We start from the raw sequence: 72089 nt of genomic DNA on the forward strand, positions 1-72089 counted from the left end.
TTCTACTGTAATAGGGGACTTCGTCCCCTTATTACCAACCGTCTCTTGTACGAACACTATGTAAATAAAGATTTTATTTATAAAGAAGTTTGCAAATTAAACTGTTTTAAGAGAACACGAATAGATATCATGCCTGATAGATTCATCAAAGACGGAGCGACCGCTCTGGTTAAAACCCCTGCTGATAACTTTTCTGGCGAATCTATCAATCATATAGTTATAAACCCTGACTTAATTAATGCTAACCCTTCTGGAGCACTTGATATCACCCTGGTTTTTGGTGGGGTTCGTGTTGCTCGTTCAATAGTTTTTTTTTTTTTGTGTTTTTATACCGTTGTTTTTCTTTTAATTGGCTGTGTTTCAGGAGGGTATTTTTTGCGATGGTGTTGTCATGCTGATTTAAGGAGCTCTTATTCAACTGGCAATTGTCTTATTCGTCTATTTGAACACATTAAATTACAAACACCAGAAGGTTTGATATTTACAGGAATGGTAATGATAGACTTTACATAAACTTGAGTATTGGGAACAGTGGACCATCAAATATTATGCCAAAAATTAAGATCTATGGGCGCAAAAGATATCAAATGGTTTTAGGTCCTTTTTATCATAACCTGGACCTAAACCACTTGTAAATGTAAATGGAACGAAATCTGAACTCCAGAATATTACCTATAAAGTACCTCAGAGATGCATTTAAGGCCCTTTAATTTTGTTTATTACATCAATGGCATGTCTATCAGTATTCAACCAACTCCAAACTCCTGCTGTACGCCGATGGCAACACTATAATCTGTTCTCATAACGAACCACAACTTATTTCATAGACGTTAAGAAAGGAATAAGAGTCTTGCAGCAACTGGCTCATTGATAATAAGCCATCTTTACATCTTGGTATAATATGATGCTTTATTTTTGGTTTGAAACGTAAATTGTAGACACTGAGTAACACTTTTCAGATAGAATGCAACGACCATAGTATCAAATCAGTCAAAACTTAATATTTTGGCTTAGAAACAGACCAAAACTTATTAGAAAAAAATACAACAAACTTAAAGGTAAATTCGACTTTGAATTTTATGTACCGTAATGCAAGCTATTTGTCAAAACTGAACTTACAACTGCTGTAATCCAATATCACTTTGACTACCCCAGTTCCTCATGGTATAATAAAGTATTACAAACTAAAAAATAAGTTCAGATTGCTAAGAACAAAACTAAAATTCCTGATAAAACTTTTTAAAGGAATTTTACCTTTTACTTACCGTAACACCCTGCACATATTAGTAAAAGTTCTAGCTCGAAACCCGTAGGATAAGTTAGCAGAACAGCAATGAACCCTATGTGAAACGGATGAATAGATGGACAGGTGAACGGACAGGGAGGGGTAAAACAATTTGCCTCCGAAATTATAACGCAAGAGCTATTGCACACTCATAGTATCAAATCACAGCCAAAACTTAATATTTTGGCTTAGAAACAAACCAAAACTTATTAGGAAAAAATACAACAAACTTAAAGGTAAATTCGACATTAAATTTTATATACCGTAAAGCAAACTATTTGTCAAAACTAAAACTCGCAAAACTCTTACAACTGTTGTAATCCAATATCACTTTGACTACCCCTGTTCCTCGTGGTATACTAGGGTATTACAGACTAAAAAAATAAGTTCAAATTGCTCAGAACAAAACTAAAATCATAATAAAAACTTTTTAAAGGAATTTTACCTTTTACTTACCGTAACACACTGTACATATTTGTAAAGTTCTAGTTCGAAAACCGTAGGATAAGTTAGCAGAACAATGAACCCTATGTGAAACGGATGAATGGATGGACAGGTGAACGGACAGGGGTAAAACAATTTGCCTCCGAAATTATAACACAAGAGCCATTGCACACACTAAGATGTATCACCTGCTTAACTGGTTATGATTGTATTTTATGTTTTATGTTTTCATCTGAGAAACAAATCTATAACCACGAAACCTTACGTTGACCAATGAACCACGAAACTGAGGCGAACGTTAGATGAACTCTGCAAAACAAAAATGTGCAATTTACCAATGATCTGATTAGAATTCAAATCTTTTGGAACTCACGTGCTCATATGAGCATAACAAAATCTGTCAGAGATCTATATTGTAACTAGATTGACAACTTACAATTATAACATTCATCAAATATGTTTATATCATATGAGAAACGGACTTACTACCTAAAACTAAAGACTGACCAATGAACCATGAAAATGAGGTAACGAACACGTTACTAAGTCAGGAATCTGATGTTCAGTAGTTGTCGTTTGTTGATGTGGTTCATAAGTGTTTCTCGTTTCTCGTTTTTTACTAAGTATAGATCAGACCGTTGATTTTCCCGTTTGCATGGTTTTACACTAGTAATTTTGGGGCCCTTTATAGCTTGCTGTTCGGTGTGAGCCAAGGCTCCGTGTTGAAGACCGTACTTTGACCTATAATGGTTTACTTTTATAAATTTTGACTATGATGGAGAGTTGTCTCATTGGCACTCATACCACATCTTCTTATATCTATCTACGTACACGTATTAGATACAGAACAAAGGTAACAAAAAGAACAGGCTGATAACAACCGTTGCCATCGCCTCGGACTTGACCCGACTATACGGCTGGCTGTTACAATCCCGTTTATTTTGTTACTTTTGTTTTGCATCTGACTCGTACGACGTTTTTTTTTTAAAGTTATACATTTTGCATTTATGACGATTGCATAATTAAAAAGATTGAACACAAACAAATTGCATACCGGTTTATGTACCACGATGTTTGGAGATATTTAGTCTTTAATAAGTTAGGGGTTTTGCGTTAACACTAGCGCTTCTCAATTCAATCAGCTATGTGCGAGTAAAATCACTGGTTATTCCTTTGATACATATCAGTGAAGTAGGAGTAGATTGAAAATTTGAGAAAAGTGGGGGGTGGGGGTTCTTAAAGTGACAAGCAAAAAAAGAACTTTAATCTATATTTTCTATCATAATAGTCTAGAAATTTATTTTGTCTCGTTTTAAAGTTTTTGATCCACTTGTTTTGGAAATTAATCTTTTTTTTTGGAGGGGGGTTAATTTCATGCTCATTACAGTAATGTGATGTTCGAGTAGACCCAAGTATTGCTCATTACAGTAATGTGATGTTCGAGTAGATCCAAGTATTGTTCACCGACACAATATTTTTTCATTATCCATCCCTGTATCCAATATGGGTGGTAGTTTATTTGACGTTGAGACTTATGCTGCGTTCACACGTAATTCGAATTCGATTCGCATTAACTAATTCGAATTAGTTTAATTCGCATTCGAAACGTTTTACGTCCAAACGTAAATTCTAATTCGAATTGCACTGCGCGTCAAATTCTCTTTACTGTCCGAACGATGTTAACTTTTAATTCGTATTAACAAAAACGCATTTCTAATGCGAACTGGATAATGCGATTTAGCCAATTCGAATCAATTCGAATTAAAAAAGAAGAGTGTGTGAACGCGATTAGCGAATTCGATTCGCATTCGATTCGAATTCAATTCGAATTAAATGTACGTGTGAACGAGGCATTATTTTGTGCTATCGCAATTCGACTTAAGCAAATTCCTCGAACTTGAACATGAAGAGAAAAAGGGAAATTCTCCGTATAGTTCGATTTAGACGATTTAGACGATTTAAAAGATTTAAGCATAAGGTTCATCATAACCTTTTCGCAAATATGGCCGTATTTACACTACAAATTTCGCTCTGAGTACAGACAAACCTGTGCATCTGGAAAAGTTTTAGAGCATGGCTGGACCTAGATAAATAAAATTTTAAAGTTTAAATGCATTTTAAGTTTCAGAATATTAAAAACTTAACTAGATTTTGCTATTCATTTTTTTCGCACCTGCAGAAGGTACCAAAATAAACTAAGTTTGGAAAGAAGTTTGAGAAGCTCCTCTCTTATTAAAAATGTTGTGAGTTGTATTGATTTAAATGGACAATGAATGGACAAAAGACATCTGCCAACAATAGGTGATTTAAACTGTGTAACTGAGTGGACCGTATCAAATGAAACTCATGTGTTTGTTTATTTTGCTATCTTCTGCAGACTGGAAAAAAATGCACATCAAAATCCAAGTAAGTTTTTAAATTCCTGAAACATAGACTTCATATAACTTTTATATATCTAGGTCCTGCCATGCCTTAAAACTTTCCTAGATGCATCAGTTTGTCTGTACTCATAGTAGATTTCGTGGTGTAAAAACGGCCATATTTTTCAATTCCTTTAGATGACCCTTAACTGCTAATCAAACCCACGAGAGGTTTGTACATGGAATAAAATTGAGAATGGAAATGGGGAATATGTCAAAGAGACAACAACCCGACCAAAGAGCAAAAGCAAAAAGTTTAGTGTGACGTCCATTTTCAATGAACTAGTACACAATTTTATTTAGGGGCCAGCTGAGGACCACCTCCGGGTGCGGTATTTTCTCGCAGCGTTGAAGACCCATTGGTGGCCTTCGGCTGTTGTCTGCTCTTTGGTCGGTTTGTTGTCTCTTTGACATATTCCCCATTTCCATTCTCAACTTTATATACTATATAATAATATATCAGTGACCGCTGTGGATAGTAAACTTGGAATTGATAGTAAATAGCAAATACAAGTTATTTTTAGTATATTTATGTTCATATTATACAGTAAAACGCGAAAATAATTGAAATTAATGGAAAACAAAAAAATAACGGATTTTGGAAAAAACCCGGGGGAGGGCTAAAGAAAATTGTCCTGTCTCCAAGTACCTATGACTGATCCATGAAATAAAGCCCAAGTCAAGTGAACCTTGTCTGAAGGACATGTATACATTGCAATGATTCTTTATTCCAAAAATAGTTGTATATTACTCACAATAAGCTTTAGTAGTCTCAGTAATAAGTGAGAAAATCTTGTAAAGAAAAAAACTTAACATTTTTCAAGCAGTTCCTGACCCAAGAAAATGAGATAATTTTGTCGAGATGGCACTCTAAAAAATGCCCCACCTGTTTAACTGATCATTATGAATGTATTTTTTGTTGAAAGTCCCTTTAGACCAAAGTTTACATAATGATTCATGAAATAGTTTAATATGCAATTGCAAAAACAGCTAAAACGTAAAATTGCCATTTAGGGGTCATCACTCCTCTAAGAAATCGATCCGCAAATCCAGTTACGTTCACCTATTTTTAGATCTTATCTTTCTGATCATTTTTGTTGTTCACAGTATCTCAATACATTTGCATATACATGCACTATAGTTTTCAAGTTATTGGCCCAAACTTGTAAACATAGGTACTGCAAAATTGCATTTTAAGGGCAATAACTTCCATAAGTCATGTTGACTTTTTTTTTTTTTATCTTATTTGGAAATTTAAGTCAGTTTGCTTCCTTCAGTTTCCCTTATCTACTATAAGTTTAGAGAGAAAAAAAACCCACAAAAATAGGTATAAATCGTCAATTAAGGTTACACAACAGTCTAATTTTTTGAAACAGCAACTGTTTGTTTGAAATGTTGTATCTTTTTTATCTGTGGAGATATAATGACAACTGAGGAACTAATAGAAAGAAGAATCAAAGAGCAACTGTTTGGACACACTGTTACTCGTAAACACATAAGAAATATTTAAAAGATGCCATATTTGGAGCAAATTTACGTATTTTTGTAATTTCTTATTTTCGTAACAAGCACTTTCAGTTCTACCACAACCAAGATCAAAGTAGTTTTATTTTGTTTGAATAAGCACAGGGTACAATCTCTAGAACCATGTTTTTACTTTCAGTTTTCTATTATCAATCCTATAACGAAAAAATGGCTGGATCTATTTCGTGCCAATTAGAATACAATTTTTTTCTTCAAAATATGGTCTTTTGGAAATATGCAGGCAATGGTGGTTTTACCAAATCCTTTGAAAATGCCTCTTTACTAAAACTCCTTTTAATATGGTAGGTCATTTTGTCTTAATATCTTTTAAAAATAAGAAAGTTATTGGTATTTAAATGGGACCACCCTGAATTTCCTAAATTGATTTTCAGGGGCAAACTCTAAAACAGATTGTTTTAATTTTTTGAAAATTCCAAAATATATATAGATTGACCTACCCGGTACTGATATTTTTTTCTTTTTGTTAGTGTTCCTCTTATACTCTAGTTTTTGAGGTATAAGGCAAATACTGTGGTTTGATCCCAATGTTCTTTTTAACCTGTGTTGATTCAATAGGAACAAAATGAGGATTGTTTGTAGATGACCTGCCATATATCATTACTACCAAGCTTTGTGATTTAAGAGGAAAAGATTTTCATAAAATGTTCATGAGAGGATGACGGCATAAGCTCACACAGCTTTTAGGGCCAGGTGAGTTTAGAAACTAAAAGAGTCAGAAATGTCATCAAAGGTTGTAACTCCTAATTATTTTTTTATTTAGATATGAATAAGAGGAGATATGGAGATAAGAGTTAACTATCTTCCATAGGCCCACATGAAATACGATGAATATGAAATATAACAAAAAAAAAAATCAAAAAAAAATCAAGAAACACATATAATGAATCAGAGAGTATATGCCATATGACAAGCACTGAATTTGAGGCTACAGTAGTTTACAATGTTCAAATCTAAGAAGATAAAAATCAAGGTAAAAAAAACAAAACTGGACAGAATCACATGAACTTAAAATGGAACCTGCCATTTGAATCCACTCTCAGTCAAAATTTCGATATCAGGAATAGGACATACTCGATAAATTTACAGACCAAACGACCATTCTAGAATCTTAAGATCTAAGACTGCAAAAAAATGTTGCTAATGAGTTGAGACACAGATACATTCATGTGTCATTGTATTGGTCAACCAAATTACGATGGTGACCGTATAAATTTTGCAGATCTGATTTCAGTTGTTCAACCTAATTACTCTGTTGGAGCAGTTTTTGTGTAAGAAGCACACCCCTGTAAATGAAGTCTGTATAGTGTAAACATGCACAGACTCTACATATTAATGCAGATATGAAATCACTGTCCCATGGGGCAGACAGTATGTTACTGTTGAGAAATGGGAAGTTGACAATTGGGAAAGTTTAACATAGGTTCCAGTTTGAAGTCATCCATCTGTGTCAATGACGAGAAGATAAAGATATGAAGCAGTTTCCATGATACCCTTTATCCCAAGTTCACTGGTATATATGAGATGCAAGCAACCACAGAAATATGGGTTATTGAGTGACTCCATTAATATATCTGAAAGTGAAATTAATGAACTTTGCAAGATGATTTTTCTTTTTGTTGTTGAGTATGAATTCTACTTCATATGATTAATCAGTATAAATCAAAATTCTTAATTCTACTAGTAGATATTGGAAATTTTAAATTCTGGATCCTGATGAATTCCAATTTGTGGTGTAACATAAATATGTATAACTAATGAAGCACTTGCCTTATTGTACTGTGTGTGATCCAATGAATGTGAATTAATGAAGACAGTATAGTGACCTCTTAATATCTATTTTTACAAACGTGTGGTTTGGTTGCTGTATCACTGATGTTTTCCCTCAAATCTCTATTATTCATGTGTTTTAATTTCAAATATGGTTGATAAATGAAACCTTAAAATGCTGATATTTTAGACAATTTAATCTGCAAAAATACTCATGTTGATGTTTTTAATATCCAGAAAAAAAACAGAAGATATTTGCAGACTGAATATTTCCGCAGCTAGCGTATGCATACTTTGAAAAAATGATTTAGACTTAATCTATCAATGACATAACCGGAGATGTGTTAGATAAATACAGCAAAATATGATAATAGGCACCCAAGAATATGAACATTGAAACTAACTTGATAAAAAAAATTGAGAAATGACATTAAAGACACTAATTTAATCATGTGTTTGGTATACAGTACTCCCAGGCATGTAAGGATCCGTCAGATGCTGAAGACATAATCAGATCTGGTTTCCATGGATGCCACAAATGAGCTAAAGATTTAATAATATCTGATTGGTCAGAACAGTTCTTCTCGTGACCTTGATGATTAAATATTGGTTCAGTAAAACTGTATCCAAATTCATGGACTGGTGACTTTTGTGTATCATAAATGTACACATTTCCATCAAACCCTGCAAGCAAATATGAATGAGGAATTAAAATTGCTTTTAAGCCAACAGAATAAACTATATTTAAACAAAGGTAAATTATATGATAAGTTTATGGCAAAGGCATACACATTGTAACATTAAAAAATCCTCTCTGTTTTTCTATATTAACTTTGTTGTTTTGTTAAATTTCATTTGAACCCATTTTAGAAGTATGAAAAAACATTGTTACATTGAGGGAAAGTGATTTTTTAGGCATATCCTTTATCCTTTGCTGCAATCATTTACTATTTGCATATCAGTTAAACAGCTACACGCTGATATAGATTGATTGATTGATTGTTGGTGTTTAACGCCACCTTCAACTCTCTAGGCTATATACTGATAGTCAGATTTTGTTGGTAGAGGAAGCTGGAGTGCCTTTGAGACAACCAACAACCTTTAGCAGAGGTTTGAACTCTCAACCTCAGTGTTGATAGATAGGAATGAACTAGTATATGAACAATTCTATATAAAAAATGCCTCCCTTTTTCTCACATTTCTCTCATTTGTATCTATAAGATGTCATGAATATAACAGAATCCAAATATGTAATAATTTAATTACAATAACCGTGGAATTTTTGTTCCTTCTATCAGTCATCAAAGAAAACTACTGTACTTTAAATCTTTACACCTAGCTGGTGTCCTCATTGTTGTACATGTCTCCTTTATATATACCAGTACACTTCTTTGCCCCATACATAAAAAAAACTCAATAAAGATACCAGGTTTGCAATTTTGTCTTCCAGATGCACATTTTATCCACAAAAGATTAATCAGTGATTCTCAAATCAAAATAGTTAAAAGGCCAAATAAAAGGGCATTGATAACCAAAAGTTCCAAAAAGTTTTGCTATTTATTTACAGGAATAGTGGAGAAGGGCATATCAACTGGGAAATTTATGCTCTAATTCAATGAAGGGGTTTATTAAATATAAAATTATTTAAATATTTAAATACATGTAATAGGAAGTTTACAATGGGAAATTTACATGTAATTTCATTGGTGTTTTGTCCCTGTATGAATTGTTTACCTGACAAAGATACTTTTTGCTGTTGCTGTGGGGCAGCCTGAAAAATAATTTTAAACAATATAATTGAATATGTTTCATAAATTTACTTCTGATATAGTCTTACACCAAAGCACCAAAGGGGAATTTATAAGGCCACTATTTTGGCCCCTTGAATTCAAATATTAAAAAGTGTTAAAAGTCTACCAAATAAATTTACATTTAGTCTGTCAGGTATCAGTATTCAAAATATTTGAATTTTGTCTTGGATATTTTCTGTAGGACAAAGTCAAAGCTGCACAAACTGTCAAAATAGCCTCACTTTTAAGATCTTGTCATTGATATTTAAACATTAGCCAATAATTTTCCTGAAAAAGATATGTTGCTACAGTATTAATATGTCTTATTCAAAGATGTTAATAAGCGTAAAATATCTTTTTGGATACAGGCTTGTTTCATATCTCATTGAAAAAGAAAGATAAAATTTGCCAATATAATGTCTAAGATTAATTAGAGAAACAAATTGAAACACAGGATCTAGATGAATGCGATATTTCTTCACTCTTGACAGTTAAGCTTTAAATGCAAGCCTCGCTATCTATGTTTAATTAAGTACAAACCTTGATACTAATTTCTGTATCTTTTGTCTTAGACTGGTGTTGTGTATTTATCTCTTGTAAGATGCTGTCATTACCATTTCTAACATCTGATATGACAATAGATCCAGCAGAAGATAATCTATAAACTAGGTCAACTGTAATATCCATTGTCCAATAGGAGTCTGTGTCACAAGCTGGATATAAATTACTTTTTCTGTTATTGTCTGCTTTTGCCTGCTTTTCTCTGAAGTCAATGAGTCTGATTTCTCCTGATTTTTCACAACAACTTATCAATGTATTTTGATCCATGAATTTTATTTCACTGATTACTGATGTTTCCAAAAACTCTGAAAACAATTTTATAAATGTATACATATATAGCTTGTAAAATGGGATTATGGGACTAATAAAACAAAAATTCACACGTTGTTCTGCTAAGCATACCCCCACTCCTAATTGAAGTATCAAAAACAGGAAGAAAGGTGTTTGACAGATCCTAAAAGCGCACAAACTTTACAACTAATCGCTGTTGAGCTGCTGACCAAATATATAGTAATTCTGAGAAAAGTGACAATTGTTTTTTTAATTTCATTCAACATATTGAAAAATTCAAAGTATTGACCAATAGGAAGTATGTATCTGACAGATTCACGAGTGCTCGCTTGTTACAGCTCATCACTGCCAAGCTGATGACCAAATATGAAATCATTCTGAGAGAGTGTATCAAAAATATTTGATAGAAAAATCTATTTAACAAGTATAGAAGAAATCAGTCCTGTTAAGTTATGAGAAAGCTTTCACAGATTTGACATAACTATTCAAACATGTTAGGAATGGGGATGGGAATTTGTGAGCTCTGATCACACTTTTCAAACTTAAACTTGCTTTGAAACCATCTCATTTTACTGTGGATTCATTATTTTTTGTTGGATACCAATTTTCGTGGATTTCGTAGGTACAAGTGAACCACAAATTTAAATGTTCAATGAATTACAAATTTTCTACAGGTTTGCATGTAGACTTTGTCACAACCACGAAATCAAATATCCACAAAAATGAAAGTTGTCCTCAATCCATGAAATTAAATGAATCCACAGCAATTCAATCTTGTAAATCAAAATTTTAAAATAATTTTAGTACCTGTTTTATCACATATTACTTCATGTGTGTTCCCTTTTTCTACATCCAAACAACATAGATTGTTCAGACTAGAACCAAATACAATACAAGATGGATTATTTTCATTAACAGCTATCTTTGCCAAGCATCTAAAAAACAATTCAAAAATAATTTTTCAATTGCAAATTTTAACACAACCATTTTGCATATAATGCTTATTGACTATAATGGTATAAAATTTTGTCAAATTTAAAACAAGAATGTGTCCATAGTACATGGATGCCCCACTTGCACTATCATTTTCTATGTTCAGTGGACCGTGAAATTGGGATCAAAACTCTAATTTGGCATTAAAATTAGAAAGAGCATATCATAGGGAACATGTGTACTAAGTTTCAAGTTGATTGGACTTCAACTTCTTCAAAAACTACCTTGACCAAAAACTCTAACCTGAAGCAGGACAGACGGATGAACGGACGGACGCAGACCGAAAAACAGGTGGGGCATAATAAATATATTCCTATCTTAATTGAAACATCTAACACTATGACTGTGTTTGCAGTATTATTCCAATAATTTTGTACTTACTGTAAATTCAGAAATTTTTGCGATGTTTATATTATTGTGAAAATTTCATTTGGATAGTTTAACCAAAAACAATGCATTTAACTTTTGATAGCATCATATGTATGCACCATTTCCTGAAAAAGCAATAATAATCTGACATTTTTGTCCATTGTTTAACAATTGCAATAATAAACAAGCTTTTTCTCAATTTGCAAAAGTTTTAAGGTATTTTTTATCTACCAGTATAAGAAATTTAGGTTGGTTACTAATCCAGTCGCATTATTTGCATTAATATAAACCTCACACTAATTTCTGTACTTACAGTATCTGGAAAGTAAACAACAATTTTTATTATATATATAATTTTTTAGAATTCATATACATGATGTAAAGAGGAACAAACAATTTTGACAACTTATAATAAAGAAGGTTTATGACACAGGTTTGGGACATAGATACTTGCAATTGTCTGTTCAAAACCATGTATATGGTGTGTTTTGGGGTTGCTGTCTTATGTACATCTACTGCATGTCCCATTTATTTATATTTTATTCTGACATTCATGTCTGAGTCATTTTGAGATGTTTTTTGAAACTAGGTTGTAAATACATGTTTAAATAAAAACTTACTTTTTGTTACTTTTGTCTACATGTTGTGATTTAAAACTTTCAACAGGTTTAATAAGATCTACAATGAATATCAAAGCAAAGACATGCATTGATTTTTCAAAACATATTATAAAACTAAAGCTATATTACCTAATGTCATCAATAAACAATCATATTTCAGAAGTTATAAATATCCTTCTAAGTCACAACTAGAAATTATAAGAAGTATTCTGTTGAAGGAAATATCAAAGACAAAATTCACATTAACAGTCTAATGACTAAGTGCTGGGCCATAACCACCACAACCCAGCCAACTTACACTTATCTTCATTAGAAATCATATAAAGAATGACTTATACTTTGATATTTGATTTACAACTTCTGTTATCTACATAATGCTGATGAAGAACTTCATCAAAGAATAGGAAAACAATTTTCTTCTGAATAACATTTCATAGTTGTCAATTTTTAAATCCGCAAAGACCTTTCTCTGGGGCATGTTATGTAGCGTTGGACACCATGATTCATAACAAACCTTTCTAAATTTGCCCGTTTATAAATTTTGAAATTATAAAGAAACTTAAGGTTTCAACTCCCTCAGGCAAAGTTAGCCTTAGAAGAATTTGGCTATTATTTTAGGTCATTTTTGATTATACAATGTATAGCTCTTCAACTGTTATGGTTTTATACATCCTTGACTTTCAAATATTCGGCTATGAGCGTTCCAGATGAAGGAAAATCCAGAAAAGAGCTTTGGACGCATTAAATCTATAACGTGTTGTTTTCATATTTTCTATAAACAAACAATATTTCTTAAAAAAAAAAAACTTATTTGTTAAATTTTACAGGACTACATTCAATAACATAATGTTCAAAGTATAAAAATAGAGATTAGGCATGTGACATCTTTTATATCAATTTTCTGTCTATTCCTAAATTTTACATATAGATATAAGAAGATGTGGTCTGAGTGCCAATGAGACAACTCTCCATCCAATACATACCAGTTCCATTTGAGCCAATCTCCCATACCTGTATCCCTGTATTTGTTTCATCACTGGTGCACACCTGTCTGTGAAGATAATGCAAATATCAAGGATTTGTATAGTGAGACTCACTATACAAATCCTTGCAAATATGAATGAATGAAGCTTATATCTTCTCAGAAAATTTAATTTAATGTAAATCACACATTTTTCTTCATGTTAAGTTTATGATTATAATTGCTTACCTGGGTATTTATAAAAAAAAACTCTGGATATATATATATATACATATATGAAAGCATATATAAATGTCATACAAGTTCAGTGTCTAGATCACTGTTATATTAGTCCATACAAATCAAAATCCTTCCAATGTGAAACCTAAAAGGTAAGCAGTTTCAGCTCCATGGATTAAAAGAGCACAAACATCTTAAATTTACAATGACAATAAAAATGTAAGCACCACCAGTAAATTGTTTTACATGTAATACTATAGATTAACATCAAGGTCTAGAAATACTCTGTGAAGGCCATGGAAATGAAACATAGCACTGAGAAACATTTTCATTGAGATAGCACTAATATAAATGGAAGAGTTCTGTAATTTTGTTGTTGTATATAATATGACGCCACCTTGATTGAGGAATGTGTTTTATACAACATATTTTGCAAGTACTGAATCCACCATTCTTCTGGCGAAAATCTCTGTCTTTCAGCAAACCCTGAAAATGAAGTTAAAATAAAACTAATTAGGTAAGCTAAATATTGAATAGATTTAACCTCTGATACCATAGAGTTCATAAATTACACAATTTACTTAAACTAATGCTCATTTTTTTAAATTAAAAAAATATTCTTTATTTTAGTTTTCACTATGCTGTTGATGACTCTTGATGAGTGAGGTATAAATCAAATTTAGTATGATTTATGTGTCTTTTAATGCCTTTCAAGCTTTAGGTAAGATCTTCACCTGAAGAAGCTTGTATGTTATTTCATTCTAATAAGGAGACATATAGCTTAGTCATATCAAGTTAACTAAGGTAAATAGGTGTATTTGGTATTCTCAAATTTTGCCTTTCAAGTATACACAGTTAGGGGCAGTTCAAAGGTTCAGTAATATAATATTTGTGTATTTTGCCTTCAAAACTTTTGGCCATTAGGGATTATGTGTACCAAATGAGGCTGTTAGAAAAACATGCAAAGTATAAATTAAATTAAGAATGATCAATGTGTACTTAACCTTCCAATTTCTTGTCATTGAGAGTATCAAATATGGTGATTTGAAAAAGTGGTGTTATGCTCATTGTTGAAGACTTCAATGATCTGTAGTTATTAACATCCATGTCCTAGTGTAGATTGATTTTGGCAGATTCAAATAATTTACTTTATATTTTTCATGATAAAAAAAAAATGTTGTCCTAACAAATTAATTTTGTTTCAGATGGAACACTTACCTAAAATAGATGTGAAATGTATGAAACACAGGGGCGGATCCAGCCATTTTTAAAAGGGGGGTTCCCAACCCAGGAGAAAGGGGGGGTTCCAACCATATGTCCCCATTCAAATGCATTGATCATCCAAAAAAAAGGGGGTTCCAACCCACGGAACCACCCCCCAGGATCCGCCACTGAAACAGTACTCATCTAGTTCAATACTCACAGCACTCTCTAAATCATCAGATAAAAGCTTATCAGGTACAGATAACTCTAATATCTCATTTCTAACATCGCTTGATGTTGCAACTACTAAATCTGCAAGAGAATTCTTTCAAATCAATATTCTATAATAGACATTGTATAGAAGATGTACAGTAGTTGTACAGTAGGCTGAATGTGTACATCTAGATGCAATTTGTTTATCAATTGTGAAGTTGTGCTGATGTATCTTTGATATATAACTTTCATGTCCTTTTATAAAACCAGAGAAATCCTGTTCCAAGTCCTTCATCAGTGCCTGTGCTGGTCACTGACTTTATATAAATTTATTTCTTATTTTAAGGAATTCAATGTTAATTTCAGATCGTTGGTTGACACCATTGAATCTATAAATTTACAACCAGTCTAAATTTTAAAAAAGAAAAGAGCTTGTCTTTTGGTTTGAGTGCCAGTCTGACATTAAATGGTAACCTCTAAAGGTCTTCATTTTGGAAACATTTGGTTAAGTTGCTGACAGTTTTTAGAAGGAGAGAACTGCAAAAAAATCAAAGCCAAATAAGAATTTGTCATATAACGTGAGCACTTGTCCATTGTTGAAGCTAATTTGGTAACTACTAGATATCTATTTCGTTTGATTTGTTGGGTGTACTATCTCATTAATATTTACCATGTAGGTTCTCCTTTAGTCATATAAAAAAAACTGCAGACTATACATTAAGGGTTTTTCTCATTGTTGAAGGGAGTACGGTTGCATATAATTGCTTACATCCACTTTATTCGAACTTTGGTGGATAGTTGTCTCTTTGGCAATCATACCGCATCTCCTTATTTTTATATACATCATCCAAAAATCATGCTAGCTGTTAAATACAACATTCTAATTCCATGATGATACTATTGAAATGACATGCTGACAGACAAAAATCACATCATACCACTGTCTACATTATTTCATGTACTGTTATAAAATCTTTTTTTGGCACACTTAAAAGAGAATTTACTATATATAACTAACTTTTATCATCAATCCAGTCCATACATGTTACAGGGTGTTGTAAATCATACATGAACAGGTTTCTGTAGCTGTAAAATATAAAATTTTCTACAGATATTAATTAGCTTTAACAGAGGCACTAATTAGTATATTAGTACTTATTAAATATGTTTAGAACACCATACAATTAGTATTACCATAATTTATTTCATTATAATTCTACATTGTACTTATTCAAATTACATTCTAATACTGTTACTATCAGATAAACTATATTGTCTGTGTTTTTCCTTGGTTCTTTATGATTTTGTCCATTATGGAATTCAGTGTTGAATCTTAAGCTTTGGTAACCTGTTGAATTCTTCCCAAATCATCAACATTGGACAATTTCTAACTTGACACATGGTGTAAACTGTTTGTTGACTCTATTATGTATCTTTTTTTTTTAGGTATATCATCTTTGGGTTACTGTTTCATTCACATTTACTCAACATCTCCTCATATTCTTTTTGCAATTCTAGTTGAGCGTAATAAGAGAGAAATACTTTTCATACCCACATAAAATCTGTCTATTGTATATCAATTATGCTGCGAGAAGTTGCTACAGGAATAAAGCGTAGCGTATATTGAAAACTGTTATACATCATGTACATGGCTATTAATTAAACTATATTTATGATATGTAAGCATTAAAGCATAATGTATACTAAGGAAGCGTGCAAGCAGTTCTATATAGCTGTGCAATCGCACTGTCCCGAGTCTAGACTATTATCAATGAAAAAGGCAAAGGCAGGCCTTCCAATTCTTGTTTTTGAACTATGGAATCATGGATAGAAATATTATCATAAAACAGATAGCTGTTAAAAAGTCGCCCTCAGTTTTTTATTAATTATCATTAACTTCAAAATGAATACAGCCAACAAAGTTTTGAAATATATATATATAATAAAATGCTACGCTGGGCGCAGCTTGATACGACCGCAGAGGTCGAACCCTGAACAGTTAGGGCAAGTATGGACACAACATTCAAGCTTGATACAGCACTGAATTTGGATTGTAATTAAATATTTGACACAGCATAGGTTTCTGACACAGAATGAATGTGGTCTAAGAACATAATTTTTTTTAATTTACCTATTCAAACCATATCATTATTATTTGCTTTTATATATAAATCAGAAATAACCAATTTAAAATGGAAAATTTTAAAGAAAAAAAAGGAAAAAGAAATCCCCCCTCAAATTTTTTGAACCCCCTTATGATTCATCACCCCCAAACTCAATTCCAGCCTTCCCTTTGTGGTATGGTACCTTGCAGTACAATTTCAGAGAAATCCATACACTTGAACACAAGTTATTGTCTGGAAACTAGAAAAATGCTTGTTTTTTTGGCCCCAAATTCCTAAACATTTAGGGCAAATACCACCAAACTCAAACCCAGCTTTCCCTTGGTGATATGGAACCTTGTAGTACAATTTCATAAAGATCCATACACTTACACACAAGTTATTGTCCTGAAACTAGAAAAATGCTTGTTTTTTGCCCCTTTTTGGCCCCTAATTCCTAATACTGTGAGGCAATTACCCCCAAAATCAATCCCAGCCTTCCCTTTGTGGTATGGTACCTTGCAGTACAATTTCAGAGAAATCCATACACTTGGAACACAAGTTATTGTCTGGAAACTAGAAAAATGCTTATTTTTGGCCCCTTTTTGGGCCCTTATTCCTAAACGTTTTGAGCAATTACCCCCAAACTCAATTCCAGCTTTTTCTTTGTGATATGGAACCTTGTAGTACAATTTCAGAAAGATCCATACACTTACACACAAGTTATTGTCATGAAACTAGAAAAATGTTTATTTTTTGCCCCTTTTTTGGCCCCTAATTCCTAAAATTTTGAGGCAATTGCCCCCAAAATCAATCCCAGCATTCCCTTTGTGATATGGAACCTTGTGGAACAATGTCAGAGAGATCCATAAACTAACACACAAGTAATGTCTTGAAGTTACAAAAATGCTTATTTTTGGCGCCTAATTCCTTAACTGTTGGTACCATAACCCCCAAAATCAATCCCAACCTTCCTTTTATGGTATTGAACCTTATGGTAAAATTTCATAGAGATCCATTCACTTAAACTAAAGATAGAGTGCGAAAACCAATGTGTCTTCGGACGACGACGACTACGATGACGCCTGCAACGTCATACCATTTTTTGGGGTCGTATAAAAAACAGCCATTTTTAAAGTATGGGGCATTCTTTACTCCAGTCTGTCCTTCATGTATGTGAGTCACATTCCCAGTACTTCTTTAGTTGTTTTATAGGTCTTTTTACATATTGGTACTCACGACTTGCCTTACGTGGGAGTTATGTCCAGGACAATACAAATTATCATTAATACCTTTTTTGTTCCTCAAGGTAGGTTGACCAGCATGAAGGATGAAGTATTTGGACTTCCATTGGAAAATACGGGCAGAATGGATAGGGGCAGAAAAATTGCCTTGCCCTTGAACAGACCACCTATGAATCCATCAGAGTTGTTGCAAGGATAATTTAAGGTGAAGAGAAAGTGGCATCAGATTTAACGTCCTTTCCTCAACCTGTCATGGCTAAATTTTTAATTTTTGCAAAGCTAAAGGGAGGCCCCATGGCTACTTCAGCAAGGGTTTTACTGTTGGAACGAGTTGTTTCTCGAGATGACCATATTTCTAAACTTGGATGCTTACATGTAAGTGGACCCTATCCAATAGTTGCCTTTAACTACTGAACTATTCTTTATATTGTAACCCTTAAGAAGTAAAAAAGCTGTAATTTTTAATATACAAATTGTAATGGCAGAAAAGCTTTCAATAGTCTTCTGTTCTATTGATTTCTCCATGAGATGAGAATATGCAGTTTTTCTGTTATTTCAAGCTGCCAATGGCATGACTTGATTCATTTGTGTACCTTCGTGATATATGAGGAATAAGATGCTGTTTGAATTTATTTCCCTATATATGTGACAGGATTGCTTCCCTTGAGAAGTAAATACTTAGACATAATAGGTTGACTGGTACTGACTGGGGGATAAGGACAAGGATATTGACTATTTCTAAAACACTGATCACATGCTGTTTTTGTAACACATACAAGGTTACCAAAAGAGAGGGGAAGAAACACAAGGGATTACCAAAAGTAAGGTTTAAATCTGTAGGCACAGACTTTATTATAGTCCTCAAGATTATAAACATCAAAAAGCTAGTAACTGGTGTGAAGATTTTGATGTGAAATTTAATGAATACAAGCTCTAAGACTAGTTCCATTTACTTAAGAATCTTTAAAGGACTTTTAAGTAACTTATTGAGTCAGCTACTGCCCAGTTTACACATCAATAACCTCTAGAAAAATTGTGTTTCAACCATTAATTCTCAACACAAACATTTGTTATTTTTTTTTTCAAATTTCAATTTTCTTGGAACCCCAGGATCCCATGCAAAGGTATCTGACATGAAAAGATGTAAGTGAAATTAATATAGAGTTTACATAGCTTACGAATGCATTTATTTACTTTCATGTATTGTAATAGTACCCATGATGATGAAGATGTAAGTGCATGTAGACAGTTGTAGTGATCATCAACTTACCTAAAGATACCAAAAACAGTTGCTTGATATTTAATTTAGGTACCATTACGTTTTTGAGATTGAGGGTTAACCTGGGTACCTGAAACAACTTTAATTTCAATACGTCCTTTCCTAGCTTAAAACGTAACCAGGACTACAATGACCCGTTCAGCAGAATTTGTAGATATGCAAATCATATAAAAATTAAAACCACTCTGAATTTGGATTGTGATTGAATATTTGACACAGCATAGGTTTGTGACACAAAATGAATGTGGTCAAAGAACTGAAAAATATGAAATTGGACATTTACCTATTATGGTCCTGGCAATATCCAAAATCTAAGTACAGAATCTTAGAATCAGCATATCAAGGAACCCAAAGAATTCAATTTTTGATGAAATCAAACAAAAGTTTAATTTAGGACCCTTTGGACCTCAATGTGGACCAATTTGATAAAGGAGCCCAAAATCTAAAATCTCTAAATGCATGGTTAGATTCAGCATTTCAAAGAACCCCATAAATTCAATTTTTGTTGAAATCAAACAAAGTTTAATTTTGGACCCTGATTTGGACCAACTTGAAAACTGGGCCAAAAAATCCAAAATTTAAATACAGGTTTAGATTCAGAATTTGAAAGAACCCTTTATATATTCAATTTATGTTGAAATCAAACACAGTTTAATTTTGGACCCCGATTTGGACCAGTTTTATAGGAAGAATAAAATTAGATTATTATCTAATGAAAATGATATTTGCAAATCTGGACCCCCAAACAGGATCAAGTAAAAATTAAACATTAACACACACAACAAAAAGAAAATACCACATAACAACTGTGACATCTACCTTCAAAACACACAACTTTAAAAAAATTAGTTATAAAGAAATTTTTGACAACTCCTGACTAAAATCAAATGAACAGACACAATCATTGATAGACTTATAATTTACACCATTTCTGTTCAAAGGGAAATAACTCAAAATAAAAACAAGACCAAATAACATAGAAATTACTTATTAATTACACCATTTCTGTTGAAAGGGAAATAACTCAAAATCATATAATAAGAATCACTTTTGCTACTGAAAGGTCTACAACTCAACAACGAGAACAGCTAAAATCGTGAAAATTAAACTTGACCTTCATTTAGTCACAGGAAACAACATATCTAAATTTGAAAAGATTTCGTCAAAGCATTTTCATGTTAATGAACGGACACTGTATATATATGTTAAGTATAATTTTTTACAGTAACTCTAAAAGTTTCAGTCCATGTACATAGCAAACAAATTCTGGGATGTTTTACTCTCTTACTTAGAAGCATAATCCCTTATCTGGAAGGAGATTGAAGAATAGAACAAAACCCCAGTTTTTTTTTCATTATTGTGCAGCCTTAGTTTATCAGCATTGTGCTTTGATAATACATGTATTTAAAGTTTTGGTATTTAGCTGAATTTTGTCTGCAAATGACCTTAGATCTGCTCTCAAAAACCTTCTGACATCTAGCAACAACCACTATTTAATTATGACATCAATTTTTTTATATTGTGATGTCAAATTTTACAGGAACTTGTGATTTTAAGTAATGGCGGTCAAATTTGCATACAAGTGTAAATACGTCTATTTATTTCATAAATTAAGGTTAACATGTTGTAACAGCTTTTTTTTATAACTTTATGAGACCCAAACAATATATTAGTATATGATGCAGTCCGGTAAATCCGCCCGAATAAGGCTTTGATCATATGTATTTCTGCTTAATTATATACTAATTGTATCAAATTTAACATAAATCGATTCACTAGCAAATCAATTTTGAGTAGTTTATCTCATTTCCCAAAAATTATCTGAAATAAATTTTAAAATCAACAAAACAAGTAAGTCATCTGTGTTTTTATCGGAAATGTGTTTATAGCTTGCTGTTTGGTGTGAGCCAAGGCTCTGTGTTGAAGGCCGTACTTTGACCTATAATTGTTTACTTTTTACACATTGTGACTTGGATGGAGAGTTGTCTCATTGGCACTCATACCACATCTTCTTATTTCTATTTTCAGTAAATCCGTCCATGGGCAGTAAATATGTATGGAGGGCCAGTTGATCACATATTTTTGAAAGGAAAATAGGATCTATTAATAGACCACTTATAAAGGGATTCCAGACAATAAAAAAAAAAAAAAATTCAAGGCAGAAACGAGTTTTGTAAGCAATAATAGATTATCGTTAGCTTTAGGAACTGTATTAGAGTGAGTGACCAATATTTCGCCGCATAATTCGTGTATTCCCACTTACATACGACCTACATTCGAATATTTGGAACTTTTAATGTAGGTTTCAGAAATTTAACTATATGAAAAAAATGTTTGATAAAGGAATCATCTTCAAAACATTGGTTAAATGTTCTAAAAACAAACGCAACTCAAGAGGATATCAAGTTGTTCGTGTACCATGGGGGACACATTTTCGCCGCAATGTATGATATGACCATCCTCATTATCCTGATATATTATAAAAACAAATGTTTGCAATAATATGAATTAGCTTGAGAGATCATTCCTACACGATTTTTCTCACAAATATTTACGTTAAGACTGTGCATGATTACCATATAAATCTTACATAATTGCCAAAATCGTTTAAAAACACCTGCGTATTTCTTTATATGTGCGAATAACCTTGGAAATAGGGTAAAGAGGAATATCAACAATTTGAACCTTAAAAAAAGCCTTTACCATCTTTTTAGGCAAGTATTGGGTAAAGGCACATAAATTTGAAAGAAGAAATAACAAAACGGCGAAAAATGTGTCCAAGGCGAATATGCGCCACCCACTCTATATATATCACTAGATATTTTCGTAATAAAGGATTTTTCTTTAACATTTGACATGCAGTAATCATAAGTACAGTTCCTATGAATAAAATAGCAGACGAAATATTCACGGAAGTGACAATTACGGAAGTAAATGGGAGTAGGTGGGTTTACCAGACGACGGAATTACCTGACACTACTGTACTAAACTAACCCTTACCCTTACACTGACCCTGTTAAGAATAATGCACAAACTAAACATCCATGATACTGCTCAGAGTACATTTTTGTAAAACATACTTGTTGATTTTAGGCAGAATCTATACAAGATAAACATCTTGCTTATTTTTTGCCTTGAGGTGTCTGAATCGACCACTTAAAGACAATAAACCATCCATAAAACTTACCTTAACCTTAAACAAACCCTAACCTAACAGTAACTCTAACCATAAACAGATAACTATACCCTAACCCTAGACGAGGATTTATGTATACACCTTATCGCTATTTGTCCGCCATTACTGGACATCACACAAGTTCCCGTAAAATTTTGACGTCATAATAGAAAATATCTGACGCCACAATGGAAAAGTGATTGTTGTGTGACGTCAAAAGTTCGAGCGGGACAGATTCTCGGGTCAAGCGGGAATAGCGATAAGGTGTATTATAAATCCTTGCCCTAAACTGGGACATAAATTCATAATCATGATAATAATCTTGAGGCCAAAAACTTTTCAAAATCAGCGACACATACTTTTTGACGGAGTCAAAAAACCAATCATCATCATCTGAAGCCATGTAGATTTGATGAAAGTTAGTCACAAACTAACATGCATGTTGAAGACAGCAGTTTTTGGTACAAAAACAAATATTTTGAAGAGCGTCCGACTGATCACGATTTTCCCCAAATACCCGTTGCAGTCCCCTGTCCTTACTACTCCCGTTAAAACGAACGTATGTCTTGACATAGTCTGCATGCTGAGAAATCACTTGTTGCCCCTCGCATACATCGATCAACTGATACCACATGAACATAGTAGAAAAGTAAGTATGTTGCATCTATAGGCTTGATGACTGACATGTTTGAAACGTTTACAAATTTGGGGCTTCACCGCCGCTTGTTGAATTTTGAGATTCTCTGCCACTTTCAAAATGTTTTGATTTGTTTATCAACTGCATGACTTGACCTACTTTATTTAAAACGTTGATTCCTGTCTCTTAAAACTTAGTTAGTTTTAAATAATTTGTCAGTGGGATTTTCAATACTGAAGTAGAACTGCAGATATTTCAGTAATTTTAACATGTTTATATTTCAGTAATTTTAACATGTTAAATCATTGTTTAAGCTCAACTTTACTTTATAAAATAGACTTACTTACATATTTTGGTATTTAAGATACAAATGTTGCTGAAATTTGTCTCAAATGCCCCTAGATCTGTCTCAGAATAATCTAATGTCATGCAACAATCACTTTTTAGCTATATGACATAATTTCTTTTTAAATTGTGATGCACTATTTTGCAGGAACTTGTGTGTTTTTTAGTAAAAGCCGACAAAGGAGTAGGTTCGATAAGGCCCTAAAATGGCCCCTATTTCTAGCGACAATTTCAAATTAGGATTTATTGACCAATATCACAATGAATCATAGTTGAATACAATAAACGTATTTACACTTTCGGTATTTAGCTATATTTTGCCTCCGAATGACCTTAGATCTACTCCGAATCACCTTTTGACGTCAGGCAACAATCACTTTTTAATTGTGACGTCAAATGTTTTGAATTATGATGTCAAAGTTTACGGGAACCTGTGTGATTTTACGTAATGGCGGACAAATTTGCATACAAGTGTAAATACGTCTATGACTAGATAGAAAATAAAAATGTATGTCATTTTGTTGAAAACTTAGTAAGTACGTACTTGCATTCGATTCATGACATCACAAATAGCACTCATTTTGACAATGTTTTATTTTCCTCGAAAATTCAATGAAAACCGCTAAATTTTCATTCATTTTTTGGATTTCATATAATGTTTGTTATAACATTTTACATATCTGACTTGAATATTTAGTTTGTCGACGCCTGCACTCTATGTTTCCTATACAATTTTGTCAAATTTGGCAAAAAATCTCTATTTTAGGCCTATTTGGGATGTAAAAATCAAGGCTTTAATATAAAACTTGGACAAAAAAGTTCTATTTAACTTTCTCACTTTACATCAACTTAAAACATTTTTTATCTTGAAGCATTGAACTTGATAATCGGGGCTAAATATGGCCCATACTGAACTTTCTCCTTTGCATACAAGAGAAAATTCATGTACGCAAAGTCTAATGTTAGTCAAAAGGAAAAATTATGTCATTTACATGTATTCTAAAGTCCTCTTTAGTTGTCAAATAGAACTTAAGCATCTACTCTAATAGATGGATTTTTACAAATCTTTTTCATTCTGCCATCTCTTGTACAAATGTACTTGATCCATTTTAGGACTGCAAACATCACACACATTTAATAGGTGTTTCCCCAATTCAGCTTGTGATATTTTATCACAAATTTTCCCTAAGTTTTTAACAGTATTCATTGTTAATGATAAAAAGCCAGTTTAGGTTCTGGTTCCTTGTGTAAATGGACATTATTAAAGAAGAAAATCTTTCAAATGCATATCCAACCTCCTTTTTTTGTTTATAGTATATAGAGGTAAACAGTTTTATAGACAGAATGTAGTTAAATGATAGAATTTGAAAATAAACAGGAGATAATAATCTTTGCATTTAGAAATTAAAAAAAATATATTGTTCAACCTTAATTTCTTCTTTCAAGAAAATAATATTACAGTAAAATCTATTATGAAATTAACTTATCTGAGTTATCTCCCCTTATCAATAAAGTTCTGTAAAATTAATAAATTAAAGTTAGTAAGTGTTAGAAAAGATTATTTTATTAATTAGATAAAATAATATTAATGTCTCCATTTTAAAAGAAATTTAATGGAACTTAAAATTGCATATTACATGTGCAGTTTTTCTCATTTCAGTAGTTTGAAGTCTGACATGTGGATGAAGGCTGCATTATACAGTCTTCACGCTTAACCACAAGTCCTACGGCATTGGCTTGTAAAATTGCTTTCTGACTTGTAAAATTCTTCTCTACAAGCCAACAGAATCCAACTAAAATTTTGAAAAAATTGAGCTTTGGGCTTGTGGACTTAAAAGTTAACCGTGAAGGCTGATTATATATCCCCATACATACTTAAAATGTTATTAAGCAATTGTAAGAATTAAGTCTGTGTAAGTTACATATTATCAATATAAATGTATGACGTTACCTTTATTTACGTATTCTGTGGAACTGTCCGTACTCCGTAAATAAAGATAGCAAAATAATTCATGTGAACATAACCTACTGGTATACAATTTTGCAAAAATCAGTATTTAAAAATTTACTAAAGAGACCTCAGTCTAGGAAAATGTTACTATTTATGGGGTCATACCTCTCATAAGGCAACAGAGACTAATTTCCAACATGTTTTCTCATCCAAAGACATTTAAAAACACATTTTAAATGCCCCTTCTAACAAGAAAGAACTGTTAACAGACTTTATAAGGGATCAAAGCCATTATAGATTTTATTTATGTTTGTTGTAAGTAAGTTGAAAAAAATGTTGTACATGTATGTTATAAATGTTAACTGATGACTAAGGCACACTTTCCCTCCAATGGAGAATTTTTGTGATTACATTACAGGATTACATCTGAATAATTATATGTAGTTACATGTACTTATTAACGGTACATATGTGGTTTGACCCAGATATATCTATATACTTTATTCCCTAAAAACTGAGTACAAGTATATACTCAAGCTAAGTGCATATGTGTTTGTTTTTTGTTGAAAAAGAATTGTTAATGGATGAAAGGATATATCAGTAAGATGATTTATTGGTGGCTGTTTGAGTCCAGCAATGTCAGAAAGACAACAGCTCATGCAGTGACTTAAAAAATCAAAAGACCAATTTTATTTTTTCCATTCTTTTTTCCAGGTAAGCTTCATTTAATTTGTTACGTTTATATTTCATGTGAGCACTTAAGTTGCAAAGAATAATTCCAGATGAGTGTGTTACAGTTCAGAAGAATATTGTTACAATCTTTAAATATTGTGCACAAGTTGTAATAGATGCTTTCTTGTTATTTTTTCATTAAATCTCTACTTTGTTGGCTTATCATTTGAAATGAATAGGTCTTTTCATTACAGAATTTTATATGTGAAGAAGCAACCATTGATTGAAGTATTGGCTGATATTATTTATGTTTATAACACCCACACAGAAGTGTTTTTAAATTTCCTCAAGTTGAAGTATGTTTTGTAGATTAAAGACAAAGTGTGTTGAGTGTTTAAGAAATTTTTGTCTGATAACACATTTATATCACTGATGGATTAGTGTTTTTATCATCAGAAAAATAGTTTTATTATAGAGATCATTGATTTTTATAAACAGGTAACTCATATTTAAACCTCAAACTATCTCTTATATACATGTAAGTTAAAATTTATGTAAGCAAAAACGAAAGTTGTGAAATTACAAGTTTCCTTTATTCATAAAAAAAAACCCATGGTCATGATGGTATTTGTTACAATATTGTATGTTATTTTTGATATTTGTTTCATCTTCATAAATAGATGAACATGTGTTTTACAGGTTTACTTAATTGTTCTCTGCACATTATTTTTGAAATAAAAATGTTTGCATCTTATGAGGAATTTTAGATACTGCAGCTGTAAATGTTATCAAAGCACATACTCGTAATCAGAGCTTGTGTGAAGTACTTTTACATGATTTATAACTTTTGTAGTAGTTCATAAGACATTATATATTAAGTGATAGGAGGAAGTATTTGCAAGGTCAATGGATACTGGTACTTCTAAAAAAAATTTGCATAACACTTTGATGAGATTTGAAAAAAAACATTTTTGAAAATTCAGTATATTGTATGTGATCTGATGAAAATTTTACACATATATTGTATATACTTAAAGCCATATACACACACTTTTATTTGCTGCCTCTGGAAATTGTCTTAAGGAGTAAGTGGTAATATTGAAATAAGGCCAAAATTTGGTGTCAGATTTCATGGAAATTTAAAAGCTACCATAAATGAACTTAAATTTGCCCTTACAATTATTGGTATTGTAAAAGGTGTTAAGAAAATTTTTCATTTTGACAAGTTAACTTGGCAACAACATGACTTCAAAATTTGTATGTTTTGTAAAATTTCTTGATTTTCTTTGTTTTGTATCAACTTTTGAGAGTATTTTGGATTGGAAAAGTATATATGCACACCCAAGAAATAACTTTGTAATTGGTGAGATTATGTAAATAGCTAAAAGAGAGCTTCTCTAAATCTATTTTGTTGTTTCTTGACTGTGTTACACAGTGAATTTGATTTTTCCATGGGAATAGAATGGATGAAGATGGCTGTCCAGTGGCAAATTAAATGTGTATTCAGGACAAGCTTAAGAATATGATAGTGTGATATGAATTTAAACCCTGTTTTTAACTAGACAGACACCCTAAACTGGATTTTCAATGTGCTAGTTGACAAGAAAACAGTCTGCAGGAGGACATTTCACCTTACCCTGACACATTATTCTGACTCCGAGTCAACCAGACTTTGGCTTTTCCTTTAATAAAAATGCTGCATGTTTAGCAGACTAGCAGTAAATTCCTATTTTCGAGTCTTTGGTTTGACACGGCCTGGGTTCTAACCAAGGACTTCCTGCATTCTAGGCGAACATGCTACCACAAGACGAGCAAGGCAGTTTATGGAAATAGAGATTGTTTCTTTATTTTCATGAAGTAAACATATGTCTGCTCTTTCACTGGTCGGGTTGTTGTCTCTTTGACATATTCCCCATTTCCATTCTCAATTTTATATATTATAAAGCAAGCATGGTGTCATACCATTGAAAATCTTGTTTACCCATAATTCTGTTATGCTTATTAATTTATATATACATTTCCCTATATTTTGTGCAAATTTGGATTATTATGGGACAAAACATGTCTATAAATGTCCCTACTCCCTTATTTTACCTAATGATCAGTTTTGCTGGAAGATAAACTAAGTATAGAAAAGTTTTAGGCTGATTGTCATTTCAGCAGTAGTGAATAAGGAGCAGACAATGAAGATGACACAAAATTAGATTAGACACTTATTAATACATACAGATTTACAAACAACAAGGGTACAATGATATTGCTATAGAGATGAACAAAATAATTATTATAGCAATTAAAAGTCCTACTGTCTATCGATTATTGGCCCACTTATACATGTAACAGTACTTTATAAGACTGGAATGTTCATGTTTTAAACAGTATTGAAGTAACAATAACAAGTATTGTATTTATTTTTCAGATTGTCTGCATGATACATAGTGAAGATGGGAGATATCTGGGTAACTGCTGGAATAACAGTTCTTAAATTGATCACCTTTGTTTATGATGTGATATCCTTTGTTCCCTATTACATAATCTACAGGCCTGATCTAAGGGTAAAACAGTGTCACCGATTAAAGGTAAAGATTTAAACTTAAAGTACACGCAATGTTATTTAATGAGAGAGCAAAATAACTCTATTGGGATAATGACTTAATTATTGTAAAGTAGTTGCTGGTAATTGAAGTTAAAAACCCTGATTTACAGAAATTTCATATAATACTTTTCAAATGTACAGAGAATTATAATAGACTGAATAACACAAAATAATCAGCGTTTACTACAACACACACCATCAAGAGTGACTTTTAACTGAATCATATTTGTACTATGAGCAAAATAAAGAAATGAAACCTATTTGTAGATATTCATAGCTAAGTATTTTTACCAATTAGTGGCATATTTTCCATCAAGTTATAATGCATAAAATTTGTTATCTCAAATTGACTTACACAAGAACCATTGATTTTTCCACAAACCACAGAATTTGAATTTAAAAAATTGACAAATGTATCCAAGATCATGAAAACTTCATTACAATGAAGAGATTTTGGATCCCTCCATTTAGAAAACACATTGATAAGAAAAACAGGTTACAAGCCAACAAGAAACAACTATACAAATGAATACCAATTGTTTTCATCTCAGCTGTTATGGAAAATACTACCATTCAGGTCATATTTCACAAATTCAATATATTTTATTTTAATTTTAAAATTTACAAATGGTTATAATAAAATTGAGAATGGAATTATAAGTTTACTTTTGTCAATGAAATACTTTTTGGGGTAATGGAGTAGACCAACCTGAATTTGATCATTTGTGGTCATCATATTACAGGCCAAGTCTGTTGGTGATAAAAGTGGTCCATACAGAGCTGTGGAAAGTCTTGGTGGGTTATCAACACAGCTACATGAATGTGATACACTAGATGACTTATTTTCTAATGCTGTCCAGTTATACTCCACAAGGAAATGTTTAGGATACAGGGAAATACTAAGAGAGGAAGATGAGAAGCAACCTAATGGCAGAGTGTTCAAAAAGGTATAGTTTTCAATAATTCATGAAAGACCCTAACCATGCTAACATCACTTCCAATGCAAGGGTCAATAGTTATGATGTTGTCATTCAGATCTATTTTTTTTTTTTTTATGTTTTTTTGTTTTGATTTGTGTTTATTTATACCATTCAAGTATCTCATCTTTTCAATGTCTTAATTTACTACAATGTTTCTTCTTTCAGGCACAACATTCATTTGAAATAGTTTGTTCTTCCCAAAAGGCATTTAAATTATGATTAAAGTACAAAAATGTACATGTATATTACATCAATATGTTATGTTTATATATAAAATTAAAGTGTTTTTATTTATTTGAACATGTATGAATATTGAAATATAGCTATTAATCTTGATAATATTACAAATATTTACTATATGGCAAGCTTTAATTGCCTCGAGTCTAATAAAGTTATGAAAAATTATCAAGAAACTATCTAGTAAGATCTTCCATCAATACAATGTCAATATCAATGCACTTGGGGTTAAAGATACTTATTTTGTTTTGAAAATGGAGAATAGAAAATATGCTTTGAAGCACACGGTTTAAAAAAAGTGAAGCAATAATAAACGAATCAATCAAGAGACCAATGCTTGTGTGAATCAGCATTGTTACAATTTCACCAGCTTATCATTAGCAGAAACTAGAACTGTTAACTTAATCAGACAGTATAATCATCTCCAGTCAGTAACAATATCAGATTTTTAAGATATAGAATCATTAAAGATTGAGATGATTACAACTGCCGAATTTTAAATTTCAAATAGCTAGCACAACACTTGTCATTGAAAGAACATTGAACTTATATCAACTGTAGCACTGTGCCTTTTTGTTGTAGAAAGAATCTGTATAGCAATAGTTATTACTGAGATATAAGAAGATGTGGTATGAGTGCCAATGAGACAACTCTCCCAAAAAAAATTAAATGTTGTTTTATATGCACAAATATATAAAAAGGGTAAAAGAGTCTTTATCAATTAACAAATTCTACATAATAATATTTGTGATATTTTTTTTAAGGTTATGCTTGGTGATTATAATTGGTTGACATATGAGGATGTTTTTACCAGAGCCACCAATTTTGGAAGTGGGTTACTTGCCCTTGGGAAGACTCCCCGACAGAATATTTTGATCTTTGCTGAAACAAGCCCATATTGGATGATAGCAGCTCAGGCTTGCTTCAAGTATAATTTCCCAGGTAGAATAATGTAGAATATTTGTCATATTTAAGAGTATTTGTTAGTGGATAAAATTATGTATGATCAAGATGTGTGTTTTAACAAATACTTTTATAATCTGGAAATAAATGAAGATATTGTTGATTACAGACTGTTTGTTGGTTTTTCTCTTTCATAAATGATGCAACATGGAAACCATTTTTAAAAAACAAAGTTGATTTACATATTTGAAAAAAAGGCTAAGATATTTTCTAAATGGCAATTTTTGTCTTCGAAATACACATTGTAGCTTATTAAGAACTTATATCTTTTTTCTTAAAGTCATATTACTTTGAAGATGTGTTGAAAATCAGTGTTAATATAAAATAGGCAAAGGATAGTTCATTGACTTACATGCTTTTTCCACACAACCACTGTGGACAACACATCCATGTTCACTAACATATCTGTTTATATATTCTGTAGAAATGGTGAATTAAATGCCTATCTGCTAGTGTCAATGGGTTGTACTTTTGTATATTTTATGATCAACCATAAGACACAGTATGTCCATTCCATAAGATTTGATTTTTGGTGTTTTAACGCCACTTTTAAGCACCGCTTTTGGGCTGTTTCGTGGCGGCCAGTTTTTATTGGTGGAGGAAGCCAGATCCATTCCATAAGATGGGTAGTGGGTACTAGGTAGATTTTATACCAAACTTGTACCAACTCATATATGGATGTGTGGGAAAAACAAAATCCACCTAATCTGTAGTGTCCCAAATCTAAAGATTCATACAATTATTAATACCGGTACTTTATACTTTAAAGAAAAAGTACAATGATAAAAAGAATGTGCATTTCTGGAAAATACTAATAGAAAAAAAAATGACATTTAGAACTGACATATTATTTTTGTAGTGGTAACTTTGTATGCTACATTAGGACCAGATGCAATTGTACATGGAGTGAATGAGGCTGACGTATCATATATCATCACCAGTGCTCAACTGCTCCCTAAATTTAAAGTAAGTCATCTTAGCATTATCAGTGAAGGAGTTGCAATGGACAAATAAAAATTACTTCTCCAAAAGACATTTGTTTCAAGTTTTTTAATTTTGGAAAACTTCTTTTGATGTTTTTGAAGGTTTGAAAAAAATAATGTTTTAATTTCCCCTAGGAATTAATAAACAAAATTCTGTTAGAAGAATTAGTTGGTAATGGATGGATAAAGCTTACTCTTCAAAGTAATGGTATTTTTGGTAAGTAAAATGAACAAAATGTCACCAGTATATATTTAGAATTCTTTTGACAATGGCAAAATTTCAATCTTAATGAATAGAAACGGTTCAAAGTTTGGGCTTCATGTTAAGATCTTTTTTTCTGTAAAACATATTTTTAAATTTTTGAACATTGACTGATGTAAAAGGGTTTTGAAATAATACCATTTATATATTTTAACAGGTATTTATATCTTTTCATGTTTGATATTTAAAAAATATGATCATGCACCAATTAAAGTGCTGAAATTCAAGTAATTCAAGTCATGTGTAAACATTAGTTGATAAAACTGAATAGAAAAAATATGGAGATTCTGCTCTAGTCAATCTTTTTTTTTCTTTTTCAATGTACAGTTGTATTGACTGTTAATGTAATAGTAAATTGTTTAACAGAAAAGAAATCTATATATTTTTATATCATGTAATTTTCACTGAGATTTTACTTGAAGTAAGCCAGATCTGCTGAATATTGTTTAAAAGTTCAACTTTCATCAAACAGACTCATGAATAATGTGTCAAGAAAAAGGAGATGTGGGGCAAGTATAAATGAAACACTTACCCAAAAACACAGAAAACAGATATTTAGTACTTTTGACATGTGTAAGATTTATATATCATTATCAATTTTGATATTTGTAGGGTTTAATGGACAGAATGCCTAAAGTGACACATATTATATACATACCTACACAGAGACCCCACCAACAGGACAAAGATATACCTAAACATGTTAAGCTCTTGTCCATGGATGAAGTAGAAAGTATTGGTGCTGTACCTGATAATTGTAAGTAATGAGTGTATATTCTCAAACAGAAGGCATATTATTTTGAAACTGATTCGATGTATTTTGATTTCAATTGGAACTATTATAAGAATTGTAAGCTGCTGAAATGATAATAACCAGTGGAAATCAGTTAGAAATACTAAGTAACCTATGTTTTAGTATCTAATTTGCACAATTTTAATTTCAACAGCTATTATTTAAATTGTGATATATCTGATCAGTTTGATATAAAAATATGGCAATTCGACATAAAATTTTATAGCTGAAATTTGAATTTGAGGATTAAAATATTATTACATTACTTGAACAGTTAACATAATTCTAAGTATTTAGAAATAAAATTAGATGGCAATTTTTATACTAATGATTTAGATGACATTTACCACAACTGTGGTACAGAAAATCAAATAATCATCTGTTTTTGTCCTAACTTCAAAGAGAGTATTTAAATGAGAAAATGCAGTAATGTTTGTACAGATTATCATAAGGAGGGAAGTTAAAAGTATCTTTTGTGAAGTTTAAAAAGATAAACAGTTTATTTTTTTTAAGTTTTCTTACTCCACTGCATGTACTTGTACTTTTTCATTACAGTGAAAACACCATTAACTAAGCCTAAACGTAAAGATATAGCAGTTATAATGTATACCAGTGGTTCTACAGGTGTACCTAAAGGTATATAAACATATAATCTTAAGTTATTACTATGAATGTACTTTTGCTTATGTGAATGTACTTTTGCTTATGTGAATGTACTTTTGCTTATGTGAATGTACTTTTGCGATTGACACATTATCTGTATTTTTAAAAATAGAAACCAGATATACCTCTGAGGCAGTATTGCAAAAACAAAATGAGACCTGCAAAAACAGCTAGTGGTTAACATATGGTCTTCAATCATAGGCAAGTGTCTTTCTCATATATAAAATTCCAAGACATGTTATGAATAAATGTGACAAATACCCATAGTATAGATGGGTCATAAATAAATTCGACACATGCACCTAATATAGGCAGGTAATGAAAAAATTTGACAGACCCCTTTAGTAAGGACAGGCTATTAATAAATTTGACAGATATCCTTAGTATAGGCAGGCCATAACTAAATTTGACAGATACCCTTAGTATAGACAGGCCATTAATGAATTTTACAGATACCCTTAATATAGACAAGCCATACATAAATTTGACAGAGACCTTTAGTATAGACAGACCATAAATAAATTTGACAGAGACCCTTAGTATAGACAGACCATTAATAAATTTCACAGATCCCCTTAGTAAAGACAGGCCATAACTAAATTTGACAGATATCCTTAGTAGAGACAGACAATTAATAAATTTGAAAGATACCCTTAGTATAGACAGACCATAAATAAATTTGACACAGACCCTTAGTATAGACAGGCCATTACTAAATTTGGCAGATATCCTTAGTATAGACAGACCATTAATAAATTTGACAGATACCCTTAGTATAGACAGGGTATGAATAAATTTGACAGAGACTCTTTATAAGACAGGTTGGGAATACATTTGACAGATGCCCTTAGTATAGACAGACCATTAATAAATTTGACAGAGACTCTATATAAGACAGGTTGGGAATAAGTTTGACAGACACCCTTAGTATAGACAGGGTATGAATAGATTTGACAGAGACTCTATATAAGACAGGTTGGGAATAAATTTGACAGATACCCTTAGTATAGACAGACCATTAATAAATTTGACAGATACCCTTAGTATAGACAGGGTATGATTAGACAGGTGATGAATAAATTTGACATAGACCCATACCTAGTATAGAGTCTTTATAGACAGGTTGTGAATAAATTTGACAGAGACCATTATTATAGACAGGTGATGAATAAGTTTGACAGAGACAGATTAAAATCCTTTTTTTTTCATCTGAAACTCTAGCCTGATTTTTTTTTCTGTTTCCTACCATGAAAATAGTTGTATTGAACAATTTTGGTTATTCTTGTTGCTTTGTTTAAAGTGTGGAATAGTAGTTTATGGTCAATTTAGTTGACACAGATTTACCTTTTGATTGATAATTAGGAAGGAACATTGAGCAGGGGTGTAAATAAGGTAATATCTAGTAAATACAAAAATGTAAAATCAGAAGATATAATATAATAAGTAAATTAATTATGATTTACAAAATTCAAAAGATTGCCAAGGTTGGTGGCAAATTTATTGATAGTAAATGTACCACAATGCATACGTGGGTTGTGTTTCAACTAATATAAAGACAACTTAAATAAACAAAGTACAAATGTAATAATTATTAGAGAAGTATATTTTTAGTTTTTAAAGCACCCTTACATTTTAGGTGTATTGATAACTCATGGGAATTTGTCATCAGGAATGTCTGGACAATGTGAGAACATCCTTGGATTAGGGTAAGTTAGTTGAAGCATTAAGTGAGGGGGATAAGGCCAGTAATTTCATCTTCTTTTCCCATTCCCCAATATTGGTTCTCTATTGCATTTATTTTCTATCTTCATTACTCCATCTTTCATTTTCAGATCATGTACCCCTAATTTATATTTTTTTTTAATCTACCAACTCTGAGTTCTCATACCCTCAATACAAGGCTCCCATTTGTGTTGTCCGTCCCCTCTTTACTGTATACCAGGGGATCTGTTATAATCTACAGAATTATCTAGATAACTGCTAGATCATTTGATATGCAAGTTCCATATATGATATTAAAAGATGTCATATCCATAGAAAAGGTGTATTCACAAAATGTATTTCTAGACTGGTTTCTTTTCATATTTATGCTGACTGCTACAAAATTGTTCTATGTATATAGAATATTATATTTAAATCCAGTAACCAACCAATAAGTTTTGTTTTTTTACATTTCAGAACTGATGATGTTTACATTGCATATCTTCCATTGGCCCATGTTTTAGAGCTTAGTGCAGGTATATATGGTCTCACTTTTAGTTTTAATGGATGTTTAGTACATATAATTCATGCTGTCAATAAAAAGTATGCATACACAAGATTTGAAAGGAAGTTTTGGACAAATAGAACTATATTGGTTTACTTGTGGTTTAATCAGATGATTAATGATTTAGTGAATTCATATAAAACAGATACAAGAAAAAACTAAACATTACAAAGAAAGAAAGAGAAAACTTTTATAAGTATAATAAATGCATTTGCTCTAGGGAAAATTAATATAAAAGGTCCTGACCCCTATAAGAACTGATTTAGGTCCTTCGTTTTATATAAGGTCGATTATATACTGTTTTAAATCTATATCTGCTGACCTTACTTTAAAGTATGTCTTGAAAATTATATAAATTTTCATAATTTTTAAGATTTTTATAAGGAAGATGAAATACACAGGGATAAGTTGTGTCCCCTTTTCATAGCCAAATGACCTTTGAATATCGTTTGCTATAATTAGAACTTAAATGATATACCTACATAACAAATCTTATTCAATTTATATATAAAGGTAAGATTTGATTTATATTGTGACATACATTCCTTAAATATGTAGATCAACATACATATTGTTCAGAGAGGCAAGACAATTGCCAAAATGATTACTTTATCATAGCATTTAGTCATCCTGATCATGAAGTAGAACTTTGTAACAAATTACCAAATGTTGTAATAATGTGAAGTTTGGTCAAAGTGACAACAATAAAGATGTTATGTAACAGTAAATTTGATTGGTTGTCAGATAATAGTGCAATGAAATACACCCAAATATAGAAAACATTCAATCAAACTACAGTTTTAAATGTATTGAAAATTAAACAATGGTTAATTTTTTGTGATGCATTGAAATCCTGCTAATAATAATTAGCTTCCTAATAATCTTTGGCCTTGGTGGCCAAGAGGTCTAAGTAGTCCAACTACTGAATCACTAGCCTGTCAACACTGAAGTTGTGAGTTCTTTTCCCACATGTGGCAATTGCGCTCAACTCCAACCTTAATTGAAAAGAATTGTCAGTTTTCCTATTGAGGATCAGTGGTTTTCTCCTGGCAATCAGGCTTTCTGCACCAATAAAAACTTGACAGCTACGATATAGCTTAATAGTGCTGAAAGTGGCATTAAACACCAATCAATCATCAAACCTAATAATCTTATTTGGAACTTCAGTTCAAAAATCATTTCCAGAAGGCTGATTGGAACATAAATCCTTTTGATGCTTCTGACTTCTGTTAACTTGCACATTAAATTTTCTTTCAATGAAAATACATGCTAGATTTTACATTACTGTGGATTTATTTATTTTCGTGGGTAGCAATATTCATTGATTGAGGAATAATTGTATTTTCCTGGATATTTGATTACCGGGTAAGTGATTTTGCCAAAGTCTGCATACAAGCCTATAGAAGTTCATACTACATTTAACATTTAAATTCGTTGTTCACCTTTACCCACAAAATCAATGAAAATTAGTATCCATAATTAATAACAAATCCACAGTACTCAAATATCTTTTTTGTCTAAAGGTGTTTGTATTGGTTATGGTTCACTGCTGACACTTACATTCTACATTTTACATTACAGAAATATCATGTTTGTCTAAAGGTGTTTGCATTGGTAATGGTTCCCTGCTGACACTTACATTCTACATTTTACATTACAGAAATATCATGTTTGTTTTAGGTTATGGTTCACCACTGGCCCTTACATTCTACATTTTACATTACAGAAATATCATGTTTGTTTTAGGTTATGGTTCACCACTGGCCCTTACATTCTACATTTTACATTACAGAAATATCATGTTTGTTTTAGGTTATGGTTCACTGCTGGCCCTTACATGCTACATTTTACATTACAGAAATATCATGTTTGTCTAAAGGTGTTTGTATTGGTTATGGTTCACCGCTGACACTTACTGATAAGGTACATACTGCACTAGATAAATTTAAAAAAGAGATGCTGATGTACACAAGACTAAAATTCACTTATGCATAGAATTGAAATGAATAGTAATTTTCATCTGAACCAATCTTTGATGAAGTAAAAATCAAAATGGCTTTTTCTGACTTATTCATTCACTAGTGACTTTTGTCTGGGGAAATGTTTGCATTATGTTCAAAGGTAAAGTTAATATTGATACTGTTTTTGTTGAGACCAGCCATATATATTGGTTCAGGAATGCATATTAAGGTTCAGGAATGCATATTAAGGTTCAGGAATGCATATTAAGGTTCAGATTTTTAGCATAATTGTACTATGGTGTGCTATATTTATACAGCTTACAATTTTAACAGCATTTCTGTGTCCAAGTATGTTGTAACCATATGAAGAGTCAATTTCTGTGCTTTCTGTAATCATCATGTATGACCAGAATGCAACATTCATTTTACTGTATGGTGCACTGTTGAATGTATGTGGTTCTTTAAACACTTCCTAATTGTGTTTTCTTTGCATTTTAAGTCCAGTAAAATAAAGAAAGGTAGTCAAGGAGATGTTACAGCCTTAAAACCAACATTGATGGCTTCAGTTCCTGTAAGTACATTGTAAAAACTGTCATCACGTAAAAAAAATATGTGAGGCCATATAATTTTTCATTATATTTTTAATTCAGAAGGCATTTGTAGTAAAATTGCCTCTAAGGCTGAATGTAAATACTGTGACCTCATATGTTTTCCTCCTCTTTTTTGCCGTTAACAAATAGTATTCAAAAGTTTCTACTAGGATAATGCCAAGTTTACCTATCTTGATGAGATGTGAGGTAAATTGTTTTGTTGTTAAATTTGATATTTCAATTGAAAAATTTTAAACAGCTGTTAAAGATGTGAAAGAAGTTTAGCTGGCACTAAATGTTGCATATTGGCATTATAGTGTAATGTCTCATGGCAAAAATGTAGCAACACTTTGCTTATTTACTCTAAGTTCTAGAGAATTGTGACAATCTAAATTTGTTTGGTGTTCTGCATCAGTTGGTAGAGAAGAGGGTCCTTAGTTCAGTCCCAGGTAATGCAGCTGTTAACTTTTAAAGTGGAAATGTTCTAAATAGTGTAAGGATTTTTTTAAGATTGATAATTTTTTGTAGCAAATTATGGACAGATTATATAAGGGAGTGTGGGAGAAGGTTACAGAAGATGGAGAATTCTCCAAAGCCTTATTTAAATATGCCTGTGATTACAAAACAAGAAGACTAGTTGATGGGTATAGCACACCATTATTAGATAAGTAAGTTTGATTTACTTGGTATTATATGGGTAGGAAAGGAGTAACAACTAATATGTCAGAAAAGAGTACTATGAAAGTACTTTAATTCTTGGGTATCAATTTCCTTGGTTTGAGAAAAAATCATATGTTCGTGGTTTTTGAATTCATGGATCTTAGTTTTCTGAACAAAAATCGAGAATTGGCAGTCATCAGAAACGAAGATTCTATTATTATATGTTGTTTTATAATGATTTGTGGAACATTTCACTTAATTGTCAGTCTTTCATTACTGACAATATTCATCAAATAGTTAATAAAATATTTGCTTTTAGAAATAAGCTGATTCATCTATGCTTACAAATTATCTCTATTGAATGGAAATTGCAAAGTAAACATTGTAATTGTTGCACATGTGTTATTAGAAGTGATGACACTAAGTAATTCAAAATCAGAACATGAAATCGGACTCGGCATGCGGATACCATTCAAATGTTGAGTACGCCCATTTAATCGACCTCATTTTTTCGACATTGAAACGAATTATCAACAGATTAACGTTCATCAAAGTTGTTAATTGTACACATTGTAAACATGTCATTTAAAGAAAACGGTTAAAAATGCTACAAATTTTCCTTAAATTGTAGGATTAATTCTTATGAAATAAAAACGCAAGCCCAATATGATTTTTTTTTTCGTATGAGATTTTTGGGGAGATAAAATGAACACTTCGTCATCTCATATCCTCACAGAAAGTCTGACTTTCATCGATCATTACTTATTTTTCATAAGAATTATAAGGTGAAAATTCTGGCAGTTTAGGTTTCTTAAAGATAAAATGTGTAAAATCTTGTCTGCAGTTGTACATATAGTTCATAGTGCGTTTGCTGATATTCGATGTATTTGCTAGATTATATGCCCATATCCATGTAGTAAAACCCACATGGGGATCTTTCCATGTCTTGATTTGGACAACAGTTGTTATACTTCGTTGGACACTTAGATTAGTGGATAAAGCCATCCACGAAAACCACGAAAATTGGTATTCCACGGATAAATGTACTTTCACAGTATGTGAATTTTTCAACCTCGTATAAAACATATAAGAATATTTTATAAATACATTTACCTGTGATATTTATTTATGAGCTTTCTCAACTTTCAGCAGTATTCTATTTAAGGAAAGGGTTTATGTGGGGAAAAAATATAGGACAGCAGCTTCAGTATCAATCCCAGATTAGGCACTGGGGTCCATGGAAAATTATTCTCCCAGTGTTTTCATTTGATAGAGAGCAAATAACTGTCTAAAATAACATTCCCAAGCCCTTGTGATTTGATTTGGCACAACAGCTATCTCTGGTGTAGTTTTTTGGTGAAAATACCAAAAATGCAGAAAGCTGACAATGATGAAACCAAAAAATTGAAATGTGAAAAAGAGGAATATGAGATTTATTGAATCCTGGAAACACACTTTAAGGGTATCGGAGATGGTGTCGATTGAATAATTTGTATATAAATACTGTACAGGACAGACAAATAAGTCCTCGAAAATTTTACAACAAAAAATAAACACAGAAAACTACAAACTTATATATTTAGACTTAAACCATATATATTTTGCTTTGAGTTTGCTCTAAGGTCACTGGTGAACTGGTATGGTTCAAGTGGCTTGTTACAGTACTGTCGGCAATCCACTGCATTTCATTCCTGTTTTAGTTGCATTTACCTGATTTTATGTCATTAAATGGCAGTAAAAAAATTCTTAAGAAAATACAAAATTGGACAAGTGGTTATCTCTTTCGGACAAGTAACATTTCATGGTAACTTGTTGCTAAAAAAGTTAAAGTTGAACCCTGAAATGAACTATCTTTTTAGTTTCTGATTAGTACAAACATTTTTACCAAATGTGATTAAAATTCATGTAGTGTTGCCAACATGTAACAAATGTTTTATCTTTATCTAGAGAAATGTTTGCAAAGGCTTTTTCAAAAAGGGAAAATTTTAAACACTAAAAATTTAATTTGACATTTTATCAAAATATGTGAACAAATAAGAGAAATTCTAGATAATCACTAAAAAAATTAATATTTAAAGTAGAATACATAGGTTTGTTAAAAAATGAAGAATATATATGAATAAAGTAGACTTTGGGTATATGTTTACATCAATAAGAAAGCAATTCAACACACCATAGAATTAGAAAAATATTTGCAATAGTTTCTTAACTGTATACATCTTTTTAAAATAGGATGTTCAAAAATCTTTATTGTAAACTGCATATATTTAAAGATTAAGTTGGCACTTCTGATAGACAAAGAAAAACAAATTACATGTAGAAGTGCAAGTAACTAATTTCTAAACAAAGCAGTGTTTACAAATCTGTCCAAATATTAGGTCAATATAAGGCATTCATAAAATCACTAACCATGTTGATAAAAAGAAAGACCAAGGTCTATCAACAAAATTTATAAAATGACTTAAGAAAACTGCAGATTTCCCTGCTTAATTTTAGAATTTATAGTTGTTATATCACGATATAATGTCAGCATTATTTTTGTCATATTATAGTGAGGTCTTATATTCTAGATATTGTGTAGTACATTTTACCATAATTTTTAATCTGTTAAGGATACCTCAGTAACCTTTTTTAGCTCACCTGACCTGAAAGGTCAAGTGAGCTTTTCTCATCACTTTGCATCCGTCGTCCGTCGTCCGTAAACTTTTACAAAAATCTTCTCCTCTGAAACTACTGGGCCAAATGCACCCAAACTTGGTCACAATCATCATTGGGGTATCTAGTTTAAAAAATGTGTCCGGTGATCCGGTCAACCAACCAAGATGGCCGCCATGGCTAAAAATAGAACATAGGGGTAAAATGTAGATTTTGGCTTATATCTCTGAAACCAAAGCATTTAGAGCAAATCTGACATGAGGGTAAAATTGTTTATCAGGTCAAGATCTATCTGCCCTGAAATTTTCAGATGAATCTGACAACCCGTTGTTGGGTTGCTGCCCCTGAATTGGTAATTTTAATGAAATTTTGTCGTTTTTGGTTATTATCTTGAATATTATTATAGATAGAGATATACTGTAAACAGCAATAATGTTCAGCAAAGTAAGATCTACAATTAAGTCAACTTGACCAAAATGGTCAGTTGACCCCTTAAGGAGTTATTGCCCTTTATAGTCAATTTTTAACCATTTTTCGTAAATTTTTGTAATCTTTTACAAAAATCTTCTCCTCTGAAACTACTTAGACAAATTTAACTAAACTTTTACACAATCATCATTAGGGTATATAGTTTAAAAATGTGTCTGATGACCCCGCCCGCGAACCAAGATGGCCGACATGGCTAAAAATAGAACATAGGGGTAAAATGTAGATTTTGGCTTATATCTCTGAAACCAAAGCATTTAGAGTAAATCTGACATAGGGTAAAACTGATTATCAGGTCAAGATCTATCTGCCCTGAAATTTTCAGACCAATCAGGCAACACGTTGTTGGGTTGCTGCCCCTGAATTGGTAATTTTAAAATATTTTCCACTGTAACTACTGGGCCAAGTTCATTATAGATAGAGATAATTGTAAGCAGCAAGAATGTTCAGTAAAGTAAGATCTACAAACACATCACCATCACCAAAACACAATTTTGTCATGAATCCATCTTTGTCCTTTGTTTAATATGCACATATACCAAGGTGAGCGACACAGGCTCTTTAGAGCCTCTAGTTTATTTCTTCGTATTCAAGATGAAATATCTTAAAAGGATTGTCTTTTTGTAGGATACTTTTCCAGAAAATTAGGAATTTACTTGGAGGAAGAATAAGAATGATGTTGAGTGGTGGTGCTCCACTATCGGAGAAGTCACAGATATTCATGAATGTCTGTTTTTGTTGTCCAGTATTACAAGGTTATGGTCTTACAGAGACGTGTGGAGCAGGAACTATTACAGAAGGTTAGAGATACAATATTGTATAGAATTACTACCAGAGGTTTAATGTACTAGTAAAAAGATATGTAGGGTATACATCAATTAGACAGCAACTACACAACAGGATAAAACCAGGTAAGACATAGGATCTGTATTTCTGTTAGATTGAGTACTTAAACATATTCTAAGTTATTATGAATAAAAGAATATGTTGGGGGGGATGTCAATGAAAGAGGGCCACAACAATAACAAAAACATTAAAAGAAAAGACTTTGAGAGTTCAATGTATGGTCTAAGAGGGGAGAACAGATTTCAAGTCAAAATTTTAAATAGAAGAAGATACTAGTATATAGATTCTTTTCTTTTATTGTTTACATTCTGTGCATGTAAAAAATAAGCGTAACTTTTATATATGTATTTTTATTGTCATTTATTTTTTTGCAGTGGCAGACTTTTCTACAGGAAGAGTTGGAGCCCCATTGATTTGTACTGAGCTAAGACTTAGAGACTGGATAGAAGGTTGGTAAATTGTGTTTTTCTAAAGCTGATTTGAATAAGATCTAGAACAGAAAATTAGTAAGTTAGAAATAAACTTAAAATTTTGAATGAATAATCTATAAAACATCTGTAAAATCAATACTGGAATTGTTGTCATGTTTTATTCTATTTTATTTGTAGGCAATTACAGATCAACAGACACACCTTGCCCAAGAGGAGAAATATTGCTAGGAGGTGGTAACATTGTACAAGGTTACTACAAAATGGAAGAGAAGACAAAAGAGGATTTTATAGAGATAGAGGGAGTAAGATATTTTTGTACTGGTGATATCGGACAAGTCGAAGAAGATGGTTGTGTTGCCATTATAGGTACATTATTATTTTAATCCATGGTTTGATTTCGTACAATAAACTGTTCAAAACTTATTTAATTGATATCACACACCTTATGTGCATATATGTCAATGAGACAATCTGACAATTTAAGCTGAACTGTTAGTGTCATACAAGCACATATATGTAATCAGTATATATGTTTTCCGTAGATTAAATTTCCAAAAGTAATGTTGTGAAATATAATTTCTTTTTTGTGTAGCCATGGCAACATTCTGCATTTATTTGCAATAAAATATGGCAAAAGGGGGTATGAAAATGTCAAAGTTGTCACCAAATTGAGGTCCAAAGTCAATTTCAATCCCTTTGTGTGTAATCTTTTCAGAAAGCATTAACATTCATCTATTGAAATATCAAATAAATATCATATGCTGCTTATCTCATTTTTCTGTCAAAATTGCATCACAAAGTATGTTTTTAAAAAGGGGGAAGTAAACATTACAATACTTTCTGGAACTATCTCTGGTATGGATATAAAACACAGACTATCAAACAAAAGATAGTCCATAAAACGTACAAAAATTAATCTTGATGTTCATTTTAACCCATTTTGAAAGCTTATTCTTCAGCTATTTGAAAACAAATTTAAAACACAATATTTTTTTTATTTATTATGTGGTCAAGTTTGGTCCAGATCAGGGCTTCCAAAACAGTTGTATTGTCTGGACCTTGTCTGATAAATTATATATGAATATGACAGTTGTTTTCCATTCGTTTGATGTGTTTGCGCTTGATTTGTTGTGCTGAGCCTGAACCGGGGGTTTGCCATTTTAACATAATTCAGAAAAAATTGAAGTTTATGCAATCTTTTTGACCTGTCTTTTTGCCTTAAACAGCTACACATTTCCATTTATAAAATGACATGATGAATAAGTACTATCAAAACAAACCTTACTTTAATAACCCTCATTGAAATCAAGGTTAATTAGTTATCAGACAACTGAAATTTACTTGTTCAGGGGACAGGTAAACTATTTTTTACCAGACATTGATCGGTCTATTTTAAGTTATTTTCTTAAATATCAACAGTTTACATCCAATTTATTTAGTTGAAAAGATTTAGATTATCAGAAAGACATATTTGAATATGATTTGATGAAATATTTGGTAGTAATAAAGGTTTTAAGTGAAAAATCAACAGAACGACGTTGTTTGAACTAGTATATTCACAGGTGCGAGATTTGATTATGAATCCTAATTCTTCAAGAAAATAAGATTCATGACCCCCTATTTTTGTTTGATAATTAGGAAGTATTTATGAAAAGCAATTCTCTCATTGAATTTTAACCAATTCTATAGTTTAAATGTTTCCTCAATTAGAAAAATTAAGTTTCTCCTACCGGGGTATATATAAAAATAAGGAGATGTGGTTTGGTTGCCAATGAGACAACTATCCACCAAAGTTCAAATGAAGTGGATGTAAGCAATTATAGGCAACTGTACAGCCTTCAACAATGAGAAAAACCCATACCATATAGTCGGCAATAAAAGGCCCCGACATGAAAAATATGTAACAATTCAATTAAGAAAACTAACAGCCTAATATATAACAAAACAATTTATGAAAAAACAAATATGACAGACATGAACCAACGACAACCACTGAACTACAGGTTCCTGACTTGGGACAGGCACATAAAGAATGTGGCACTTAAACATGTCTGTGAGCGCTTTCCAATCCCCCTAACCTGGGACAGTGGTGTTACAGACTGATACAAAGCAGAAAAACATCTAACAAAAGCACAGACCGGACATGGCAGTGTATTTATACATCTCTAACAACACAAAAGACACAAAGTACAGTACAGATCTGAGAGTACTCAAAGTTACTGACAGCTAGTTCAAAGCCAATAACAACATATAAAAAAAATCATGTATCTTAGACTAAAATATTAATCAGTACACATCCAACATCCAATGGATTTAGTGTAAAGACATCATTAACAGTCAGAGAAAAACATGACCTTGTGCAATGCCAAAATATAAGTATCGAAAGGTTGTAGTACTGTGAAAGTGCATATGTGTATAAAAATAATATTTAGTATGGTTTTAATTTACTGATAACAAAATCAATATTTATATCAATGAAAACAATATTCAAAGATCTAATTACAGTGTTGAATTGGTAACCTTTTAGAATAAGTTTATTTACAGGATTGATAACCCATATAAAATAACTGATTTCGTTAATTTCAATGTATTTTAATGAAAAAACAAGGTTGGTAACGTCCAGTTTTGATATTGAAAAGTTCATTGACCCAGAAGTCTTTCACAGAAGTTTAAGAAAAATCTATCGTCAAACATTTAGACACCCCAGCGACCTTAAAATTTTTTATACATAAAATAGCTAACCCAGGATAAATATCGATACATATTTAAATTGTGACTGAGAATCACTGATAATTCACTTATGCCCTACACATAATTGTGAATAAATGTGTCGTTTGGTGTCTCACTGGATATTTTTCAGTATTCAAATTTTTTGATTAGTTATTCTATAATTTATTGCCAACATTTTACAGACTGTGTGAAAATTTTGACAAAAAATTTCAAGAAACTAAAAATATTTATTTTAGATAGGAAGAAAGATCTAATAAAGTTACAGTCGGGAGAATATATAGCCCTGGGTCAAGTAGAGACAACATTAAAGATGTGTACCATAGTGGAACAGATTTGTGTATATGGGTCATCACATCATGATTTCACCATAGCTTTTGTTGTACCATCAGCCAGACCATTGAAGGAATTAGCTGAATCCATGAGCCTTGAAGGAGATATAGCTGATCTTTGTAAAAATAAGCTAATTGAGAAGGAAATTATCAAAAGGATAACAGAGTATGGAATCAAAGGTTAGTGTTATATTTATACTAAATTATTGTGAATAAAAGGAAATGTGGGATGTCCATCAATTAGGGAGTAACACAATGACACAAATAGCCAAAACTCATTATATGACCGCAAAAAATTTTGTGTCGTATATTGGTATCACATCGTCGTCATTGTCGTCGTCATCAACGTCGTCCGAAGACAGTTGGTTTCAAGACAATAACTTAAGTATAATTAAATAGAAATCTATGAAATTTATATACAAGGTTTATAACCACTAAAGGAGGGTTGGGATTGATTTTGGGGGTTATGGTCCTAACAGTTTAGGAATTGGGGGCCAAAAAGGGGCCAAAATAAGCATTTTTCTAGTTTCCAGACAATAACTTGTGGAACAGCGTATGGATCTCTCTGAAATTATACCACAAGTTTCCATACCATAAAGGGATGGTTAGGATTTGCTTTGGGGGGTTATGGCTCAAACCGTTTAGGAATTAGGGGCAAAAAAGGGGGAAAAACAAGGGTTTCCTGGTTAATGGACAATTACTTAAGACAATTTTAAAGCAGTGTAAGGGAGATTATCCAATTCGCAATAGCAAAGTGTATTGCACAAAAGCAAAAAATTGAATATAAATTCAAATCATATAACCAATTCTAAGTTCTTTGACTACAGTTATTCTGTGTCAGAAACCTATTGTGTGTCAAATATTTAATTACATTCCAAATTCAGACCTGTATCAAGCGGGAATATTGTGTCCATTTTTGCCCCAACTGTTCAGGCTTGGACGGACCTCTGCGGTTGTATCCAGCTGCGAAGCAATTTATCTATAATATACTATCTAATTTAAGTCTGTTGACTGCAATTACCAAGTCTTTAAGATATTGGCTTTCTTGAAATGTTCATTGCTTCGTAAATTTTGTTATGATGGAAACTGTCATCAAGAATTTAAATGGATTTTAATCTGCTATAAATTACTTTAAAAAATGTGAGATGAAAAAAAGCTATTTTAAGGGTCACATTCTATCAGAGAAATTGTCTTTTCTTTGTTATATGTTGTCTTTAATACCCTCACATACTAATGTACTCTGTATGGTTAGAATAGTTGAAATGATGAATCCGGAAGTTGGTCAGTACTTTTAAATGAGGCTTCTGATATAAAACCCTTGTAAACAAAGCTATGCTGTAATTCCAATAAAACAGTGGGTACACGTGCTGGATTTTTTTAATGTCAGTTGTTCTCTGATTGACACTGGATAAAACAAGCATACAGCATGACATGAAAGAATTATTTCTTTAATAAAGTACACAAATAAAATGTACATTTATTTAAATGTTTGGACTGATTTTATAAAGGAAAACATTGGAATAAAGCAAAAAAGTATCCAATACAGAACTTGGATTGAATTACTCCTATCTAACATATTGCACAGCAAAGTAATACATCCTATACAGCCAAGCTGAGGACTCATCATCAAGCTTCTAACAGTCAAACTGGAAGAGTCTTGGTGGTGATAATTTTGTACACTAGGTGAATTTTGAACGAGGGAGTCTGACAAACTGCATATGTTTATTTACTTGTGAAAAAAAAAAACAATGATTTTTGACTTTATATTTTTGCAGCCAAGCTTGATAAATTTAGCATCCCCAGAAAGATTTTATTGTGTCCTGAAGTATGGATGCCAGATTCTGGACTAGTTACTGATTCCATGAAGTTTAAAAGAAAAAGTATTGAAGCTGAATTTAAAGAGGAGATCAACAGAATGTATGACTGTTAAACCACTATACTATATGTGTGCAAAAATTGCAGTGTTGTCCATAATTTTGTGTTGGATGGATTTTTTGCTTGATAGAAACTTTTATAAACATTACAAGCACAATAAAAAGGAACTGGTTTGATGATTTTGAAGTCACTGAGCTTTAAAATCTGTCATGTTGTGAATGTCTTCATCATGTAATGGCCTGTTGTTTAAGGGCATACGATATAGATTTGATTTCACAGTGATTTTTTTATAAAATGATGCATACAAGCTATATTTTCCCTAGTCAATTCAAATATGTAAATAAAATATACCTTCATGTGCTACTTTTAGAGATAAATGGGATGTGAATTTTAGACATTTACTCTAAATTGCGGTTTCTTCAACATTTCTATCCTCTGGTACCTGACTTTTTGTTTCGAAAGATAAACACAAGTGGATTTTTTTTGTAAGGCATTTGGAAAATCTTCTTTACATAAATAAGTTTCTAAATTAGTGTAACATTTCTTTGGAAATAACTTATTTTTATCAAAGTATTCATGATTTTAGAGGACAAAAAAAACCACATTTTTTGTTGTATTATTATCTAATTCAAAAAAATTTCATCTGTAATTTGTTCATAAAAATTGGTACAAATAATCTTCATACATAATCAAACCAAATGTCATTTTAAAAAAGAGGGGTCAATGTACTTGTTTGCAAGCTAAAGATTAAATCAGTCGAAAAATGCATCTTTTCCCAATATGTCACAGTTTGAGTCACTTTGCAAAAAATAACATTTTAAGTAAGCAACGTCATTACCTCCCCTGTAACTGTATTGTATGCCCTTAAAAGAACCATGTCCTTGAAATTGATATTGCATAAAGTCACCTGCTACATAAAAATATATATCAAACACAGAACAGTGTCTATGTCTGCCTTAAGTCATTGCTAGCTATAGTATAACAATATATTATGTATTGATGTCATTGTTAATCAAGATATTAGAACTTGTAGTAATATGCTACATATAGTTGAGAAATAATCTTTAACTACAATCGTTATCATCTGTACATATTACGATTATAGGGTGGGTAATGACATGCTAGTGGATTATCAGAGCGCCAAGGGTTCTATCCAATCAAAATGCTATTGCTTTTTTAAGGGATGAATTAGTTAATTATTGTAAATTAACAATTTATGATGTAACTGTGTAATTTTTTTTTCAACTAAGTTTCTTTGGGCAAAGTTAGCCTCTCAAACATTTGGCATGTAGGTACCTCATGGGGTTTCCATATGCCATGTATACTAAAATCAATATAACATGTTCATGGGGATTAACATTTGTTTCCCTGAAATCTTTAAAAGCAAAACACTTGAAAATGCATATATTAGATGCAGAAATTCATAGATAAATTGTATACTTTTCTGTAAACTTTGCATCTAGAACTTATTAAAAATTGATATAAATATTAATAAATTATTGACTTACATCTGTTCTAGTGCCATAGAACAAGTGATTTGTATTCATTTGAAATAGATGCATATTTAATCTTTATCTAAATGTACGACTTCCAAGATTATATTAACCTCTTGCCATTGATGTTTTACATGTATAAACACTTGTTATAGTTTCAAGATTCCAGTTGTTGATATTTTTATTATTGTCAGATGGCTTTTTCATTTATTATAGAATAAAGGTTGGCATCTCAGATAAATATTATAGGCATTGCCATTGGTGATATTCTGCCATAAGAAATGTATTTTTTTGTATGATGAAGTAAAACAAAAAGTGCCCTTTGACAATCCATATTTTTATTTCTGAACAGACTTAAGTTCTTTTGTTATCTAAATTTTTCACAGACTAAAAGGACTACCAGCAACTGAAGTTGTTTGTGCCAAAAAGAAATAAAGGGGTGATATACCATAATATCCTAAATGTTTGAGATAGTTTTGATAACACAAGTCAGATTGTAGACATTTTACAAAGTTATAATAATATGTTGATTCTAAAGTTTACAGAAGTCAGATCCAAAGTAAAGAAACAACACTTTATTGCTGTTTTTCATCTAAAAGTCACAGTAAATATAAAAAAGAAGATGTGGTATGATTGCCAACGAGACAACTCTCCACAAGAGACCAAATGACACAGAAAATAACAACTATAGGTCACCGTACAGCCTTTAACAATGAGCAAAGCCCATACCGCACAGTCAGCTATAAAAGGCCCCGAAATGAACAATTCAAACGAGAAAACTAATGGCCTAATTTATGTACAAAAAAAATGAACGAAGCTGTTTAGTATGAAACAAACTGAAGTTCAAGATGATCTCTAGCACTCATTTGAGCAGAATTCTTTTCTACATGTAAAGGGGTCAACCTTTAAAGGCTGTTAATGAAAAAATATAAAGGACTAAATCTCAGAATGTTATAGATCTGTCTTCCAATATATGTTTTCCAGTATGCTATTGATAATTCATACACTCAATACATTTCATTATTAATAAATCTTTATTTTATTTTATTTTTACAGTATCTTATAACTTGACTTGAAATATTTCTTTAAATGATAAAATTTTGGTTACTAGTATAATATATATTGTTCTAAAAAATTAGTGCAAAACATTAACATTAATTATCATTACAAAATGACAAGCATCTGTCATGGCTGTGTTCAATTTTTTTTTTATAGTTTGCAATTATGAAAAAAAATATATTTCAAAAGTCTTTGGTTTTTTGGGACCTTGGGTGAATAAAGTGATAAAAACCTATACCCAATATGGAACTAAAAAAGCTAAATAAACTTAAGCATAATTAAGTAAAAAATGTACTACTTTAATGTTTTATTACTGTTATTTATTCCTATTTTGTCTTTTTTCTTTCCTTATTTTTTATGTTAAAAATTATATTTTTGTTAAGTTTACACAATTTTCTTTATTTCTCTCCTTTGTTATATTATTTTTTATTAAACCATTTTGCATTCTTACTTGTTGTTTTATACATTAAAAAAGTCTAAAATTATTTTAACACATATGTATTCCTATTTTTTTAGCATATAAGATAACAGATTTTTTCCTCAGACTTCTGTCTATATTTTATATATATGGAATTGATTTAACTCTTTTTTTATGTCTTATAGAACTAGGACATATAAGTCCCACCTCTTCTCCCTACCATTTTAGAAAAGAGAAGTCAATTCTCCCTCAGATTCTGAAGTAGTGCAAGCCCAAATATGTTAATTAAAATCTCATCAGAAAATCTAGCATCAGTTAAATTTATTCAGCAATTGATCTATTTGAGTGTGTAATTAGGATATTAAATTAAAGAGAACTTGTTTTAGTTGGCTGAACCATGAATCCTTTAGCTATATAGATCAAACCTGTAAAAACAATTTCTTGCACCTTTTTGTAGATACCTTTGGGGATCCAAGTTGCCAGCCCTCCCCTTTTTGTGTTAAGTGAATGATTCTGATTATTTGGCTACCAGTTTCTTATTTTTCAGTGGTACCCTACAGGCTTCCATTTATGAAAATCCTGTAATTGCCAAGATCTAAATTGCTCAAGTTGTGAATGAATTCATTTGAGAATTATTCTGTTGTTACATTTTTTGTGATCCTATATTTTTTAGCATATCAGGAAATAAACAAAGATGAAATATTTGCATCATAATATGATATTGTGTTCCTGTTAAACAAATAACAACAATCAAATTAAAGTAAACTGGTCTGAGAAATTTTTTTTTGTAGTCAAGCAGCTTCATTGATTTATGTACACCTGAGAGCTATATTTTTGCCATATTTGTAGAATTTGTAGCATAATAAATGTTTATCAAGTGGAAGTTTTTCTTTATCTGTTTTTAAACAGCTAACCCTATATTTATGGCAATTCAGAAGTTTTAGTTATTTTATTAGATTGACAATTTAATCGTTTGTGCTTTATAAGAGACTTACAGGGTATGCATTTACTACGAATAGAACATAGGAGGTAAAATTGTCAAAATTGTTGTTCTTTATGGGGTTTCTGTAGCTGATATTTATGTAATAGATAATTAGTTAAAGATGACACAAATTTTGTTCAGGTAAACTTACTTCTGACCAAATATGTCCCTTGGACTTCAAAATAACAAGGATGTTAAGCAGGCAACACTCAACCAATCAAATGAACAAATTTAGTTCTCATATAAGCTGATGATTTGTGTATTTGTACAAAGAATAGTTACAAATCATTTAAGCTTCATTTCGGGTTGACTTAATTTAAAGAAATTCATGTAATTATCTGTTTTTTCCTTGTGTTGCCAGCTTCTGGTATCCATCATTGTTTCTCTCTTTTTTTTAATATTCACTATTGACACCAATGAGCCAATGAAGAACAAAAGTGGTTCGTGTCATCCTTAGAGAGGTATACTGGTAATTTCTGTTCTATTTCAGTTGCTTCCATTATCACTTATGACTCTCTATAGCTCTTGTCAACCCATTGGTCAAACTAACTCTTATTTATCTTGATGCTACATGTTATTAATCTTTCTTAATTGATTGCAAAAGAGAGAGAAAGATTGGAAAATTTATAGACGCATAGTAAGAACATACTTTTATAGCTGACTATGCAGCATGGGTTTTGTTCATTGTTGAAGGCCATACAGTGACCTGTAGTTGTTAACTTCTATGTCATTTGGTCTCTAGTGGAGAGTTGTCTCATTGGCAATTATACCACATCTTCTTATTTTTATATTGCATTTTAGTATGAATTAGAATAAGAAAACATATGACCTTACAAGACAATTTAAATTAGGGCTATTCCATTAAAATGTATGTGGGAGGGTAGGAAGGGAAGTTTAGTTATTGAATGTGGGTCATGGGTCTTTTTTCAGTATGCGTCTATTACCATTATGCAAAATTATCTAAAAAATGGTTCTTGGTTGTAGGGATATTTTGAAAGTCCCTTCCTACCCTCCCACACACATTTTAATGGAATAGCCCTTAGATGCAGTTGGAAAAAGAAAGTATTTTGTAATGAGAAAAAGGACAAGGGAGTAGAGGCCATTTTTTTTTCTTTGCTAATTTAGGATGTTAAAAAATTTATGTAAATATGCACAAATGAACTGTGAAAATTTACGTTATGTCTTTAAGGGCATACGGTACAGTTACATGGGAAGTAATGACGTTGCTAACATAAATTGTTATTTTCGTGATGTCAAACTGTGACATATTGAAAAATATGCAGTTTTCGACTGTTTGTTATCATTCAAACTGATTTATCTTGAAGACAAGTTCATGGAGCCCTCTTTTTTAAAATGACATTTTGTTTGATAACGTATGAAGATTATGTGTACCAATTTTCATGAAAAAGTCAATAATGCAATTTTTTTAATGATGAATATACAACAAAAAATGACGTTTTTTTTTCTACATTCATGAACATTTGATAAATGTGAGTTATTTGTAAAAATAAAATGCACACATTTATAAGACATTTAAATAAAACAGAATTTAAAAATAATTTAACAAAAAGCAGTTTGTGTTTATCTTTTATAACAAAAAAGTTATGTATTTCTGTTGAAAGGAAAAATACGTCCACAAATCCAAATTTTGAGCAAACATCTAAAATTTCGACCTTAATTTTCTCAAAAAGTAGCCCATGAAGGTATATTTTTTATTTCATATTTGAGTAAATCAGGTAAAAAAATAGCCTATATGCAAATTTTCATCAAAATTTCATTATGGGATCAAAACTGTATCGTATGCCCTTAAGCAGACATTGGTTTAGTCAATTTCCTGACTTATAAAGGTTGTACAAAGTGCAAAGCTATCTTATAAAATGGTTATATGTGTGTGTGGGGGGTATTGTGTTATTGATTCCTGCAGTTTTATTCCAGATCCTTGAAACTTTACCGAAAGATTTTGCACATATTGAAGATGTGCAACTGCTATTATGGAATGGTTTGAAGAAACTTTTCAGATTTTACAAGACTTAGGAACTCTGTCATATGTCTGCATAATTTACAAAAGACAGTGCCAATTTTGTGCAATCCAAGTCCACTTACAGATTTCAACCACGAATCTATAAAACGTGACAAATAAGTTGTACAAAATTGAGTTTTGAATCTACTACTTTTAAATTTTAGGATTTTTTTCTCATTTTTCAGATAAATTTTCAAAAGACTACATATTGTGTGAGAAATGTCTCCTGTAGTTTCCAACCCAGATCGTTGAAACTTCATATGACGCAAGGGGGGTTAACAACCTTGACTACCCATGAGGTGTCTTGCACGGTCAATGCCTGCAAACAATTGAAATTGCCAAGATTTTATTATGGAGCTGATTAAAGATTTCCACATTATTACATTTTATGTTTCCATATATTCAAATGTTCATTACAGAACATTCTATGCAACCCGACCATTTGGGTCTTTGTTCCATTTTTGTCTCGCCTTGACGGAGTCAAAAAGCGAGACATAGGTATGCTGTTTCCGGCGTTGCCGGCGGCAGCGACAACAATGTATTAGTTTGTGATTAGGTCTAGTTCATGGTGAACCACTAGTGGTAGGTCAATGATATTTGGTATGCAGTTGCATTAGCATTGGCACATCTCATTTCCATGGAGATAATTTGGCCCCGCCCCCTCAGTCAAGGTCTATTGACTTTGAAACTTTTCATAGTTTACATGTATTAGTTTGTGATTAGGTCAGTTTATGGGGAACCACTAGTGGTAGGTCAATGATATTTGGTATGCAGTTGTATAAGCATTGGCATATCTCATTTCCATGGAGATTATTTGGCTCCGCCCCCTTAGTCATGGTCTAATTGAAAATTTTGCTAAGTTAACATGTATTAGTTTGTGATTAGGTCAGTTCAAGGGGAACCATTAGTGGTAGGCCAATGTTACTTGGTGTTCAGTTGTATAAGCATTAGCACATCTCATTTCCATGGAGAATATTTGGCCCCGCCCCCTCAGTCATGGTCTATTGACTTTGAAACTTTTGCTTAGTTTACATGTATTAGTTTGTGATTAGATCAGTTTAAGATGAACTGCTAATGTTTAGTCAATGATATTTGGTATGCAAATGTATTGGCATTTGCAAGTATTGTTTCCATGGAGATTATATAGCCCCACCCCTGATCATGGTTCATTGACTTTGAAATTTTTACATAGTTTACTAGTTAATGTTTGTGTTTAGGTTTGTTTAAAGGGAACGACTTATAATAAGTCCATGATATTTGGTATGCAGTTGTATTAGCATTGGCACATCTCATTTTATGGAGATTGTTTAGCAATGTACCTTCAGTCACGGTTCATTGACTTTGAATATTTGCATAACTTACATGATAAAGTATTGCTATTTTAATTTCAACATTTGCATTATCAAAATTACAAAAAGGCGAGACATATCTCTGTGATAACAGTTTATTATCAAGTAAAAGTACTGTTTGAATACCAGATTGAGTGATAACTGTTATGATTATACACAGGTGGAGTTCTCTTCTTTGTCAATCTTTATTGACCAAATTACCAAACTTTTGACTTGCACAATTTAGTTGACACTTTATGACAATTACTCAAGATTTTATATTTTATTGATAAATCTGACAGCATACCTATAACAATTAGAATATAGCAAAGTGCTCTCGACCAATGAATTTGTAGGATTTGATGTCTCTTAATTGTGAAGAATGAATGTAAATCATGTTCTTAGTAAGGGATTATCCTATTATTTGGGTCTATTTACAGTTCAAAACAAAGAGTTTCTATAAATGAGTTACAACTGCCCCGAAGCACATTATCAGATTGAAAGGATTTATCACAGTTATTGAAACTGACTAAAAGTGAAACAAACAAAAAAATCAAAATATGTTGAAGTTTACTGGTGCAGTAAAATTTGTACCTTTAATGTTATTATGAAAATATAACTTACTTTAAATAAAGCTAATACTAACAATGACCACTGCCCTTTCCTCGATCTTGATATCTATATCATTAACGGAAAGCTTAATACTAAAATATATGATAAAAGAGATGATTTTTCATTTCCTATCGTTAATTATCCATTTTTAGATGGTGACGTTCCCTTGTCACCATCTTACGGTGTTTATATATCTCAACTTGTACGATTCGCTCGTGTATGTAACAATGTTTTAGATTTTAACAAGAGAAATTTATGTATTACTGAAAAATTATTACACCAGGGTTTTCGATATCACAGACTAGTCAAAACATTTACTAAATTTTATCATCGGTATAAGGACATCATTCGTAAATATAGCTCAACATGCATACTTCTTATACGTTCAGGTATTTCACATCCAATTTTTTATGGAAATATTCTTTATAAAGCACAAAAATGTCAGTATTCACCTCTGAAACTAACAAAACCTTTAAATAGACTTATTAAGAAGGGATATAGTTACGATACTGTTGTCAGGTCATTAAATATTGCATATTTTGGCGTTAATATTGATTCACTTATAGGGTCTTTGCATCGACACTAAACACATTTATTTAAAAACCAGTTGTTGGCATGACACGGGTTATGTTCTTCTCATATATGTTATGATGGTATGATACTAAACCCCTAACGGGAAGGATTGTGCCTGATATTCATATGATGAAGACATAATCTTTCAATCAGTTTAATTGAAGTCTGGAGCTGGCATGTCAGTTAACTGCTAGTAGTCTGTTGTTATTTATGTATTATTGTCATTTTGTTTATTTTCTTTGGTTACATCTTCTGACATCAAACTCGGACTTCTCTTGAACTGAATTTTAATGTGCGTATTGTTATGCGTTTACTTTTCTACATTGGCTAGAGGTATAGGGGGAGGGTTGAGATCTCATAAACATGTTTAACCCCGCCGCATTTTTGCGCCTGTCCCAAGTCAGGAGCCTCTAGCCTTTGTTAGTCTTGTATTATTTTTAATTTTAGTTTCTTGTGTACAATTTGGAGTTTAGTATGGCGTTCATTATCACTGAACTAGTATATATATTTGTTTAGGGGCCAGCTGAAGGACGCCTCCGGGTGCGGGAATTTCTCGCTGCATTGAAGACCTGTTGGTGGCCTTCTGCTGTTGTCTGTTCTGTGGTCGGGTTGTTGTCTCTTTGACACATTCCCCATTTCCATTCTCAATTTTATAAATAACTTTAAATTACTAAAAAAAAAACAATATCAAAGCAATGCAAAATAAAGAAAGAAAAAGTTTTAAAATAAAAAATAACCTAAATCTTTAGCTTTCAAAATTCTGATTACTGAACCAGCGGTTGGGAAGTATAGTTATTTCCAATATAACGATAAAGTTAAATAAAAAAACAGGAATTTGATTTAAGTTTTGAATATAATTTAAAAACTTTTAAAGGCATTTTATTAGAACATTTTCCTGACATAATGAAATAGTATTTGATTTAAAAAGCCGGACCAAAATATTGGCTGTGAAATAAAATGAGTTGTAACTCAAATATATTCATTGATTTAAACTGTAAATAAAAAAAGGATAATTCCTCACTAAAATATTACATGATTTACATTCATACTCACAATCAGGAAACATATACAATTCATACCTTGTCTTTGTACTGTTGTGTCACCTAATGTCTATAACGCATTTTTTAATATTTCCCAAATTATAAGAAAGTCCTTAGATCACTAAAACTAACCCAGACATGAAATGCTGAAAAATGAAGTTATTTTCTTATTCGCGGCCTCAAACGCAAATAAAGTATTTATGAACAAAAACTCAAACACATATCCATGGGAAACAGCTCGCCTAGAAGAGTGCAGCAAAGTTTTATTTTCTAATAATACAACTGTCCTCAATCACTTTGCCAGTACACTAAGACCGCTGCAGCATACATGTTTTACAAACATATCTACAATGAAAAATAATGAAATAGAATCTTTCATATCACAAAACAATATTTACATAATGTTCTTTTCTGCAGAAAAAACGTAATGCGTTCACAATAATTATAAATTAATACAAAACATGTTCACAAAGGGGGGGGGGACTTTACTGCACTAAGACTGAGCTTTGAATGGTCAAACTATGAAAATGTATTTTCAATGTAAACTTTTACCGCGAATGACCAGTCCGTGCTATCATACAAAGAAACTTTAAACTCTTAACTTTGTTAAGGTGACTTATTGTTATGCTAAAATACTTTGAATATTATTGTAAACATGAACACATGTTCCCAATATAACAACAAACCCATGTGCTATCGATAGTTAATAAATACATTTATTTTCTTATTTGTGGCCTCAAACGCAAATAAAGTATTTATGAACAAAAACTCAAACATATCTATGGGAAAAGCTCGCCTAGACGAGTGCAGCAAAGTTTCGAACAAAACAAAGGATGGGCCAAAAATGGACACATTGGTTTATATTAAACACCAAGATTCTTTGTAACTGACAACCTTTCTTCTAAATTTTCTTTAACATAGCCATCTTTTGCACGATCACTTTTCCATCTACCGTGTTTTTTGAAAATTCTATCTTCAATTTTTGATGCAGCAACTGCCGTAGCTCCACCAGATCTCAAACTATGAAGACCAAATTTAGTCTTGTCTAAACCTAACTTATGAAGAGCGGACAATAAAATGTCTCTGGCGGAAGTATAAGATATTTTTCCTGATTTACGAAGTACATAACTGTTGTTACTTTTACAATAGCTTAAACCTCGGAATATATATTCCGTACTAATGGGGGAAATATTTGCCAAACTTAAATATCTGTGTAACATATTGACTGGACAAGTGATGTTATTAGTTTTAGAAATGAGAACATCGTTACCATCTCTGTACACATCTGTTTTACTCTTTTCGAGAAAAAGTTTCACATATGAGTCATAAAAAGTTATGTTATTCCTTTTCAAATTTGACAATTCTGAAAAACGTAAAAAACCAGAAAAACACAATAAGCACATACATGCTATTCTCAAATCTTTTAAAGAGGACTTTTCATTGCCATATAACAATACAATATGTTTCAAAATTTCCGGAGTAATTGGCTCTTTTTTGTTTACAGTATGACCTATTAGTCTTAGAGCACCTTCTTTGAAGGATAAAACTAAATCTGATTTACATGGATCAGGTAACCCGGCGAGCCGGTGAGCCCAACTAATAGCGTAAAACATTTCATTAATCTTGCTATGTGATTTAGCAGATTCAGTTAATTCTATTAAATACAATGAAACATGAGTGTCAGAACCCGGTAAACAGGAAATTCCATTAAATACACACCATTTAGTCCAAGCTTCAAAAGCATATTTGTAGTTTTTTGTTGTATTCTCTGATCTAGACGAAAGGCAAAACTGTGGCAACTTAGTTGACAACTGTGAAAGGTGACTGTTGAAAGAATTCTTTGGTAATGCTTCCCATCTACCAGTATGAAAAATAGCTGAAAAACGTATACATTGTAAATACATATTAAAATGAGAACACTGATTTATGATGATAATCAATAAGCCATGTCTACTATATTCCATATAGGACCATGCTTTCCTTGACCATGCCAACAACTGGCTATGTCAGCTTAATTAATAACACATAAAAATAAATAACAATCTTCAAGCCATGTCAACTATACTTCTGTAGGACCATGATTTTCCCTGACCATGACAGCAACCAATCATGTCAGAATATACAATGGATACACAAATAATTGTAATCAATCTAAAAGCCATGTCAACTATAATGCTATAGGACCATGCTCTTCTGAGACCATATCAATAAAATGATCATTATAACAAAAATCTGTGATATACAGTATAGCATCAAGCTTTCATTCTAATTGCCAACACTGACGAATTAAAACGTTCCGAACCGAAAATAGACTTCTGTTTTTTGAAATTCTAAAACATCAACGACATAATCTTGATATATCATATCTTTTTTAAAAATGTATGGCCAAAACACTGCAGACGTCCATTTAGGGACAATCAATGTACCACTTGCCTTGCAAGCTATAGCTTCAGCTGTAGCATTCCAAAACAAGGAATTGTAACGAGGTAGCTTAGTATGTAGATGGCTAGCAAAGCGATCGATTGTATGTGGACCCCAGATTTCATCTATAAAATTGAAAAATTCGAAGGAGACACCCCAATCTTCATGATCAACCATTTTGCTAACATAATCAGCAAAAGTGTTTTCAGAACGTGGATTGATATGCCTTGTTGAGAACAAACAGAAAATATAGAATTTGCTAAATTTTGTAACTCTAATTTCATGCTTCCAGATCTAACAATTCTTACACAATTTTGGTTATCTGTGAACCATTTCAGTGTTCTCCCTTTGAAAGTATTTTTAAAAGAAATCAGGGATTGCTCAATTGTCTTCATTTCTCTCCAAGTAGAGCTCAGTTGCATTTCTGAACGATTCCACATTTGATGAAAAATCTTACTATTAACTTCTACAGTGTAAGCACCGCAAGCAACATTACTTGCATCTGAGTACACCATTACCGTAGATTTGCTATAAAAATCGAGCTTTTTTACATTAACTCTCTTTATGTTATCAAGCCAAAACAGTAACTCGTCCTTAACTTGGACTGGTATTTCCATATTCAATACCGTATCCCAAGATACCCTACTTTCAATACACATGTAACTATATCTAGTTTTAAGTCTAGAAATATTGCCAATTAGAGGAGACATAGATATAATTTTTCCCACTACTTGGGCTAATCGTCTGACTGACAATGTGATAAAATTAAACAAAGCATCCGACAAGGAACATATAAAATCATTAATACGCCTGTCAGGTATAGTAATACAAAGTTCAAGTGAATTCCAAATGATTCCGAGCCATTCTAGCTCCTGAACAGGAGTGAAAATAGATTTTTTCTCGTTTATTAAAAACCCGGCTGACAAAAGGCTTTCTCTAACAAAAATAGCATCTTTATTACATTCTTCAAAAGTAGGAGCCATGCCAAAACCATCATCCAGATATAAAACTATCTTTATAGAATTTCTTCTCCAGTATTTAACCATTTCACGTAGACATTTTGAAAAAATAAAAGGAGCTGTTGATAAGCCAAATGGTAAGACAGTGAAGCAGAAAAACTGTTGTTTCCAGGAAAACCCTAAAAAGGTGTGCTGTTGGGGACAAATATCAAAATGATGATACCCCGATTTTAAATCAAACTTATATAGTGAGTAATCATTCGCAAAATATTGTATTGCAATTTACCAGTCTTCAAACTTGAATTTGTCTTTCCTGACACTTTGATTCAAAATACTGAGATCTAATATTAACCTAGGCTTTGAGGATGAATTTAGCGCTACGCTCAAAGGATTCACGACGAAAGGCTTAACAGGGACTAACTTAGCCCACCCAGTATCTAATAATTCAGAAATAGCTTCATCAACAAATTTCTCATTCATCAATGCAGATTTGTTGTTCTTACAGTGCATCTGTTTAGGTGTTTCTAAAAACGGTATAATGTAACCGCCTTTTATAGTGTTAATGACAAAATCACTAGCGCCAATATTTTTCCAAAATTCGATATGTTTATTCAAACTCCCCTTTACACCATGAAAAGTGCTATTATGTTCTGCATTTTCAAAAAACTGTATTTGTTCAAAAAAAAATAGAATAGTCATTAATACTGTTTTCATTACCCCATTCAGAAAAATATGATTCACAATCTAAATACTTATCATTAAATACCGGTTTAAGATCGTTGGGCGCCATGTCCTTGAGCGTTGTGCTGAAATGTCTGGACCCTGTTAAGTGGGCAGTTCTTGCGCCAATGTCCAAACTGTTTACACTGGTGACACATGTCATACTGGGCCGGCTCACGCCGACCGTAGCCTGCACGAAAGGGCTGTGGAGGTTGAGAATAACGACTGTAAGGCTGAGAATAAGCAGGATTCGGCACAGTTTCAGATGGTCTAGCAATTTGAGTAGCTCTGTTACTAATGTTGTACGGAGAAGGGCGAGGTTTGGTCCTCTCTTTAATTGACTTAACTGCACGACTTTCGGCTTGTCTAATCTTCTTTTCATCGTCAGAGTTATCAGCGATGGTATTTGACTCATATTCGCGCACTGTAGTCCAGCCCCCTGCAGAGCTATCGGCGATCCTTATTGACTTATTCCTAGCTTTTACTTTAGTTATAGCTCAGACACAATACTGTTAGTGGGAGAATCTAAAGAGGGGCCCTTCTTTTGAAATTTATGGAGCCCGGTCAGAATTTCATCGTTGAAATGATATTGAATACTGTTCCCTTCTTTCTTGAATTTGATACCGACTTCTTCTTTAAATTTACGTGATAAATTGTCTTGCTCGGAAGCCAAATCAGCTTTTAAATCTACAAGTTTGTAATCTAGATAATCACGGAACAAATGAAAAGCATCTGCGATATCAGAACTGGGAGCAGGGGGCTGTGACTCACCTCTATCATGTGCATTAGTTGCGGTGTGGTCCGTATCACCAATATCCGACATAGCTTAAAATTAAGCCAACTTAACTGCACTAAGACTGAGCTTCGAATGGTCAAACTATGAAAATGTATTTTCAATGTAAACTTTTACCGCGAATGACCAGTCCGTGCTATCATACAAAGAAACTTTAAACTCTTAACTTTGTTAAGGTGACTTATTGTTATGCTAAAATACTTTGAATATTATTGTAAACATGAACACATGTTCCCAATATAACAAAAAACCCATGTGCTATTGTGAGCCAAAATTTGTTCCTGTGAAAAAAGTTCCAGTGGAACTAATATCACAGGAAATATGTTCTGGGAGAACTTTTTTCACAGATGATTTCTATATAATTTGTTCCATCTCTATGAAATAAGTTCCACACTTTACCTGGTGAAATAAGTACCGGGTTGGTGAAATTTGTTCCTTACCTGGTGAAATAAGTTTCGGGTTTATGAGATTTGTTCCTTATCTGGTGAAATAAGTTCTGGGTTGTGAGATTTGTTCCTCACCTGGTGAAATAAGTTCCTTGTCTGTGAAATATGTTCCACTGGTTAAACAAGTTATCTTATATACTGAGCATTTGTCATCAGTGAGTTTAAAGTTATCATTCAAGTGCATTATAAAAATAAGTATTATATCAATAATAAAAAAAGTAAAAAATGTAAATCATCCAATTCGGAACCTGTGGAGTATAGCAAATGTTTAATTATATACTACGTAAAAAATATCAAAATGACACTTCAGCCAGAAAAGAGTAGGATAAGAAAAATCAATCATTCAGAAAAAAAGTATAGTTAAAGATGAACATATGTACTTATTTGAAAAGGACAAAGTGACTGATCAGTTTTATCAAAAGACATGTAAAAACAAAAGACACACTCTTTTGAAACTGTGCTATGACCTAAGTACATGTATGACTAGAACACGTGGCCATGACAGTTAACAAAAACCAAGGAGGAATACCACATAAAACATAAATACAAATTATGATACATTACCATCGCTTTTATTTCTTATCTTCATCCTTTAGTTACAGTCATGCCTTCAATTGCAAATGTATTCCATGCATACAAGCACACTCAGTACAGCACTCAGCTTGCATTATAATTTAAATGTAACAAGAAAATATTTCACTTGCAATTTGTTGCAAAGGTACTTATTTTCTGTGAAAATAGGTTTGAGCGGAACTTAATTCATTGATTTCTAAGTAAATATGTACACTTTCGTTTAAAACAAATATCACAGGAACTTATTTAACTTTTTAAAACTCTTAATATTAATTGGAACAAAATTCATGGAGCTATTATGATTTTTGTTCCGGAACTTATTTTACATTTGGTCATAAAATTAGTTCCGGAACAAATTTTACAGTGCTGGAACATATTTTCTGTGATATAAAGTCCGGTGGAACATATTTCCTATGAAATTTGTTCCAGCGGAACAAATGTCACGCCGGAACAAATTTTTTGTTACACTATCGATAGTTAATAAATACATTCATGCATCAATTATAAAACATTTAATTTACACTGACAATGAACCTAATTCTTGAATACAACCAATCAAGAGATCATTTGAGCCTTGAGCACTTTACAATATTCTAAGTTTGTAAGAGAATGATAATCCCTTACTTCATGATAAGTACTCGCTAACGCTCGTACTTAATCATGAAGAAAGGGATTATCATTCTCTTACATATACGAGGAAAATACAACATATATACAATATTACAATGACAAACAGGGCAAATTAGATAAATACAAACGTAAATTATCTTAAAGTACAATTAATCTATATGTTCTTCTTTGTATATCTTTACAGTGCAACTGACTTATATAATCATGATAACATAAACACAAATAAACTATAGTTGAAATTGTCACGTACTAAACAAAGTTTCACGCTAAAAGCAATATAGTGTAAGGAAGAGTACTAAAATACTGAATACACATTATTTACCTCAATAGTCTGTTAGATGTTTAATACATAGAAACGATGGAAGCAATTATTAACGTTTTACTTTTGATCTACTCTACACAAAACTATTCTGTAAATAATGCCATAAAAGATAAACAATTAAGGATTAATAAGACATGTTTTTTCCAAGAAAAGAAAAAATAAAACCATTGTACTTGTAGATCCAATGATGTATTCTCTGTAATGAATTAGATGGCAATTATCAGTGATTTGGTGTATAGTGCTTTTTCAATAAAATGTAACAATAATCAGAATTACATAACTCTAAGCAGACCAAATTCAATAAAATGTGTAAAGGCTATTTTACATTATTTAGCCTTTTTACAGTTTAACACATTTGTATATTTGAATACATGAAATGTATTTTTTTGCTATGAAAATGATTCCCTTTTAATAAAACCCAGCATCTTTCTTGACAATATGAAACCTGTCAAAATTCAATTAAAAAAAAATGCTACACCATTCTTTAAAAATTCCCCTTTCCATCCATATCAAACAATGATATTTTCTTGTTGTTGAAAACAACAACAATGAAAATATGATAAGATGTAAATCTTAAAAGAATTCGCCTCTAAAAGAAAACATCTCCTTTTTGGGGTACCAGAATAAGAACTTTATAATCACTACAAACCAGTAAAAGTCTGAAATGGCCTATATCTGTACTCGACTGTACTGATTTTTACTCGACCAGTCTGAATTGGTCTGAAATTTTCTTGATAATACTCGACCAGTACTTAACCATTTTATACGCGTCTGAACCATGCTCAACCTAGTCTGAACCATGCTCGACCTAGTCTGAACCATACTCGACCTAGTCTGAACCATACTCGACCAAGTCTTAACCAACCTAGACCTATTTTTTGTATCTATCTATTGTATTTCATCAATTTAGGAACCGTTTTTAACAACAGCTATTTCCCCTGGCTAGAAATTTGAACAACAATTTGAAATTAAAAATGTTTTCAATATAGCATTGAAACCAAAATTTCACAATAAACATAATATAACTTCATCACCATATTCATCAACACCTATATACATACATATATATCACCTTTAAAATAAAAATAAAACAAGCTGATCAAATAATCTCAAAACTGAATTGTGACTAATATTTTCAATGTTATTCAAATTTTTTTGAATGTTTCAGATATATTTTATGGTTACTGGACAATTTTCACCATTAACTTAAGACTCGTATAGATTTATGGTGTCAGTCGAGTTAAGTTAATAATGCAGTGAACATTTCTTTATTAAAATATATATAAAATAGCATATAAAGCAACTTAATAAATTTAAAAAATGACACCTTTGTTTTGTTAAACCAAGAATTTAATATAATCATGATAATAGAACTTCCATAGTAATCCTGTGATAACTTTTAAAAAAGGAAATGTGTTCCAAAGTTACAGTAAAAATTTATTTCAATTAAATTTAAATATTTTTTGTCAAAATTAAAGACATGGCATACAAGAATCACTTTAATAAGGTTTAATTACCTCAGTACATGTGTGTTTACAGTTAAAAAGAAAGCCCTATTTTTCTTAAACTCGTGTATTACTTATCTAGTGAATTCAAAAGGCCTTGCGATTTAAGTTTCACAGGATGTTGCAATTTTGAATGAATGTTATTTAGAATTTAATACTCTCTGACCAGGTGTGATCTTTTTCATGAGTTTGCCCCAAGCAGGAGGTATTACTTTATACTTCACCACTAATCAGAAGAACAATTTTATTCATTTCTTTAATTTTTATCCCTTTTTGATATATATTGTATATAATATATCCCAAATTATAATAATAGATATATTTCTAAAATAAGGTTAAACAATTTCAGTGATTTTGTTGGCTGTTGTTACCTCATTAAAAAGATAATTATATAACTATTGTACATTATTTGTATGTAACCATGAAACCTATGTAGTTTTTATTTAGGAATTTAGGAAAATTAATTAAAAAAAAAAAAACACATGCCAAACAAGAAGAACCTTAATAAGGGTTAATTACTTTCAGTAATGGTGTGGTTTTTAGGTAAAAGAAAATCTTTTTTTTTAAAAACTCTAAAACTTTAAAATTAATATAATTAAATTATTATATAAGATAATTTGATTTAACTATCTCTATTTGATAAATCTGAGAATCATGTAAGAATGTAAAAATCTGTTTTTATAATATATCTTTATTTTATTGTGGCTGTTGTCATGTCAGTTAAAAAGAAATTTATTTTAACAGTTAAAATTTAGAAAAAGTAGAGGTTATTTGGTCCGGTATGGTTCAGACTGGTCGAGTATTGTTCAGACCTTTGGTCGAGTATGGTTTAGACTGAAAAAAAATAGGTCGAGTACAGGTCGAGAATGGGTTAAGACTGTTTCAGACTGGTCGAGTAATAGTTCAGACTATTTTCAATGGCAAAGATAAGGGTCAAGTACAAATCAGTACAGTCGAGTATGGTTAAGATTGGGGTCGAGTAATGTCGAGTAAAATTCAGACCAATTCAGACTGGTCGAGTAAAAATCAGTACAGTCGAGTACAGATATAGGCCATTTCAGACTTTTACTGGTTTGTAGTGAATTGAATAAAGCAAATGAAAATTAGAAGCGATCCCATCTTACAACCGTTTGTCTTCAGTGTCATAATTTTTTTAAAAACAAAACCGATAAGCAACCCGGAGATGAATTAGTAAAAATATTGTACCCATCTTTGAGAATAGAAGTGATGCACAAAAACAAGCTTTTACAGGAGATACAAATCTGCGTTTGACTCGTAGGGTATTGGTCCAAGATTTAAAACAGGAACTATTTTTTTAGAGGAATCTTAATTTTGTAAATTCGGGTTATTTGAAGAAAAAAAAATGGTGACTTAAAACTTGAAAATGTGAACATGATTTTTTATCAACAATTAACTTAGAAAAAATGTGATGCGAATCCAATGGCCTACTGACACTGTCACACATTTACCTCGTCTTTCTACTGAAAATGGTCATCTTAAAAAAACAGTATTCCATAGTGATATATCGAGTTTTTGTCAACCACGATACTTCAATGGAGGATTCAAACATAATTTCAAATTATGAATGATTCATTCCTTCTAATATTTCCAGCAGTGATTTTGATCACTTTAGTTAAAATACAATATCGGGTTAAGTTATTGACTTTCTTTTAGAAAAGCAGGAGCAAAATGTATTGAAGTTTTAAAAAAGTATGGCGAAACCACTGAATTTTCTTAAATTTGTTTTAAAATTGATCAATAATTTGCCTTTCAGCTATATATTCTACAATCTATGGGAACAAGCTTGTAAAGGTACTTTATATGATTTCGATGGAAATTGCATAACACAACATTAATTTTGTTTAAACTTATAGTATAATTCATTTTAGATCATCTTGTACCGAAGGTCCATGCGAGCAACACTACAAAAGGCAGGACAGGAGTTTTGAGTAAAAAAAATGGCAGGATGAGCAATTTGGCAAACAAAAAAGGCAGGATGACAATTTATGTTAAAAAAAAGTCAGGATAAACTAATAAAAAAAAAGGCAGGACCGAATAGAGTGAAAAATAAAAAGGCAGGACAAAGATTACAACTAAAAAAAAATGCAGGACAAATTTTTCATCCTAGCCCCATAAAAATCAAATGGTAGCTCCCTAAATTCCGATTGGCTGAATATAGGAATTTCTTCTCAAGAATGAATTTACGAATTGAAACCAAACTTGACAGATGCGTTCCTGTGAAAGTCCTTTACAAGTGCTTTTAAAAGTTAGAATGTCAAAATGACCGCCAGCAGAAAGGCAAAGTTTACAATGAAACCCTTTAGTGCACTACGGATTGAGTGAAATGAATACAAACCATGCAGCAATGTTCCTTAGAGGGTACTGAATGAAAAGTGTTGTTACTCAGGTCCAGATGAAAAGTTCAATATGGTTTAAAATTAACTTGCAGAAATTGATGGCAAAATGGGCATGCACTTATCCCGCCGTGTCTGCATGAAAAGACTAACTGAATCTTTATAGTTATATGATAGTGATTTTGAGAAATGAAATATTTAATATTATTTGATAAAACATTTAGAATTTATCTTACACACTACAATTTGATTAAAAAAAATAACGTCAATAGATAAAAGAATTAACGGTAAAAAATGACAAAATACTGAAAGTTATCCCAATACTGTCAATTAATAAAGGAAGCATTGTTTATATGGGATTATCTCCCATTGCGATTTGTAACATATTTCACATAAATCTTGTTTTATTCAGAATTATCAGAATTCTTATCTTAGTTTTGGTTAATTCTTTGGTCCATTTTGGATGCTTCAGATCTTCAGTGACTTCACCATTTGTTTTCAGTTTTGGATATCAAAATATTTTGGCAGCTTCCATGGCATCTTTAAGTTTACAAATGGGGTGAACTTTTACATTGAGTTATCAAAATAACTGCACCGCAAGACCTTGAATATTCAATTTGTTGTATGTATAATGTCAGAGAACTAAATTAAGATTAGTATACATTTGCAGTAATTTGTCAGGATAGATTCTCTCCATATGTTTTTGAAAGCTATTGAAATTTATCAATGAAGCATATGATTGACTGTTTAACTTTGTTTTGCAGACACAAACTTGTTAGATGATAATTCTTTTATAATTAGTTTTAATGTATACCCATATCAGTTGTTCAGTAAATTTATGTACCTTGTAAGATATTAAAGTATCTATACTAAGTGTTTTGTACTTTCCTTTAATGTTTAATCGAAAAAATACAGAATTATTACTTTCTGTAAGGAAAGTCAGTTTTAAGATCTCTTGCTTTGCTCCTCTTTATTGTGTTTTTTATGACCACTGCGTCCACTAAAGGTGGGGCCCGCAACCCCCGATTGTACCACAAGCCCAGTAGTCAGCACTTCAGTGTTGATAATTTATATGGTAATATTTCATAACGAGTTATTTAATTTCTATATAATACTAAACGAGCTTTCGGCGAGTTTACTTCATTATTACTATTTAAATTAGATAACGAGAGTTGATATCATACAATTATAGCCTTTGTATGAAGTCGATACGAGGTTATATCGACCTAAGAGAAGCATATTGACTGAGGACGAAGACCGAGGTTGATATGCTTCTCTAGGTCGATATAACATCGTATTGACCTCAACCAAAGGCTACAACTGTTATATTATTAATCAACAACTATTGAAGGAACAATGTAATTTTGGGGATTTCTAGAATGTGTCTTTAGTAACATGCTGTATGCCCTGTGCAATATGCTGTTTTTGACCTACAAAAAGCTAAACACAACAGTATTGGCGTTCAAACTGAGTAGACACAAATGTACATGTGATCACTTTACGAATCACAAATCCTTAAAAATATTCGATTAATAATATCAAGCGATATCCAAGTATTAAGAGTTGTTAAACCTATTTCTCTTCTGGTCAACACTGTCATTGTGTTAAATTGAAAAAAAAAATCCGCGAATCGTTGATTAAGCATAGATATATCGAGAATTTTATCACGCTATTGATAAGTATAGATATATCGAGGATTTTATCACACTGTTGTTTACAAAACCAAAGAAGAACGTCATATTAATTATAACTGTTTGCAAAACTTTGAAATGTTCAAAATACTAAGAATTTTCTACCCCAGGCAAAGATTACCTTATCATTATTTGACAATATCTTTCGGAAATTTTTATCCTCAATCCTTTTAACTTTTTATATTCGAGCGTCACTGACGAGTCTTCTGTTGACCGGGCGAAACGCGAGTCTGGTGTACAAAATTGTAAACTGATATCTTTGACGTCGGAGTTTTTCTTGTAAGACATTGTCTTTTAAATTTTATTTTAAAATAGAAACTCACGCACGTTTGAAAAAAGGAATCCATTAGGATATTACAAAGGAATGGGGTTGAGAAGGCCCTTATGCGAGTCAATGAATATTATCAAAATGTATCATTCTTAAACATTGCCTAGATAATTAGAAATTTTTCTTTTTTCACGTTAGCGTATCAGCGTTCTTTTTAAGGCGTTATCCCCATACATTTGAATTTCCCGTTTAATTCATTGAAAAAAGCTAATGTTCATTTGTATTATGACTATTAACATATAGAACTATATTTTTGTTATTGGAATTAAATACATAATTTGTTTCACCGTGCGCTATTTGTTTCCTAGGTAGGCCTAAGTGTCAACGCCGTATACCTCATAAAAATATGTTAATACGCCACTGTTTTTTTTTCATCTAAGAGACGAAGTTTCATCATTTCAAAATGTTGATCCTTTTAATAAATTAGTATGCATTTTAGCCCCACCTCCGACCTTGTTTGTTATATTGGAGTCTTTATTAAACAGTCACTAGAACTTTAAAACCAAATGGGGCCAATACCACATCTACTCTTTTCACTTGTGACGTTACTGAAAAGTCAACAATCATTTCTGGATTATGTTCATCTCAGCAAGATACGTTAAATGACACATTATTAGTGCTGTAAAAAACGAAAACAACGCGTTATAAATATCAGTTCCCGAGGGTATCATCAGTTTAGTAGTCAGTACTTCGGTACTAACATGATCTTTAATAAACCTTTCTAAAATTGTCCGTTGATAAATCTTGAAATCATAAAGAAACAAAAGTTTCAACCCCCGTCAGGCAAAGTTGACCTTAGATGGTTTTTGTCTATTCTTTTCATGTCCTTTTTGGTCGTATAGCTCTTTAACTGTTTCGGTTCTTACACATTATTGGCTTTCAGATATTCGGCTTTGAGCGTTCCTGATGAAGGTAAATCCAGTAACATCGAACGCATGAAGCTAATAACGTATTGTTTTATTTTTTTTGTCACCATGACGAATGTTTTCTTCTAGCATAATGAATGATCAGAAATATTACATGGTAACTTATATATGTAAGCATCATTAAATCATTTCTTTAAGGGGGCATAAGCTGTCAAATTCATGTTCACCGATTTGACTGAAATTCTTGTTTTTGTTTGATAACATACTAAAACGTATATCAAAATTACAAAAAGTCTTAAATAAACAATTAACAATACATAGACTCGGTAATATGTGTCAGCATTTCGTTGTATTTTAGTCTAGACTCCATCTATTTAACCATCGAGATGATCTCCGAAGACTGCCGACGGTCCTATAACTCGATACAAACATAAATATAATAGATATCGAGCACGTGCAATTGCATTTATCTAGATCTGTTTGATTTCATGTCATAGATTAAAAACATATGTTAATCATCGATTGACCTGTATAAGAATGATT

At 31.7% G+C, this 72089-nt stretch overlaps 2 protein-coding genes across 5 annotated transcripts; one reads left to right on the top strand and one right to left on the bottom strand.

The window, feature by feature from the left end:
- Positions 1-7891: 7891 nt before the first annotated feature.
- Positions 7892-23075, bottom strand: LOC127738942 (WD repeat-containing protein 73-like). The gene is made up of 10 exons (XM_052250445.1): positions 22862-23075; positions 15721-15788; positions 14710-14801; positions 13684-13772; positions 13069-13136; positions 12086-12143; positions 10911-11038; positions 9792-10117; positions 9196-9232; positions 7892-8145 (listed from the first exon to the last, which is right to left on the bottom strand). The coding sequence occupies exons 1-10, from the start codon at positions 22903-22905 to the stop codon at positions 7910-7912; spliced, it is 1146 nt and encodes a 381-aa protein (XP_052106405.1). The 5' UTR covers positions 22906-23075; the 3' UTR covers positions 7892-7909.
- A 10-nt stretch (positions 23076-23085) lies between these two features.
- Positions 23086-52266, top strand: LOC127738932 (long-chain-fatty-acid--CoA ligase 4-like). 4 transcript variants are annotated; one of them, XM_052250427.1, is made up of 18 exons: positions 23086-23151; positions 26008-26149; positions 28527-28686; positions 29447-29650; positions 30685-30862; positions 31743-31849; positions 32741-32885; positions 33477-33557; positions 35221-35290; positions 35763-35821; positions 37709-37773; positions 38311-38382; positions 38930-39069; positions 42830-43002; positions 43423-43497; positions 43657-43845; positions 46446-46718; positions 48314-52266. In XM_052250427.1, the coding sequence occupies exons 3-18, from the start codon at positions 28552-28554 to the stop codon at positions 48466-48468; spliced, it is 2121 nt and encodes a 706-aa protein (XP_052106387.1). In that variant the 5' UTR covers positions 23086-23151; positions 26008-26149; positions 28527-28551; the 3' UTR covers positions 48469-52266. The 4 variants fall into 4 exon arrangements, with proteins under 4 accessions (XP_052106387.1, XP_052106388.1, XP_052106386.1 ...); XM_052250428.1 differs by lacking the exon at positions 26008-26149; XM_052250426.1 differs by lacking the exon at positions 23086-23151 and having other exon boundaries at positions 25872-26149.
- The last annotated feature ends 19823 nt before the right edge of the window (positions 52267-72089 follow it).

This window comes from Mytilus californianus, unplaced genomic scaffold (genome assembly GCF_021869535.1).
Source record: "Mytilus californianus isolate M0D057914Y unplaced genomic scaffold, xbMytCali1.0.p SCAF_4, whole genome shotgun sequence".
Classification (NCBI taxonomy): Eukaryota; Metazoa; Mollusca; class Bivalvia; order Mytilida; family Mytilidae; genus Mytilus; species Mytilus californianus.

Excerpts from the sequence above, each read along its gene's own strand:
- LOC127738932 (XM_052250427.1), top strand. The coding sequence starts at position 28,552 with ATGGGAGATATCTGGGTAACTGCTGGAATAACAGTTCTTAAATTGATC. Across the intron at positions 43,846-46,445 it reads TGGTTGTGTTGCCATTATAG|ATAGGAAGAAAGATCTAATA; the intron begins GTACATTATTAT and ends TATTTATTTTAG. Across the intron at positions 46,719-48,313 it reads AACAGAGTATGGAATCAAAG|CCAAGCTTGATAAATTTAGC; the intron begins GTTAGTGTTATA and ends ATATTTTTGCAG.
- LOC127738942 (XM_052250445.1), bottom strand. The coding sequence starts at position 22,905 with ATGGCTTCAGATGATGATGATTGGTTTTTTGACTCCGTCAAAAA. Across the intron at positions 13,773-14,709 it reads CTGATGATTTAGAGAGTGCT|GGTTTGCTGAAAGACAGAGA; the intron begins GTGAGTATTGAA and ends CTTCATTTTCAG. Across the intron at positions 8,146-9,195 it reads GCAAAAAGTATCTTTGTCAG|GGTTTGATGGAAATGTGTAC; the intron begins GTAAACAATTCA and ends ATTTGCTTGCAG.